Source organism: Gossypium hirsutum, chromosome A07 (assembly GCF_007990345.1).
Source record: "Gossypium hirsutum isolate 1008001.06 chromosome A07, Gossypium_hirsutum_v2.1, whole genome shotgun sequence".
NCBI classification, from domain to species: Eukaryota; Viridiplantae; Streptophyta; class Magnoliopsida; order Malvales; family Malvaceae; genus Gossypium; species Gossypium hirsutum.
The window spans coordinates 71925472-71997560 of NC_053430.1; the positions used below are offsets into that span (position 1 = coordinate 71925472).

A 72089-nucleotide genomic window follows, 5' to 3' on the forward strand; every position below is an offset into this window, starting at 1 on the left:
ATGCTTTTGAATTGTTTATTTGCTTAAGGCTTACTAAGCTAAGTTAGATTACTTTGTTGTATATATTTGTCTTTGTTTTATAAATTTTTGGAAATAGTTACATGCTCAGGGACTGTCAGTAAGTCAATCGCACTATCGTTTATTCTCGGTACTTTTAAAGGTTTTAAATTCGATCTTATGGCATGTATATGCTTATATTATCTTATGGACATATATGATTTTGATATGTATATATGTTTAAAATCCATGTGAAAATGGCTTGTTCATTTGTTAAATATGGATTTATGGTTTGATTAAATGATGTGGTTAAAATTTTGGATCTGTTTGGCATATTCGGTTATGATATATATATGTGTATTGTTATATGTGATTATTGCTTTTAGTGGTTGGTGAAAGATGAATGGCTTTTGAATTTGATTATGAGATGTGGTATAAATATTGTTTGTCTTGAGTGATGTTTATATATATATATATATTTGATATTTGAGATGTGAATTGGACTTATAAATGTATATGATTTGATATGTTTGGAAAGGTGTATCACTTATTGTAGTTAACACTTGCATATAGATTGGTGATTCGGTTTGCCTATTGAAATGAAATAGATTTTGATAAATATTTGGTTAACTTGTGTCAATGAATTATACATTTGAAAGTTGATTTGGTCAAGTTATGTGCAATGTTATAAATATATATATCATGAATGTTGGTATTCAACAATTAGTGTGGAAATTTGATTATTATTTGTCAGGTGATATTTTCTAATTGAACAATTGAAATTTGTTTAGTAAAGAAATGGTCATTGAATGAAACACACGTATTAGGCATGATCATATTTGGCTAATGCTTATAAAAGTGACCAAATGAATAATGATTTTAGTATCATAAGATGTTAATGGTTTGCATGCTAATTTGGTTTTTGTGCTCTTTGATATTTCTTGCTTATAATAATTGATACAAATTATTTTATAAGGATTTTGATATACTCATATGTTTTGTGTCAAAAAGGTTATAGTCGACATTATTTGTTTACAATTTAATTTTAGATACAAGTTGATTAATATGTTAGAAATTGTTTCTTAAAAAGCTTAAATTGATTATTTAAGTTTATTAATGATTTGAATTTGAATTACGTGTTTGAGTATGTTTGTGATTGTCTAAAAGCTATGTCTCTTCTATTAATATCTTGTAACCCATTTCGGCGACGGATACGGGTTCGGGTGTTAGATAAACACTTTGAGGAAATTCTCAACTATATCTGTGAATATGGAAATCATGCATTGTTGGAGTGTTGTTGGTGCATTACACAGACCAAAGGCATTCTTCTGAAGGCAAATGTACCATATGGAGAGGTGAATGTATTTTTTTTTGAATCCTCAAGGGAAACTGCAATCTGATTGTACCTAGAGTATCCATCTAAAAAAAAGTAATCCTTTCCAGCTAATCGATCTAACATTTGGCGAAAAAAGGGTAGTGGAAAATTGTCATTCCTTATGACTTTGTTGAGCTTGCGGTAATCCATGTAGGTATAAGATCATTATTTTTGTTATTGACCACGGTGACACCTCTCTTCTTTGGCGCACATTGGATTGGACATACCCAAGAGTTGTCATAGATTGGGTAGATGTAAGCTTGAAATTATATAGGATTTTTCTATATATTTTTTACCACTTTTTGATTTAATAATTATATTAATCTTGAGTTATTGTTAATAAATTAAGTGGGTTTTGCTTAACTGTTAATATGAGACATAAATTAATGAAGTATGCGAAATTATGCTTTATTACATGATTTTTGTGCGTAAATTATATTATTTTCATGTTAATTATTAATATGTGACTTTTATTATGCAATATGTCCTTGGAAGATGAGATTACCAAAAGGATGCATGGACATGGACACATCCACCTTACTTAGACGTTAATGCCATGCAAAATTGGTTCATAAGGATGCTAATTTGACCCAGTTGAAGTGTGTTACAAAGTGGACATGTCTGATTAATTTTTGGATCATGAAACCGTCCAACAAGGGGGAGTCAACCCAAATTTTGGCATAAGCATATGGTGGCCCAAAAATCAACATTGGGATATTTTGTAACAGCCCATTTTTCAGTGAAATCGGAACAGCGGTTTCGGGACCACAAATCTTACCAAAAAAAAATTTATTTTATTTTATTAGATGGTCCATATTATGATGACATGTCGTGTGAAAATTTTTATACTAAAATTTTGTCGATTAAGTGTTTAATTACGAGAAAGACTAAATCACATAAAAGAGAAAGTTGAATTCTAGTAGTTATAAGGATTAAATAGCTATGGAATTCAAAACTAGAGGTCATTATATGGTAATTAGACCATTAAAGAAAAGTATGTAGGTTTTTGGTGACTCATCCATTGAAATTTAAAAAAAGGGAAAGGACTAAATTGGAATTTAAAAAATAATTAATTAATTAAAAGATGAAAAGAAAATATCATCTTATTTTCTCATCTTTTTCTACATAAAATACATGGAAACCTTAGGAGAGAGAAAAGAAACTTTCATGGCCTAATTGGGTAAGTTCCCTTGTCCCATTTTTATTAATTTTGATATTTTTGAAACCGTGATAGCTTAAACTATCTATCTGAGGGATTAATTTTAATAGTTATCAAAGTATGGAAAATGGGTCATGGATGTGTATGTTGAAAATTAGAAATTTATGGTAGAAAATGAAAGGTTGTTGATAGATAAACAACTTTTACAAAGTGTTTTTGATGAAAACATGATTTAGGGACTAAAATGTAAATTTATGAAATTGAAGAAAAATTCTAAATATTTATGAATACATGTGCTGTAAATTTTGTAATGGGATTTTGGTTAGACTTGGAATAGGGAGTAAATTGCACAAGTTGCATTTTTCGAGTCTAGGGACAAAATTGGAATTTATGGAAAAGTTAGGGGCAAATGGTAATTTTTCCTAGGACGTAAATTAAGTCCAAATAAATATGAAATGTGTGAAATTGATGATTAAAGCTATTTATATAGATCTGGACAAAACAAGTTTGAGGTTAGACCGAGGAAAAGAAAATATTTCAGATCGGTACATTTTATACGCGAATAATTGTCGAGGCAAGTTCGTGTAACTTAATCGGGCATGTAAATATGTTTAATTGAATGTTGTGTTGTATGGAATGTGATTTATATTGATGTACATTACTTCGATGCTATAATTAGAAAATTAATACATGCTTGATTTGGTGAAAAAGGGTTAAGTCCCGATTGAATACTGAATTCCGATAAATATACGCGCTTTCCAGAAATGAATAAGGTCCTGCATTTGTTGCGGATAGGATTTAGCTCAGACGAGTAATTCTATTGACCTTGTTATAGAAAAGATTTAGCCTGGACAGGTAATTCAGATATAATACCTCTCGAGTATACGTTAGGGTTAGGGTTTAGCCTAAACTGGTAATCCTAGTTGAACTCTTTTAAGTATATGTTATATAAAGGATCTTGCCTAGACTGGTAATCCTATTATATGATATGTGGCTCGAGAGTGTGTTCCTTTATTAAGTGCCCTGATTGGTACCCTTGAATAAGAAATTGACGGATTATTGAATTGTACGCCTCGAATGTACTACTTGAGCATCCATCAGAATTTCAATGATTCAACGAACATAAAACTCTTGACATGGTATGAGAATTATGAGATGAAAAGATAATGACTTGAAAAGAAATGTTGAATGGTGAGCACATTTACGTTTACTTGATTGTTATAAGGATTTTTGGTGACTAACATGTTTGATTGAATGCATATGTTTAGGCAATATTGCTAATGGATGGAAAACATGATATTGTATGATTAGATTTAAATAACGGGATTGGTAAGTTTAGTTTCCGTTATACGAACTTACTAAGCATGTAATGCTTACTCCTTTTTATTTCCCTGTTTTAAAGTGCTCAAAAGCTCGCGAAGGTTGGAAGATCATTGAAGCATCATCACATTATCGACTAGCTTATTTTGGGTATACATAGTAAAATCATATTGGTATAATGGCATGTATAGGATAACTTGGCCATTAGTGGCATGGAAATGATGTTTTGTAACCTAGCCATTGGAATGGCTAGTAATGGCTTATTTTGGTATGGTTAAGTAGGTTATTATGATATATTCATATGTGATATGCTAAGTATATGTGATCAAATAATGTTAATGCCTAAGTTAATCCAAGTTAAGTTTATAAACACATATGCATGTAATGGTATGCCAAGGTGAATGTTGAAGTTGTTTAATTTGAATGCTTGGGATGGTTGGTATTGGATGTGTGTTTCAAGTGCAGGTCCGTGAGAAATGAAGCTAGAAATGGCTTCATTTTGTCCACACGGGCAAACACATGGGCGTGTGTTTAAACCATCTCTGACACATAGTCTGGTAACTGGGCATGTGGTTAGGTCGTGTGTCCCCAGCACCTTAATTTTAAGAAACAGGTTGCTCAAAAAATTGAGCACATAGGCAGAGACACAGACGTGTGTCTCAGCCGTGTGTGCTACATGGCCTAGAACACAAGCGTGTGTCTTGGCCATGTAAAACCTACACCTAATTTTGAATTAAATTAATTAACCACACGGCCTAGCACACAGGCGTGTGGCATGGCCGTGTGCACAAGTTAGAGAGTGACTGGGGGTCGAACACGGCCTATAGCACGAGCATGCCCCAAGTTCACACGGGCATGTGAGCCCTGCACCTTGGAAATTTTTTGAAATGTCGTACAAAATTCTTAGTGTCCCCGGCTAAGTCCTGACTTGACTCTAATACTCGTATTGGGTCTCAAGGGTCCAATTGAGGGACGTTTTGTAACACCCCAAACCCGGCCCAAACGTTATGGCTGAATCTAGTGTGTCACATTGCAATACTTTCTGAAAATATGAACTTTGTTGGTTTTGAATAGTTAAAATCCTATCATGGTTTGATAAGTATGTTAAATTCCTTGTTATTAACCGATTAGCTAGTCAAAACATTAGTCATATTAAATTGTCATTATTTTATTACACTGATTTAAATGCGGAAGCTTTTAAAAACTATAAAGGTTAAATCGTGTGTCTTTGCAAATAATTGATACCTTGAAAACTAGTCTTCCCCTAGACTAGCAGTTTAAAGTAAGCAAGCAAATGCCCAATTAAAATTTAAATCCATAAAAGGCCTTATTACAGAATTAAAAACCTAAAACGAAAATTCAGATAAAAGTAAAATCATGCATAGAATAATTACGGTCATGTGGCCACCTCAGAGTCCCTCACAGCACCAAATCCTCTAAAGCTGGGGATTACCTGCACAGTTAAAAAGAAGGGTGAGTTTACAAGAAACTCAGTGTGTAATCCCCTATCCAACAGTCAGAATACAGTACGCAGTAACAGTCCGGGCCTAAGCCCATTACAGTAACAGTATCAATGTAGTAATGCAATAGTGAAACCCCCCAGTCCAGCCAGATACACCACTCCATACCACCAATCACACCATGTGGGGACAAATTCGACCCGCCCAGCCAGACACACTAATATCATATCGCAGCAAAGCTACCAGTAGCGGTATTGCAACAAAGCTGCCAGTAATCAGTATAAAGGCTAAAAGCCAACAGTACAATATACTTCCTCCATAAACAATACTCCAACTGCATGCAGTATGTTATGTCATAATCTCATTCGTTAATGCAGAATGTCATGCTCAGAGGGGAAAGTCAAATCATAGCACAAATCAGCCTTTCACCCTCAAGGGATAAAATAGTTATTTTACCCTATAGGGGTATTTTGGTCTTTTTACCTGCCTTGGGGTCTCGGTATTCTTATCGACCCATCAGAAGGTCTATAGTCGCCTCGAGTGACACGTGTAACCTCAACAGTCCTAACAATGTAAATCGGCCCAAGGCCCATTTTACGGCCCAAGTAGGCCTATATGCCCGTGTGGCCCATCAAGCCCAAAAGTTACCACGGCGATGCGAACTACATAGCCCAGTCTAGTAATTAACATATATTGCTAAATTTATCCGTGTGAATCCCACAAGCCCATTAGGCCCACACGACCTATTTCGGCACAACATGGCCCAAAACAGCCTAAGCCCATGAGGACGCCCATGGTGGCCTCTACAGTCTTATGCCCATGATTCATGGGTTTGGTTTACCACACGAGCATTCGCACGCTTAAGAGGCCGCAAACGCCGTATTTTTGACTTTTTGGCTTTTACCGATTTGTAGTTGAAAGGACGTGTGATTACACACCTGGTTGCGAATACTTGCAAAAAGCCTTCGAACACCAACCTACATTAATCAAGACATTTGGTTAAACATTTGTCACTAGAGTAAACACCCACAAACTAATACTTAATCCTAAAAAGAACAACATCAACACTTGCCTTGATCCACGAATGCAGTTTAACCCGTCAATAATGTTAATCGCAAGTTGGCCACACTCTCTTTTGCCGAAACGTTGCATTATCCAGGGAACCCATTAACAACAATCGCATAAACCAAAGACTTGAATCAATACCTATTGCCTACATAAAACTCAAAACCAAAGATAGGGACTTCGGCCAACACCCCAACCTGTTAGCCCACATACTTACGCTAAGTCGAGTGAAATGAAAACGATTTCGTCAACTACATATCACCCAAAAACGCATTCACTTCTCGAGGAAATCTGTGACTCAAAAGAATAGCACACCTAAAAGAAGAGGACAAGAATCGCCATAAGAGAATAAGAGAAGGGAGGAGCATTCGACTTTATGCAGAGGTAACATGAAAAGATTAATGAACAACAAGCAAGAGTTGAATGTACCTACCACAGTCGTCATGCCACAACAAGATGAAAATATGAGGAAGAGAAGAGGCAATGAGCAATCGGTTCACCAACAAAAAGGGAACAAAGAGGGAAGAAGGAAATGAAACACAGATAAGAGAGAAAAGAAAGGTCCAGCTAGGAGGGAAAACCGAAGGACAGAATAGTGAAGGAGAGAAAAGGTGTATTCAGCCTACCAAAATAAAGAGATTGAGGGAATGAGACATGGTTACCTGAGAACATAAACCACAAACCCGAAAGGTACAAAGAAGCACTCAGCTTACCAGCAATTGATCAAAGTGTGATTTACGTTGTTACGAACCAATAATATTTGGCCAGAGAGAAAAATGCAAAAGGAAAGTGTCCAAAAGAGAAACCGAAACAAGGAATACACCTCCAAAAGAAGTTACAGTCGAAATTTTGAGTAGCTAGAAACCCAATTCGGCACTACCACATTCACACCCTCAAAATCCTAGATCTTTTCCTAATATCTCTCCCTGATTCTCTCCACAATACACTCCAACATCCCATTCAGACTCTATACAAACTCTCATGACCAATTCAACCTCAGAGTCTTAGTCCAACTCCACTACCTACCTAGCTCACACAACAAAATAATTACTCCATTGCGTAACCCAGGACTCGAACTCAAGTCCCCCAATAGAAGCAACACGCCACCTTGCCACTAGACCACACGCTCTCTTTGTGTCATAAAACCAGCACTATTATTTATAAGGCCTATATGACAGTGTCCAGATTCATTTAATAGCAACACTAAAAATTTTGCAAAATCCATGACTTGAACCCAGGCTTCTCAGACACTCCCAACCCACTCAAATCACTTAGCCAACAAATCAAACATGTAATTCGTGTCAGATAATTCAAAATTAAAGATCCTAAATTTTTGGGGCGTTACAACTCTACCCCCTTAAAGAAATTTTGTCCTCGAAATTTACTTGATCAGAATAGATGAGGGTATTGTTATCGCGTAGCCTCCTCTGGTTCCCACGTGGCTTCCTCTGAGCTATGATTACGCCAAAGCACTTTAACTAGTGGAATAGATTTCTTCCTCAGTTCCTTAACATCATGATTCAGTATTTACACCGATTCCTCCTCAAAGGTCAGCTCAAGCCTAACCTCCATTTCCTCAATTGGCACTCTATGCGTGGGATCAGAGCGGTAATGCCTCAACATGGAGACGTGGAATACATCATGGATCCGGTCCAACTCTGGAGGCAACTAAAGCTGATAAGCCCCCAGTCCAACATGCTTCAGTATGCGGTAAGGCCCAATTAACCTAGGGCTCAGCTTGCCCTTCCGCCCAAATTTCAGTATCTTCTTCCATGGGGAGACCTTAAGAAACACGAAGTCCCCAACGGAAAACTCAATCTCTCGGCGTTTAAGATTCGTATAAGCCTTTTGCCTATCAGATGCTTCTTTCAACTGGTCTCGAATCAATTTTACCTTATCATCGGTATCAGATACTAACTCTGGCCCTGGAACTCGCCGCTTGCCCAACTCAGTCCAACACGTAGGAGTACGACACCTACGACCATAAAGTGTCTCGTACGATGCCATCTGAATGCTGGACTGGTAGGTATTGTTATACGCGAACTCTACTAGTGGCAAGTAATCTGCCTAACTGCCTTGGAAGTCTATTACACAACTCCTTAACATGTCCTCTAGTTTTGAATCACCCTTTCTGACTGACCATCTTTCTGAGGGTAAAACGCAGTACTGATGTCCAACCTTGTACCTAGTTCCTTATGTAACTTCTTCCAAAACTGAGACGTGAAATAAGGATCTCGATTAGATATTATGGAAACTGACACCCTATGCGGTCTTACAATCTCAGCCACATATAATTTAGTCAGTTTTTACAATGAGTAATCAGTAAGGACTGGTATGAAATGATCAGACTTGGTCAACTGATCTACTATAACTTATACCAAATATTTCTTAGTAGGCATTAAGGGCAGTCTACTAAAAAAGTCCATGGTCACTCTTTGCGATTTCCAGAGAGGAATCTTTACCGACTGCAACAACCCAAAAGGCAGCTGATGCTCATCCTTTACTTGTTGGCACGTCAGACACTAACTTACTAAATCTGTAACCTCGCGCTTAAGTCCTTGCCACCAATATAGTTCACAAAGGTCTCGGTACATCTTACTTTTGCCAGGATGCATAGCGTAAGGACTATTATACGCTTCTTAAGTATAAACTGACTCATATCCGAATCCCTCGGAACACAAACTCTCCCACGGAAACATAATACCCCTTCACTATTCAGCTCAAAATTAGAAGTTTCCCTATTCTCAATCTGTTGGAAACGTGGAACTAGTGACACATCCAACAACTGTTTATCCTTAATCTATTCAGTCCATGTCGGTCTAACTTGAAGCTCAACCAACAAGCCACCATCATGAAACAAACTTAGGCATGCAAACATCGCCCTTAGATCAGACATAGCCCTACGGCTCAGTGCGTCGGCTACCACATTCACCTTACCAGGGTGGTATTCAATTGAGTAATCATAATCTTTAAGCAGTTCGATCCATCTTCGCTGCCTAAGATTTAACTTCTTCTAAGTAAGAAGGTACTTGAGGCTCTTATGATCCGTGTAAATAATACACTTCTCACCGTATAAATAATGCCTCCAAATCTTTAGTGCAAAAACCACCATGGCCAATTCCAATTCGTGAGTAGGGTAATCTGCCTCATGGGTCTTAAGTTGGCGAGATACGTATGCTACAACCTTACCCTCTTGCATCAATGCACATCCCAAACCGACGTGTAATGCTTCGTTGTATACAGTGAATTCCTTCCTAGATTTTGGCTGTATCAAAATAGGGGCCTCAGTCAGAACCCTTTTAAGTTTCTCAAAACTCTACTGCTACTTATCAATCCAGTTAAACGGTATGCCTTTACGCAGTAACTTAGTCAGAGGTGCAGCAATCAAAGAAAACCCTTCAACAAAATGTCTGTAACACCCTATCAAACACAGAAAACTTCTAATCTTGGATATGGTCTTAGGTGGTTTCCAATCCAGAACAACTTCAATTTTTTGAGGATCAACTCTGATTCCCTCAGCAAACATTACGTAACTTAGGAATGTCACTTCTCGCAAGTAGAACTCATGCTTGCTAAACTTAGTGTATAACTGCTTCTCCCTCAGAATCTACAGAATGACTCAGAGATGTGCATCATGTTCATCTTCGGTTCTTGAATATACCAAGATATAATTCGTAAATACCACTATGAACCGATCCAGATAGGGCTAGAACACTCGGTTCATCAGATCCATGAAGGCAACTGGTGCATTCGTTAGCTCAAACGGCATCACTAGAAACTTGTAGTGACCATAACGAGTCCTAAATATTGTCTTGTTGACATCGACCTCTTTAACTCTCAGTTGGTGGTATCTTAGAGAACACCGTGGCTCCTCACAGTTGATCGAATAGATCGTCTATCCTCGGCAAAGGGTACTTGTTCTTGATAGTTAGTTTGTTCAATTGTCGATAGTCGATGCACATGCACATTGAACCATCCTTTTTTTTCACAAATAACACCGGTGTTCCCCATGGAGACATACTCAGTCAGATGAATCCTTGATCCAGTAGCTCTTGAATTTGAGCCTTTAACTCTACAATCTCCTTTGGTGCCATTCTATAAGGGGCAACGGACACCGGAGCTATTCCAGGTAAGAGCTCAATACCAAATTCAACCTCAGGGTGAGGAGGCAATCCAGGGAGCTCGTCAGGGAAAACATCTAGAAAATCCTTAACTATTCTGATATTTTCAATAGAAGGGCCTTTAGAATTAGAGACACCAATATAGGCTAAAAATGCCTCACAACCCTTACGAACGAATTTCTCAGCCCTTAGTACAGAAACCACATTTGATAGATAATCTCTACACTCCCCAATCACTACCACTTCCTTATCCTCAGTAGTCTTTAGTACCACACGCTTAGCAGCACAATCTAAACTTGTTCGGTGTTTTACCAGCCAATCCATACCCAAGATTAGGTTAAATTCACCAAAAGGTAACTCCACGAAATCCGTCGAAAAGGTAACCCTTTGAACCTCCAAAGGCACATCTCTAAATAACTTATCTACCCTTACCGTCTATCCTAGTGGACTTATCACGACCATCTCACTGGTAATACTCACACATAGGATACCAGTGTCACAAACACAGTACATGCAATGTATGAATGCATAGACCCAACATTAATCAGAGTAGTATATGGTTTATTATGGATAAAGAACGTACCAGTTATCACATTAGGAGCGTCACCATCCTTTCGGTGACTTGCAGCATCGACCGGGCTAACTACCTCGCCTCAATAATCAGTCCAAATTCTTCATCACGTAACTGTTCTAGTCGGTATCAACTCATTATTCTCATTTTCAATGACCGTGATACCTCATTTCTTTGGCACGCACTGGACCGGACTTACCCATGAACTATTTGAGATGGGGTAAATTATACCCGCATCTAACCACTTGATGATTTCTTTCTTGACTACGTCCTTTATGATGGGGTTCAGTCTTTGTTGTCCATCAATCATCCCTTTTTCACCATCTTCCAGGATAATCTTGTGCATGCATACAGATGGAATAATTTCGTGAATATCAGTTATGGTCCATCCAATAGCCTTCTTAAATTGTTTCAACACCAGGATGAGTTTCTCTTCTTGCTCAATGGTTAATTTTGCTGAAACAATCACAGGCAGAGTAGAAGAGTTACCTAAATAAACATATTTCAAATATGAGGGAAGTACCTTCAGTTCTAATTTAGGTGGCTCCTCAATTGACGGTTTTGGTTGGGCATAATCCCTTTTCTGTAACTCCAAAGATTCAAAGTGGGATTGTAGATTAAATCCCCTTGATTAGCTTCTAAAAAAGCTAAGTCTTCATCCTTCTCTTCATCATTTGGAGGATCTGATGTCAAAATTCGTTCCAATGGATCCTCAACGTAGTTGAGTTCCTTTTCCATGATTAACTCCTCTAAATCGGGCACTACAAAACAATCATCAATTATGTTAGGAAATCTCATAGACTTAAAAATGTTAAATGTTACCTGATCATCTTGAACACGCATAGTAAGCTCGCCCTTTTGGACATCAATAAGGGTCCTGTCGGTTGCTAAGAATGGTCTTGCTAGGATGATTGGCACTTTGTTTTCTGCTTCAAAGTCTAGAATCAGTAAGTTAGCAGGGAAGATAAATTTGTCTACACGTACCAATACATCCTCGATTTTTCCTCCTGGCTGTGCTAAGGATCGATCTACTAATTGAAGTGTAACTTAGTAGGTCTAACTTCACCTATCCCAACTTCCTAAATATTGACATGGGCATCAAATTGATACTCGCACCGAAATCACATAGTGCCTTACCACAATATGTTGCTCCAATGTTGCAAGGTATGGTAAAACATCTAGGATCCTTCAACTTTGGGGGTAGTTTGTCTTAAATATATGCACTACATTCCTTTGTCAGGGCTACCATCTCAAATTCTCCAAGCCTTCGTTTTTAAGATAGGATATCCTTCATGAATTTGACATAGTTTTGCTTTTATTCAAGTGCTTCAACCAATGGGATGTTGACAAGAAGTTCCTTGAGTACATCTAGGAACTTCTTGAATTAAATTTCCTGCTTCTCCTTCTGAAGTCTCTAAGGGTAGGGTGGTAGAGGTTTCTTTACTGGAACTAGTCGATTCACCTTCTGTGGTAGTTCTGCATCTAACGAAGTTGTTAGTTGATCATAATTAGCTGGTTCTAAAGTTACCTTATCAGATTTTACAGATTCTGGTTCTTGTGAAACTGGAATCTCAGTACTCAGTTCAATGTCCTCTGAGTCTTCAGCATCAGCTGGCTCCTTTTGAACTTCGACGATGTTGGGATCTAATGTCTTTCCGCTCCTCATTGTCAATGCTTTACAATGCTCATTCTCTGGATTCCTCAGATTCTCCTTATCATTAGGTAAAGCACCTTGTGGTCTGTTTCTGAGTTCAGTTGCAAGTTGGCCCACTTGATTCTCCAAATTGCTTAGAGTGGAATCATTTTTTACCGTGTATGCCCTCAATAGATTCTCTAGGCTATTGGATGGTTCAGCTTGGGCTGGTTTTTGAGCTTGTTGAGAAAAACTAGGTGGCTGGGTCGATCTAGGTTCACCATAATTGTTACTAGTTCCTGGCCCTTAATTACTCCAGGAAAAATGCAGGTGGCTTCGCCATGATGGGTTATAGAAATTGGATTGCAGTCCTTGCCTTCCTCGATTTTGGTTCTGGTTATCCATGTAATACACGGATTTTGGGTTCGATGGACATTCTTCAAACAAATTTCCTTCCCCACAATAGACACAGGCTATATTTTCAAATTGATTTGGTGGCTGTGTTACAAAACTATTAGACCCATTAGCAGTAAGAATTTTTAACATTAAGGATATTGATGATACCTAAGATGCGAGTGAAGTAAGAACGTCTACTTTATGTATTCCAGTAACTCATCTTCCTGACGCTGCTCGATTGGTTGGCCATTGATAATTATTGTTGGCAATCCTCTCAATGATTTCATAAGCCTCATTAGAAGACTTAGAAAGGAGAGCACCATTAGCAGAAGTGTCCATTACCATCCTAGTCTGGGCATTGAGACCATTATAAAATGTCTCCAGTTGGATGCATTATGGGATTCCATGATGACGGCACTTCCGTAATAATTCTTTGTATCTTTCCTATGCCTCATACAAGGACTCATCGTCTATTTGTTAGAAGGCAGTGATCTCATTCCTCAACTTAGCATTCTTGCTAGGTGGGAAATACTTCATAAGGAATCTTTCTGCTAACTCTTGCCATGTGAAAATTGAATTTGGTGGCAATGAGTTCAACCGGGCTCGAGCTTTGTCCCTTGGTAAATATGGGAATAGCTTCAATCGCAATGCATCTTCGGGAACTCTGACTAATTTGAGAGAATCACTCACCTCCATAAACAGTCTTAAGGGCAAGTAAGGATCTTTGGTAGGCATTCCACTGAATTGGCCTACTGTTTGAAGCATCTGGAGCATGACTGGCTTCAGCTTGAACTGTTGTGCCTCGATTTTAAGTCTCCTAATACCCTGATTAAGATCATGGAATATTGGCATGGAATAATGTCTTAAAGCTCTATCCCTATTCTCAGCAGTAAATATAGGATTTTGAGTAAGGTTTGCTCCATTTCCTTGATTCAGATTTTCAAGGTTCATCTCTTTGGTCCTTCTCTAACTTGCTTGTCTTCTTCGTTGTCGAAAATTTCATTCAATCTCAGGGTCTACAGGGAGTAAATCGATAATCCGTTCAATACTCATAAACACATGAAATAATCATAGGAAAATTAATTAAGTAAAAATTTGAATAGAAAAATAAACCAAAATGCAAAACTGACAAATTAACAAATAATGACTTTTTAAAACAATCCCTGACAACGGCACCAAAAACTTGGAATGATGGAAATGTGCAAGTGTACACAATCGCAACAAGTAATGAAGTGACAAGTAAATGTTGAGTTATCGTATCGACAGGGACTGTAAAAATAATTATTTATGAATGCTATTTAAAACACTTTGGTGAAGAAAAATATTTTGTTTTAAGAGGGTGATTAAAAACTAAGATTTTAAACTAAGTAAACAAAATAAATAAACCTCAAATGCACGATTTTAAAATATGAGTTTAATCAAGATGACATAATTGTGTTAGATTAATTACACTTCATAACTTAGAATTATTAAACTCATGTTTACATTGTTACGAAAAAATTCACGGCAACTCGGTAATTTGCTAACTTATGAACATACTCACTTACCAAAATCCATCCATTTATTTACTATATCCCTATGTCAATTCAACCTATTAAACAAATCTTAATAGGAAAATATGTTATTGCACATACATACTTATTAAGTCGAAATAATCTCTTAAATATATCTCTATGTCAACTCAAACAATTAACTCGATTTAATAAGCACATAAAAGACTATGTGAGGTAACAAAGTAGCCTTATCTTGAAATAGTTTAATCACAATAATCTTGCACGTTATGCAAGGCAAATGTATCGTCAGATACCATTGTTAATTTAACCCTTCGCTACCTTAGATGATCAAACATGCACTGATTAAGTACTATGTCCATTAATTACAATTTCAATCTGTTTAAATAATTAATTCATTAGTTACCTAACAATTGTAATGCAAGAATAACTTAGTCATGATTTTACATAATCAAGCATCTTACTGAGGCCTATAACAACGTAAACACAATCTTAACAATTTAAGACAACAAAATACAATCAACCTAACAAAAATTTAATTCAAGCTAAATTGATTAAATTAACCATTCCAACAACATAAATATTCATAGATATGTTCATCATAACAACAACAAAAATTAAAGAGATAGGGAACAAGAATCAAATCTGGTGTTTTTTCGTGGCTTGACTAGTTTGCTCCGTTCTTCGCTCTCCGTTATCTTTGTCGATCGAAGCTGCTATAAACACTTCAATGTTGCTCAAAAACGGCTGATGAACACCCTTTTCCAAGGGAAAAAATCGACAAGAGAGCAAGAGAATTTAGAATAGAAAAGAAGAGAGAAAGTGGAGAGAAGAGAGAAAAGATGTGAATGAATGAGATGTGTTGAAGAATGATCAGCCAAGGGGCTTTTCATAGCTGAAGATGGCTACAAAAATTAGCTAAAAATAGCATCCAAAGAGCCATCCCTTGGCCAGCTAGACATGTGGCAAGGTTAATGGTTTCAACTTTGCTAAATTTGGCTTAGGGCATCTCTACAAAGCCACCAATTATTGAGTGGTTTGAATGCAACTTGAACAAGCCTTCAAGAGCCTCTTTGAAAGCTTAAATAATCAGCTAATAAGATGATTTGGGTTAGCTCATGGGATGGTTTTTGGGCTGTCCATTTCTTGGTCGGTTCGATTCACTCGTTTTAGTTAAACTAGACAATTTTTTCATAATTAATTAATAATAATTTATTAACCCAAATTAAATTGGATATAAATTAAAATATATTATATTATGAATTAATACATATAATTTTGGACCGTCTTAGGCTGAAACTTAGTTCGCCTAGATCCTTCAAATTGCTTCTCAGTTTTGTGCTTCTAGTAGTGTCTACCAAGCCATTTTTCGCCCTTTGTGCAAATCTGTCAAAAATAACCAAAATTCATCAAAATTAATTATAAAATTAACTAAAATTCAACATGTTCATATTTTAAGTGAACTTTAATTATTTTATAAAAATTAATTATTTTTCGTCAAGAATTTTATCGAAACTGTATGATTTTAAGTTAGAAAGGGTATGTAAAAATGTGTAAATTTTTGTGTTTCCAGGTACTAACGTGGTTTACCACTGTTGAAAGCAAAACCTAGGGTTACTCACCCCTAAGGCACTATATGTCTATCGGCTCGAGACTAGCAACTACTACTAAAGCTCAACCCTCTAAATCATATAATGTAAGGCTCTATGTCTAGAGTTTACACAAGTATTTCACTCAACACTCACTTATATTACCCAAATTAGGTCCAGGTAACCTAATCACGTCGGTCTCAAGCTACCTTAAGACTTATTGAGCATTAATCAACACTTCCTTAAGCATTTAAACAAAAACAATCATTGGGTAAAGTAGCAACATGAACCATATTAATCCATAAACATTAATCGAAGTTAAAACATCATTCAAATCAACCCCCAATTGTATTAAGTTAGCTCATGGCTGGGGTACACAAATTCAAGTTTTTTTCGTAGCATCAATCTCCCAAAATATAAGTTTAGAATAGAAAATTTGAAACAAAAGACAAAGGAAGTAGCCTAGGTTTCAAAACTCAATTCCCCCAACTAGGTATCTTGTTTCTCGTCTTCACCAAAGTTCACAGCCAGCTCAACTTGCCTTTCTTGCCACCATGAGACCTCTGTCCCAGCTCAGAAAAATTGTCGTCTTTTGTCTCTCCCCTTTTTATTGCCTTTTATACTTGGATTGTCCTCTAACATAAAAGTCGTTAAGCAATGATTATTTTTCCCTAATTTTGAGGTGAATATTTCCATTACACGTGCATGTGGGGGACAGCTCTCATTACTGACTGGGTGTTTATCATTTTCTTCACTAGCATTGTAATGGCAATCTCTCATAATTCCTCAACAAACCTCCATCCTCTACTATCCTTCTCCCTTAAACCTGCCATTCAACGACAACAAAACCTTTCCACAAGCAATAAAAGTAAAGATGTAATAAAGTAATCACCATCTCAAGTTCTTCGATGGACTGCTTGATTGACAAGAAATGATTATGAAATTACCTAAAATGAAGCTAATTTTACTTAAGTACAAGAAATTAATTAAGTCTAAAAGTATGAATTATAACTCTTTTCAAGAGTTATCGCACCCCTAAACTTGAATTATTGCTTGTCCTTAAGTAATGAAATGCAACCTAACAACTAATGCATCTCTAATGCACTTCATTGCTTGTACTTACACTATCAAGTTGATTAAACATTGCCAATTTTCAATATTCAGAATACCCTGCACTTAAGAATATGTGCAATCTATCCAATAAAAACTCATCAAATCCAGAAATGCAATAACCTTTCCTTAAAATCAGAATTTCCTTAACTGCATTTGTGAACATTTGATTGTATTTAGTCAATTCTTAAAGAACTTAGGAATTCCTAGTCTAGCTCACTTATTATCACTTTCAACTTGAATTTAGCTAATACTTCTCCCATTTATTGCTCCACTCTTTATTTTTGGGAATTCATCTCACCACACATACGTTTCAACTTGGAAGTGAAGATGGAGCAAACACCAAACTCCCAAGATACTTATCATAGTCATGATTTGAAGTTATTTTCTTCACTCATGTTTCCAACCAGCTTTCTACTTTGAAGTGAAGACGGAGAAAACACCAAACTCCCAAGCTACTTAGCAATCTTCCACAGTAGAGTGTCTTAAAATTACTTTAAGGTACTCTTATCTGAAACTTTTTTTGCCCAAAAGTAAGTATGGTGAAAACACCAAACTCTTAAGCTACTCAATGAGATAGAAATTGGAGCCTTTACTACAAAACTTAGCTTAGCAATGAGTTTAAATTTAGCCTTTTATTTTCTACATTTGTGCATTTTAGCTCAATGACTTCTATAAGAAACTATAAGTTTTAGTCCACAATTTCCTATGGTCATTAAGGATTGAATGAATACAATTTTAGTGTCATAGATATGATAGATAATCCTAACCTTAAGAGTCAATTCAATTCATTTCCTTTTTATATCTAGTAAAAGCAATTTAAGGACTATTTTCATCATTGGAGTTCACTAAATTAGCTATCATGCAATCAACTCAATAATGATATAACAAACATTTCTTTATTACTTACCAGAATGCATGAAATCTATCATGCAATCAACTCAATAATGCTATATCAAACAATTCTTTATTACTTACCAGAATGCATGAAATACTATGAAAATTAAGTATGTCATAAGGATAACATATAATAAAGAATGATCTAAAGTTAAACTAAAATATCAAATGCATGCTACACCCCCGAACCAAAGGGATGCATTATCCTTAATGCATGAGACTTAAAATTAACAACATGCAGTGTGATTTATTCATTTAATAGAGGGTAAAAGAAACTCACTAACTGCTTGTGGTGATGATACTTCACTGCCTGCAAATTGACTTTCTTGATATACGCTTGTATATTAGCTTTTTATTAAGTGATAGAATAGGTGGTTCTTGCTCTTGCTTGTTAGACTTAATGATCTCGTCAATGGTTCAATGGATTTCATGGTCTTGTTCAGACATGGCTTCTATTAGTGGAGGTGAGATAGCTTTAGTACTGTCCTTCTGTGGTGCAGGTGTATGAGTGGTTTCATTTTGCTCTTCCTCGCCCTCAATATTCACAGGCTTTATTTTCTTTAATTCCTCCTCGATTGCTTTCCTTTTTTTAGGATTTTCTCTCATAGTTCTAAGCTCTACCTTGTCAGACGAAACTTCAAATTGTTCCTCTCAACATGTCCAGCCTTGAGAAGTGGTAGTAAATCATTGGGAAAATCAAGAAATTTAGGCATTGGCTTAGTGAAGTTCTTTTGTAGGGGTCTTTTTAGAGGAATATCTCGATCCTTCACATAGGACCAATAGAGTGCTTGTTGTTCTTGAGCCTTTGTCATTTCTTCAGTAATTTAATATTGTTGAATCTCAAAAGGTGACATTCTTTACTCCAATTACTCTAAGGTCTACAACACTTATTTTTCAAATGAACTCCAAGAGACTAAGGCTTCTACTAAGGCAAAGTGCCTTGCAGAAGATGTAGGTGCCTTACTTTGTCAGTGTTGTTTCATTATTTCTACTTGGATTTTTGCACATATAGATCGTGACATTCCTCCCTTGTTTGGGGTAACATCCTCATTGGAATTCAAAGGGACTTTAATCGTTCTACATAGAGAAGTGATTAGGGAAGGGAAATTTAGTCAGCCTGCATTCTTTTATGCACACCGATGCACCTCATGAAAAATAACCTTGCTGATGTTTAGTTTCCTACCCATGATGAATGAATGCAACAATAACATTTGTTCCTTAGACGCTGTGGAATTGTGGGTAGATGCCATTAACCTAGTTTTGAGGAAGTGATACCAGACCTTACAAATGGGCTTTAGTGAAGTCCTCTCGACTATGTGACATTCTTGGCTGGCAGCAGTCCATCAAGTTCCTTCAACACACAGGTCGTTTAACATCTAATTTAAGCCTTTAGCATTGATGATTATAGTGAATGGGGTATGCTCGTCTTGAATATCTATCAGCCTAAATTGGGCATTGATTCTATCTTCATCAAATAGGATCGATGTTCCTTGAACATAAATGAAGGGGTTATTAAGGGAAGTTATATGTGCATAGAATCCTCGAACAACTTTTCCCAAGACATCGTCTGGGTGCAAGAAGAAGATTTGCCAGTTCTGCATTTCTAAAATAGATGCAACAGCATTGTTGAAGAAAGTTTTCAGTTAGATGGCACCTACCTGAGAAGATTCGACACCCTTAGAAGCTGTTTTGACTCTTTCCATTGATTAGTCTTGAAGAATCCTTGTGAGATTTCTATAGTCTAAATGGGAAAATGGTTTGTGAAACTACTCAAGAGAAGTTAGTGGGAGGAAGTTTATAGTTTAAGAAAGGATGCAAGGGAGGTTAAGAAAGATGAAAAGGGAAATGTTGTGTAACTGTGGGTAAATGCAAGAGCATTGGAAATTGGAGAGACGTAAAAGGGTGTAGTGGGTTGGGTAGTTTGTAAAAACGTACAGGGTGAGTAGTGTGAAAAGGGAAGAAGGAAAAGTAAGAAGGGTTTTGGAGGGAACCCTAGAATGACTTGGCCTTAAAAAAATTTGGCATTTTTTTTCATGGGCTTCCCAATCAGGATAGGGCCCAGTTGTCCAAAATCTTTTCCTTGGACTTTTTTCTCTCTTTTCAACCCATTTTTTCTCTCACTTCAATGTCCACTTACCCACTTATTATGGCATAATTTACTTCTGGATTGCAGGGGCAAACTGTAATATCCCGAATTAAGGCCTAACCGGAATAGTGGTTTCGTGACCACAAATTCGAGATAGAAATAATTATTTTATAATTATTTTGAGGTTTATGATATGATTGCATAATTGTGTGAAAATTTCGTGAAGAAATTTTTGGCATAACAAGTTTAATTTAAAGTTAGGGACTAAATCGAATAAGTTGCAAAACTTGCATCAAACAAATCATCAATTTGGGGCATGGGATACTTATTCTTGATAGTCACTTTGTTCAACTGACGATAATCTATACACATTCTCATTATACCATCTTTCTCTTTCACGAATAGAACCGGAGCACCCCAAAGTGAGAAACTCGAACTAGCAAACCCTCTATCTGTTAATTCTTGCAACTAAGACTTTAATTCTTTCAGTTCGGTCAGAGCCATTCTATACGGACCTATCGAAATCAGAGTAGTACCAGGTACCAATTCAATGCCAAATTCAACTTCTCTAACTAGAGGTAATCCCAGAAGTTCTTTAGGAAGCACATCAGGAAACTCATAGACAACAAGTACAGATTCAACTTTCTTTTCTGACACTCTCAAATAAATCACATAAGAAAAATAGGCTTCACAACCCTTTCTCACAATACTCAAAGCTTTCATCGAAGATATCACAGCAGACAATCCATTCAAATCACTAGATACAATTTTGACTATTTCATCATTTTTGCATCTCAAATCAATAGTTTTTCATTTGCAGTTCAAAACAGCATCATGCAAAGTTAACCAATCCATACCCATAATTATATCAAATTCATCAAAAGGTAACAGCATCAGATCAACCAGAAAACAAATGTCTCGAAACATTAATAGATAATTCTTGCAGACTTTATCAACCAAAACAGATCTGCCTAGGGGGTTTGAAACTCTAATTACAAATTTAGTAGTCTCTACAGGCAAAGTCTTACTGTTCACTAAGTTCATGCATATATACGAATGTGTCTATCCAGGATCTATCAAAGCAATCAGAAGTATCATAAAGAGTAAATGTACCCGTAATCACATCTAGCGATAAAGCTTCCTCACAAGCTTTGATAGCATAGGCTCTAGAAGGTGCACGAGCCTCAGATCTAATAACTGTATCTTTTGTCCCTCTCTAACTTCCACTTACATTTCCCATATTTCTAGGAGGTCTACGACCAGAAGCATTGCCACTCGGTCTCGAAATTTGCACACTTTCCTGCTCGACAGATTCAAGGCAATCACATTTAAAATGGTCTAACTAACCACATCAGAAACAAGCCCGATCATACAGTCTACAATTACCATGATGTCTTTTACCATAATGCTTGTGCTCAGGGCGATCAGACTTAGCATTTCCAACACTAGCAACGGATGTAGCTGGAGCTTTGAAGTTTGACTGTGATCTAGAACAATTTTTATTCGAATGCCCCATATTAGCCTTTGAACAACTATTATCATCTCTGAATTTCTTTGATACAAACTGAAATGATTTGCCCGATGATCTCTTTCACACCTCTCTAGCTTCAAAATCAGCTTTTCTTTTCTCTTTCCCAACATCTTCAGCTTTACAAGCTCGTTCAACAAGCACAACAAATTCTTTAATTTCTAGAATCCCAACTAACAAACGAGTATCCTCGTTCAAACCATCTTCAAATCTCTTACACATTATCGCCTTAGTAGATTCACATTCACGAGCACACTGACTTAATATTACAAATTTTCATTCGTATTCTGTGACAGACATACGGCCTTGTTTAAGCTCAAGGAACTCTTTACATTTCGGATCAATGAATCTTTGACTGATATATTTCTTCTGAAACTTAGCTTGGAAGAAATCCCAAGTGACTCGCTCACTCGGAACCACGGATATTAAAGTCTTCCACTAGTGGCACGCCGTATCTTTCAGAAGTGAAATGGCACATTTATACATTCCTTGCGATTCAAAGACAATTCATCAAACACTTATATCGTGTTCACTAACCAGAACTTGGCCCTTTTAGCATCATCATTCGATGTAGCTTAGAACTCTTCGGCCCCATACTTTCTAATCTTATCTACCAGATGTTTACTTAACTGAACCGGATTCACTAATGGCATAGCAGGGCTTTGTGGAGAATTGACCAGTGGCGAAGGTTGTTGAACAGCCGAATTGGTTCTAATATATTGGCTAAACCAGTCGTTCATCATCTGATAGAAGGCTTGTCTAGCCTCACCATCACAGCTACTCGTAGTCGGTCTAGAATCAGATGGCACCGTCCCTTGTGCGGGAGTAGACGCATTGCTTATAAACTCAATTTCTAAACAAAACCATACCACATTCATGCCATAACATTATCAAACATTTACATGCTTATAAACTCAACTCAATTGTGCCAAAACATAAGATCAAATCTCATATTAAAACTTGCCAAACCTATCATTTCTCATAGCCATTCATGAACACATCAAATATATCATTTTGCATCACATTTCATATACCAAAATCAAAACATAAACACAACCATATCAAGCCATATCACATATCTAAATATAAAAATTACAAATTCTATCCAAAGCACTTCTAGCCTATACATGCCATACTTTACTATATACATTTTCAAAAGGTACCAAAATGAGATTCGATAGTGTGGTGACAATCCTCAATGATCCCCAAGCTCACGATAGCTTCGATATCTATAAAACAATAAAAACACACACAAAGTAAGTTTTTAAAAGATTAGTAAGCCATATACAAATAAACTTATCATTTAAAGCATATAAACATCATCAAATTACTTATACCTTAGAACCAAATACCAACACAAACTTCATATTCCTTAGAACCAAATACCAATACAAACTTCATATTCATATACTTGGATCATAGATCATCATTTTCACATATACTTACCTTTCATTTTCAATTATAGTACACAATTTGAACGTACCTGAATCAGATATATATTCAATTATTCATTCATTTTCTCAGAATGCCCGTTGAACCATTCAGAAATGTAAGGATACACGGATAGCTCAGACGTGGTCATACATGTAATCAAACATCGATGTCACTGTCCTAGACAGGGTCTTACATGAAATCAGATACGATACCAATGTCCCTGACATGGTCTTACACGTAAAACAAAAGTCAATGCCAACGTCCCAGACGTGGTCTTACACGAAACCACATATTAGATCCTAGGTCATGACATATGTATCCTAACTATTCCTAGGGTTCGTATGGGACTTTTTAGATTTCGAAACTTTGTCGATACTTTCTCAGATAGCATATATTTAGCTCGGACATTCATTCATCATAGTTCAATATCATATGAATAATAAGAATTCAATTCAAATACATTTATTGTATATCGACTTACCTCGTACTGATTCAGATAAACTGAATCGGTTACTCGACGACTTTTGACTTTCCCCGATCTAATTCTGTATTCTTTAGTTCCCTATCTAAATCAATTCAATTTAAATTATTCAATTACACATTCATTCAAAACAATCCATCTACACACAATTAGGGTATTTTGCAAACTAGCCCTCACATATTTACATTTTGACACTTTAGTCCCTAATTCACAAAATCGAAAAATACACAAAATTTGCTTGTACGCAAGCTTAGCCAAATTTTCATAGCTTTAATACAAGTCCATACATTTCATTTATTTCACATTTTAGTCCCTTAAAATAACATTTTTACAATTTAGCCCATTTTACTCAAAATTATCAAAAATCCAAAGATAAAACATATAATCCCAACATCAAACTTTCATATTTCATCAATTAACAACATAAAGCTTATGAATTCATCCATGGCACATTTCAAAATCATCATCAAAATCAAAAATTAAGACATGGGCTTGATAGTATATGAATCAACGATTACAAAAATGTAGAAATTATCAAAAACTGAATCAAAACCATACCTTAATACAAGCTCAAAGTGATGAAACCCTAACTAGCTCTTTTTCTTGTATTTTTGGTTGATGAACAAATAAATAATGAATGTGATGGCTTTTGGTTTTAATTTAATTAACATGTTAACCAATTACCAATTTTACCCTTTGATATAAAACCATTTAATCATTAAACATATGATCATTTATGTCCATCCATTAGACTAATGGTCTATTTGCATCTTAAGGACTTCTCCTTTAATAAGACAACTCAATTAAGCACTTTAACAAATAGCAGGCAACTTTTACACTTTTACACTTTACACTTTTACACTTTTACAATAAAATTTTCAGATGAAAGTTCCACATATGCTAATTCACACATCATAAGCATGGAAAATAATATTTAATTATTTTTCTGACTTAGATATGTGGTCTCAAAACCACTGTTTTGACTAGGGTCAAAATCGGACTGTTACAATACAGATCTTGGAAGATATGCTTCGATGTTATATACTTGAGTTTGAAGGTAACTGAGAAAAGTATTTGCCTTCGGTTGAATTCGCTTATAATAAAAGTTATCAGTCTAGTATCAAAATAGCATCGTATGAAGCTTTGTAAGGTCGCAAATGCAGAACTCCATTGTATTGGACATAATTTGGTGAGAAAAAGTTACACGGAGTTGACTTAGTCCGTGAAACCAAGGAAAAAGTGAAAGTAATTTGTGACAGTTTGAAAGCAGCCTCTGATCATCAAAAGACTTAGGCTGATCTGATACAAAAAGAAATAGAATTTCAAGTCGGTGACAAAGTATTCTTGAAAGTATCGCCTTGGAAGAAAGTTCTTTGGTTTGGTCACAAAGGAAAACTAAGTCCCCGGTTCATTGGACCGTATGAGCTTACGGAAAGAATTGGACCAATTCCATATCGGTTAGCTTTACCACCAGAACTTGATTGGATTCATAATGTTTTTCATGTGTCAATGCTACGATGGTATCGATTTGATCCTTCACATGTTATTTCTCTGACAGAGGTAGAGATTCAGCCTGATATGACATATAATGAAGAACCAATCAAAATCTTAGCTCACGAAACAAAATAGTTAAGAAATAAAAAGGCAGCTTTAGTAAAAGTTCTTTGGCAACGACACGGTATTGTAGAAGCTACCTGGGAACCGGAGGATACTATAAGGAAAAATACCAGAGTCTTTTTTACTGGTAAGATTTTCAAGGACGAAAATCTTTAAAGGGGAGAGTTGTAACAACCCATTTTTCAGTGAAATTGGAACAGTGGTTTCGGGACCATAAATCCGACAATAAAATAAAATTTATTTTATTTTATTAGATGGCAATTTTGATACAAAAATTTTATCGATTAAGTGTTTAATTACGAGAAGGACTAAATCGTATAAAATGCAAAAGTTGAACTCTAGTAGCTATAAGGATTAAATAGCTATGGAATTCAAAACTAGAGGTCATTATATGGTAATTAGACCATTAAAGAAAAGTATGTAGATTTTTGGTGACTCATTCATGGAAATTCAGAAAAAGGGTAAGGACTAAATTGGAATTTGAAAAATAAGTAATTAATTAAAAGATGAAAAGAAAATATCATCTTATTTTCTCATCTTCTTCAACCTAAAATACATGGAAACCCTAGGAGAGCGAGAAGAAACTTTCATGGCCTAATTGGGTAAGTTCCCTTGTCCCGTTTTTAATATTTTTGATATTTTTGAAACCAGGATAGCTTAAACTTTATATCTGGGGGATTTATTTGAAAAGTTATCAAAGTATGGAAAATGGTTCATGGATGTATATGCTAAAAATTAGAAATTTATGATAGAAAATGAAAGATTTTTGATAGATAAATAACTTTTTACAAAGTAATTTTTTATGAAAACATGATTTAGGGATGAAACTGAAAAGTTGTAAAGTTTGATGAAAAATTCTAAATTTTTATGAATACGTGTGCTGTAAATTTTGTAATGGGATTTTGGTTAGGCTTGGAATAGGGAGTAAATTGCACAAATTTCACTTTTCGAGCCTAAGGACGAAATTAGAATTTATGGAAAAGTTAGGGGCAAAATGTTAATTTTGCCTAGGACGTAAATTGAGTCCAAATAAATATGAAATATGTGAAATTGAAAATTAATGATCTTTATATATATCCAGACAACACAAATTCAAGGTTAGACCGAGGAAAAGAAAAGGTTTCAGATTAGTAGTTTTTATACGCGAACAAGTGTCTAGGTAAGTTTGTGTAACTTAATCGGGCATGTAAATATGTTTAATTGAATGTTGTGTTGTATGGAATGTGATTTATATTGACGTACATTACTTGGATGCTATGACGAGAAATTTAATACATGCTTGATATGATGAAAAAGGGTTAAGTCCTAATTGAATATTGAATTGTAACAACCCATTTTTCAGTGAAATCGAAACAGTGGTTTCGGGACCACAAATTCGATTTGAAAATAAGGTTTATTTTTATTTCATTATATGGTCCGTATTATAATAGGAATGTCGTGTGAAAATGTTGATATGAAAATTTTATCAATTAAGTGTTTAATTACGAGAAGGACTAAATCGCATAAAATGTGAAAGTTAAATTCTAGTAGCTAAGAGGATCAAATAGGTATGGAATTAAAAACTAAAGGTCTTTATATGGTAATTAGACAATTAAGAAAAGTATGTAGATTTTTCTTGGTGACTTATCCATGAAATTATAGAAAAAAGGGCAATGACTAAATTAGAAATAGCAAAATACTTAATTAATTAAAAGATGAAAAGAAAATAGATCATCTTATTTTCATCATCTCCAACCTAAAAACACATGGAAACCCTAGGTGAGAGAAAAGAAACTTTAAAGGCCTAATTGGGTAAGTTTCATTGTCCCATTTTTAGTAATTTTGGAATCTTTGAAACCAGGATAGCTTAATCTCCCTATTTGAGGGATTAATTTGAAAAGTTATCAAGGAATGAAAAATGGGTCATGGATGTCTATGCTAGAAATTAGAAATTTGTGGTAGAAAATGAAAGATTGTTGATAGATAAACAACTTTTACAAAGTGATTTTTTGATGAAAACATGATTTAGGGACTAAAATGAAAAGTTGTAAATTTTGATGAAAAATTCAGAAATTTTATGAATACATGTGTTGTAAAATTTGTAATGGAGCTTTGGTTAGGCTTTGGATGGGGAGTAATTTCCACAAGTTTTATTTTTCGTGCCTAGGGACAAAATCGAAATTTATGGAAAAGTTTAGGGCAAAATGGTAATTTTTCTTAGGATATAAATTGAATCCATTTAACTATGAAATGTGTGAAATTTCTGGTTAAGTTCATTTATATAGATCCAAACAACACTAATCTGAGGTTAGATCGAGGAAAAGAAAAGGTTTCAGACTACTAGACTTTTTACCCGAACAAGTGTCAGGGTAAGTTTGTGTAACCTAATTGAGCATGTCAATATGTTAAATTGAATGTTGTGTTTGTATGAAATGTGATTTATATTGATATTGTAAGTGGGCCAATTTGCCCGGGTCCACCAAAATACAAAATAAATTAAAAAATCCAAATATCAATAGTCCATCAAAAGTCCAATTACACAGCCTAAGTTCAAAACCCAATACGAGCCCAAATTAACTTAGACCCAAGATTACACGGCCCAGCAGGCCCAAAGTTAAAGCATAGACAGAAACCCTAGGGTTCCCCTTGCACCGTAACTAGCCTCCAGTAGCCTCCAGCACCGTACCTGCATGAGAAGACAAAAAACACAGCACAGCAAATAGCAGTAAAGAGAAAAACAATGGCAAGGAATTATTTGTATTTTTCTTTTTTAGTTTTTGGCTATATAAAAGCCCTATGTTTTTTGTAATGACGGACACAATACACGCGTAAGATAGAAAAAAAGCAGAGCAATCGAATACAAAAAATCAAGGTGTTTCTTTCTGTTCCGTTTTCTCCATTTCCTTTGCAAATCCAGTTTCGAATATAACATATATATAGATATTCAAAGAAAACATAAAGGGACTCTTTTTTTAGATCGGGGGTTTTAGTTTCACTTGTTTTTTCATTTTTTTCTTAGATAGATAAAATTTTTAGTAAAAAAAGGAGGAGAAAATTTACCTGTGTTTTGGGGGTTTCGGACTGGTGCCATGGTGGAGGCAGAGGCGGACGCGTCGAACGCCGTTGAACGCCAAAATCGGCTAAGACCGACACACTATGGGCATCGTGTCCCCCTCTCCCTATTCTCCCTTTCTTTTTCCCCTTTTCACTCTGCAGAAACATTCTAGGCTTCCCCTTTCCCCATTTTTTTCTGTTGAAGCATTTAGGCTTTTAAGAGGATTTTTCCTCTTTTAATTGGCAACACAAAGTGACGCCGTTTATGGCTTGTATTTGTAGCCTTGAAATGGAGAGGGATAATTGCATGCCAAGGCCTCCCACATCGCACAAGTCTTTGATTGCACCTTGTTTATTTCATTTGTTTTTTTATTTGATCTTGTAATTTTTGCTTATTTCCAAATGGGTCCGTGCCTCAACAAGGATCTGGAATATTTCCATTTTGAGCCCCTACGCATTTGTGCGTTTCGCACTTCAGTCCTCTTTTTGATTATTTTATTTATAAATTAGCTCATTCATTTTAATTGTATTTTAATTAGATCCCTTTTTATTTTAATAGTTCATTTCCCTTTATAATTTGTCCCCTCTTTTTTAATTCTATTTTAATTAAGTCCCTTTTATTTTTATTTTTCATTTTATGATTCATTTTTGTTTTAAAGGCACATTCGACTTTTTTTATCTTTGTTTTACATTTTATATTTTAGGTTATTTTAATGCTTTTATTTTGTTTCTCTTTTCTTAAATCACTATTGTATTGTTTTCTTTTTATGCCATATTATTACAACATTTTGCATAATGCTTCGTAAATCTCCTTGTATATATTATTATTACATATATATATGTATGCTTTATAATAAAGTTCAAGTTCATTTTATACACATAATTTCTTTTAAATTTATTCTTGTATTTTATTATGTAACCCTATGTAATATTTTTTAGCTATTATCAGTATATGTATATACATTTGTGGACACCCGCATTTAATCTACATTACTAAATCCATGCATTTTATAACAAAGTTATTTGTATTTCATGCATATTATTAATATCATATTATTTTATATACGTATAATTTCCTTTAAACATATTCCTATATTGTATTACATAATTCTTATAATATATCTTTTAAATCATCGTTATGCAAGTGTATATATATTTGTCGATACCTACCTTTGATCTATATATTATTAAATCCTTGTATTTTAATATATATTTTTGCTATTCAAATAGGCTTTGTATATATCTTTTACATAAAATTTAAGTTATTTTATATTCATTTACGTTAGTACATGTTTTTGATTTACATACATTATTAAACCTACATTTTGTATACATAGGCTTCTTTATACATAAGTATGCTTTTAAGTCCATCATAATTTATAATAAAAATGATTTAATCTTGAGTACGTTTCTATAGTATTTTTTTACAAGCAATTATTTCTAGTTTATTTATATACATATATATATAATTTATGATGAAATCAATCTTTTTTATATAATTCATATTTTAATTTTATGTTATTTTTGTATATAATTGCTTCAAAATTCACTCATACGTATATACATATTCTTAATTTTTCTTTTATAAATTATTTCAAACTCTAGCATATATTATTTGATTGTTAGTCCATCATTTTTAGTCCATTATTTTTGTGTCGTGTTGATCCTATATCGTTTGGTATCCCATTGTGTTAATTATCTTCACGATATTTCTTGTATATTTGCTACATCGTGCTTGCTCATTTTTATATGTCATCACATCAATTATTCTCCATACGTGATTGTAATCGGATTATGTTCCTTAGGTTAGTTATATTTAATAATTTTTTTAGGTCCGTTAGTCGATTGTATCTCATACACATATTGCCCCATATCATCGTTTTCCACTTGGCTTATGAAATGTGGTTTTATAAAATCCAAATTTTTATGATCAATTTCGTCTTATTTCTAGTCGAATTAATACGTTTTAAGCTAGTTTCATAATTATTCATTTCAAAATTCTTTAAAACGAAGGCAAGATTTGATATTTGGCAATTCGCGGAATTGTGCCCTAACGTGTTGGGTTGCAATTTCTCGTTTTCTCAAAATGATCGAATATCCCTTCAAAATTTCACCCATGTCTTTTAAAAATTCTTTAAGGCGAAGGTAAGATTTGATATTTGGCAATTCACGGAATCATGCCCTAACGTGCTAGGTTGCAATTTCTCGTTTGTTCAAGATAATCGAATATCCCTTCAAAATTTCACTCATGTCTTCTAAAAATCCTTTAAAACAAAGGTGATGTTCGATGTTTGGCAATACGAGAATCGTATCCTATCGTGCGGGGTTGCACTTTTTCATTTGTTCAAAATAATCGAAGATTCCTTCGGAATTTCACTCACGTTTTCTAAAAACCCTTTAAAACGAAAGAAATGTTCGGTGTTCGGCAATTCGGGGAATAGTGCCCTATCGTGCTGGGTTGCAATCTCCCATTTGTTCAAAATAATCGAATATCTCTTCGGAATTTCACTCGTGTTTTCTAAGGTGAGGCAATGTTCAATGTTTGGAAATTCGAGGAATCGTGCCTTATTGTGTTGGGTTTCGATTTTTCGTTAGACCAAATAGTTGGGCACCATTTTGTAATTTTCGAATTATAAGCTTTCGGAAGTCGAAACAAGAAGACTTTTTGCAACCAACTCGGGTTACTCAAGTCTTACAGAAAAGAACCACATTTCAAAAACATCTTTAAATTTTAGACATAAGGATAGTATTTAATCGATTCGGTACCAATTTTGGGCGTAGTGAGGGTGCTAATCCTTCCTCATGTGTAACTGACTCCCGGACCTGTTTTCTCAAAAGTTCGTAGACCAAAATTATCGTTTTAGTAAACCAAAAATGTTTTATTAAAATAACCAAATTCTTAGGTGATCCAATCACACCAAAACAAAAGATCGGTGGCGACTCCATGTTTTATTTTCAAAAGGTCGATTCCCTATTTTTATTAAACTTAAAATATTTTAAATAAAAAGATGGTTTCGACAGGTATGATTTATTTGATTGTTAGAATGAATGTTTGAATACATGCTTGAAATAATGATAAGGGGGTAAGTCCTGATTGAATAATGAATTCTAATGATTATATGCGCTTTTCCAAAACTAATAAGGTCCTGCATTTGTTGTGGATGGGATTTAGCTCGGACGAGTAATCTTATTGACCTTGTTATAGAAAGGGTTTAGCCTGAACAGGTAATCCGAATATAATACCTGTCAAGCATACATTATGATTAGGGTTTAGCCTAGATTGGTAATCCTAATCAAGCTCCTTTGAGCTTACATTGTATTAAGGATTTAGCCTGGACTAATAATCCTATTATATGATATGTGGCTCAAGAGAGTGTTTCTTGGTTAAGTGCCCTAATGAGTACCCTTGAATAAGAAATTGACATATTATTGAATCGTATGCTTCGAGTGTACTACTTAAGCATCCATTGGAATTCAATGATTCAACGGACATATAACTCTAGACATGGCCTGACAATTATGAGATGAAATGATAATGTCTTGAAAGTGTATTGTACGATGAGTTCATCTATTCTTACTTGAAAGTGTATTTCAGCCAGTATTTGGATAGGTTTGTGGTGGTATTTATAGATGGTATTTTGGTTTATTCCTGAGATGAAAATGAACATGCTTTTCACTTGAGAATAGTGTTGCAAACTTTGCGAGAGAAACAACTGTATGCCAAATTCAGTTAATATGAATTTTGGTTACAGGAAGGAGTCAGAGTAGACCCGAATAAAATTTTAGCCACTGTTAATTGAAAGCCACTGAAAAATGTGTCTAAAGTCTGAAGTTTTTAGGACTAGCTAGTTATTATCGGAGATTTATAAAAAAAAATCAATTATAGCTTCTCCAATGACTCATTTGTTACAGAAAGATGTAAAGTTTGAGTGGATTGATAAATGCAGTAGAGTTTCAATAGATTAAAAGCTTTAGTGACAGAAGCACCAGTGTTAGTTCAGCCAGAATCGGTAAGGAATTTACAGTTTATAGTGATGCATCATTGAATGGTTTAGGCTGTGTTTTGATACAAGATGGTAAAGTGGTAGCCTATGCTTCACGACAGCTAAAGCCACATGAAAAGAACTACCCGACACACGATCTTGAATTGTCAGCCATAGTGTTTGCATTGAAAATCTAGCGACATTACTGGTTTGGTGAAAAATGTCACTTATTCACTGATCATAAAAGTCTGAATTACTTGATGTCACAGAAAGATTTGAATTTGAGACAGCGCAGATGGCTTGAATTATTGAAATATTATGATATTGTTATTGACTACCATCTGGTAAAATCCATGTATACTTTGTGAGCAATGAAAACCCTATTGTCATTGTCTGATGATGGTTCAATCTCACCTGAGTTAAAAGCTAGACCAATGTTTTTACAATATATCTCTGAAGCTCAAAAAAAATGATAGTAAGTTGGAAGCAAAATGGGTACAAAGTAGATCGACTCCTGACTCAGAATTTCAGATCGGGACTATGGTTGTCTGTTATTTAAAGGCAGAGTATGTGTACCGAAAAGTTCAAAACTAGTACAACAAATTTTGAATGAAGCTCACAACGATAACATGTCTATTCGTCTTGGTAGTAATGAAATGTATAATGATCTGAAAAAGATGAATTGGTGGCCGAGAATGAAACGAGATATTTCTATGTTCGAATCTAAGTGTTTGATATGTCAGCAAGTAAAAGCTAAACATCAGTTGCCTTCTAGACTATTATAGCCTATTACGATATCGGAATGGGAATGGGAAAGAATTACTATGGACTTTGTAATGGGATTACCCCTATCTCCAAAGAAGAAATATGTCATTTCGTGTAACACCCCAAACCCAGCCCAAACGTTATGGCCAGATCTGACGTGTCACATGGACTTACGACTTAGTATGCATTCGTTGGTTTAAGTGATTGGGGTGGTCTTTGTAAAAACAGCAGTTGAATGAAAAGCCGGTTTATCAATCTTTAGGCTATCCATTTGTTGTGCTTGTTGAGTCTTGGAAACGTTCATTAATTTTGAAAACTGGCGCAGCCTAATACTAGTAATTTCGACATAGTATAAATATAATCAGAAAATAAAACCATAGCGGAAAAAGAAATTTAAATAGTGGCCTTATTACAACTTAAAACCAAAAATTAAATCAGAATATAAAAATAATAAAAATAAACTAACTTAGAAAAACCAACTTTGCAGATGATGTGGCCACTCTAAATCCCTCACAGCTCCAAGCCCACTATGGTTGGGGATTTCCTGCAAAGATGAAAATAAAGAGTGAGTTCGGTAAACTCAGTGTGTAACATAACCCAACCATAGCCCAAAACAGATCAAACCTCAGAGTCAGACTTATCTAGGCCTTGTGTGACAGCCCTAAATTGACCCTAGTCGGAAAGTAGTTTCGGGACCACTAAACCGAGTCATAAAAATAATTAGCCGTCATAGTTGATGCTCATTATATGTACATATGCATGTGTGAAAATTTCATGTTTGAATTTTGTTAATTGTAAGTGAATTTTATCAAATAGGACTTATGTGAGAAAATTTAGAAATGTGCTAGGCAAATGTAAAGTGGCCTATTAATGCATGTTGTGAAAATGATGGGTTTGCATGTCAAATTTCCCAAAATTAAAGCATAGTGGCCGGCCATGCTATGGGTGGAAACATGTTGTAAACATGTTGTGTTAGTGTGTTATGTTAGAAAGAATAAAAAAAAGGGGTTAGGATTAAAGTAATGCAAAGGGAGGAGTGATGAAAAAAAAATTGTCTCATCCATGCCCCCCCATTGCCGTGAATTGAAGAAAGAAAACAAGTTGTGTTCTTTGGTTCTTCTTCGCCGAATTGAAAGGAGGAAGAAAGGAGTGAAGCAATCGGTCATCTTAGGTCGATATTAAGGTAAGGAAGTTGATACTAGTTCTTGAAATCCTAGTTGATATTGAGTGAGATATCAAGTTATTGTTGGTAACCCATGTTGAAATTGTGATTTTGGAATAAGTAAGGTTTTCGGCTATGGAGATTAATAAGGGTGATGGTTGTGTTTTATGCTAAATCTAGATGAACAATGGTAGTTTGCTTACTTCTTGATATCTATGAGTTCCTTTCTTGGTTCTACCTTAGATCCATGAAGTATATTTTTATTTGGTGTTGTTGGAGGTATCGGCCATGGTATATCCATGAGTATGATTTATGCTTATTACATGGTAGGTAAGATTTGTGTTTTGGATATATGTTTATATTTGGTTAATGATTTATTCTTGTGAAGTATAAATTTGTAACATGAATTGAGTTGGAAGTTATTATAATGTACTTGTGCATTCGGGTATATGATGAAAATATATGAGGTGGTTATAATCAACTTTGTGATTCGGCTCTTGCACACATATATATATATTTGCACATGATGTATTGGTATGACATATATATTATCTCAAGGTATATATTTATATATGATGGTGTTTCAGTTATGGAGTAAATGATGGATGCGTATTGAGTTATAATATGTAATGCATTAGTTAGTAAAATGTATGCCATTTATGTGTGGTATTAAGTATATAATTGGCCTCAACATAGACATGCATATTCGGCCACATGAGATGGATTGGTGTTGCATGTATTCGGTTAGAGGCAAGCATATTGATGCTTTTATCTTTGCTTAGATAATCAGCTAAAAGAGAGTGTGGGCTAACATGTTGAGTTTGATTCATGATTTCATACATATGTGACTTTAATGTCTAATGAACATATATGGGCTAAGTACCTTGAGTTCCTCTTTCCGATGCTCAAATGATTAAATCAATTTATTTGTTAAATTAAGCTCAAGAGCAAAGGGGAACTAAATCCGATAAAGGGAAGGAAAAAGTGGTCGAATAGCCATCGAAATCGTTCGACAACATCCGAGGTAAGTTTTCGAGTAACGAGACTTAGTTACGATTTAATTAAGTCACAACGTATGAGCATAACAAATATACGGTAATATGATGATTCTACTTGAATTTTATGTTGAGTTAATTAGTCTATACGTATGACGGGTAGCCGTATGTGTATAGAGATCGTGTCATAAAGCAAACTAAACCATGCTGTTTGTATGTGGCTAGTGAGCCGAAAAAGGGATTGCTTAATACGTGACTTGTGTTTGAACTCTAATTATGAAAATGAAATATAGATGTGTCATGATTTATTGATATGTGCATGAATATTTGGATGATAACCGGGCTAAGTCCCGAAGGCATTTGCGCTAGTGACTAGTTCCGGGCTAAGTCCCGAAGGCATTTGTGCGAGTTACTATATCCGGGCTAAGTCCCGAAGGCAGTTGTGTGAGTTACTATATCCGGGCTAAGTCCCGAAGGCATTTGTGTGAGTTACTATATCCGGGCTAAGTCCCGAAGGCATTGGTGCGAGTTACTATATCCGGGCTATGTCCCGAAGGCATTCGAGCGAGTAGCTATATCCGGTTAAATCCCGAAGGTACTTGGCTTGGGAATGAGCGACCTTGCTGTAATAGTTTCAATTAATACGCTCGTAAAATCCCAGCGATGAGGTATGTTTCGTATATGCATTGAATTAGTTGATCCCTTACAAATAGTATTCGCTCAGTCGATAAATGAGCTACCGGCCTTTGGCTAAGTTGATCTTTTGTGTATGAATATAAGGGTTGGTAATGTGAAGTAAGTATGATATTGAGAATTTGTGCATATGAAATTATCTGTTTAGCCATATGAATGCTACACTTTAGTTGTGTCTAATTTTATGGCTCAAACTTACTAAGCATTAAATGCTTACTCCGTTCTTTGAATCTCTGTTTTATAGATTTTGGTTCGTCAGCTATCGAACTCGGGATTATTGAAGTCGAAGTCGCCCACACTATCAAAGCCCCCCTTTGGTACACTTTTGGTTGAACTTTGAAATGGCATGTATAGGACTACCCGTTTTGTTGTTGGTCATGGACCCTTTGGTTTTGTATAAATTTGGATAGCCATGCGAAAATGGCTTATATACACTTTGAGCTTAGTATTATAATCGTCTTGTATGATGTTCATTAAGAGGTATGGAAATGTTTGGGAACGATTAGCCATTGGAATGGTTAATCATGATCGTATTTTGTGCTATATATGCTACAGGGCTAGTTGAATCATGTAAACTATGTAATAGGGAAAGTCTACCTTAAAAATAGATGCTGATAGCAGCAGTAACGTGAATGTGAAAAATAACTAAAAATAGCAGCAATGGAATTAAATAGTGAATAAATTATGAAATCGAACCTTGATGAATCTATTTTCATAGGAAAGTAACGAAACGATCATATGAACAGTATATTATGAGATATTTAAGTTTTCGCGAAATAGGGCCAGAACGGTTTCTAGATTCCCTATTCCGATTTGGAAATTCATTATAAATTAACCAGATATAATTAGAAGTCATGCCATATATTTATAGATTCCTTTTCGAGACTAGTTTCTATAGAAACAAACGACATTAGTATTGAAGCCCTGTACAGGGAGATATCCAAGTCGTAATGCGCAAACGTCTGTGTAGTCGAACCCTGAAATAGGGAAGACTTTAACTAATAAACTGTACTAATTGGCTTGACTAAAAATTCTAGAAACAAATTTGTAGATGGACATATGAGTCTAGTTTCAGGAAAAATTTACAGAACTGGTTTTCGAGTTTTGGAACACGAGATATGATTTTTAACGTGACAGTGACGCAGTTAGCCAGCTCGTCTGGAAATTTAAAATGGACTGTGCAAATAAGTGATTTAAGTCTGCAAACCCCTCGTGTCTGACTCCGGCAACGGTCTCGGGTACGGGGTGTTACAATTAAATTGGTATCAGAGCTATGGTTTAGTCAATTCTAGGACTACCGTAATACGTTTGGGTCTAGCTATACATGCCATTATGTGATTATTTGATAGTGTGGTGATTTCTGACATTTGCAAATGTGTTTACTTATAGTAATGGATCCCGATCCCGACCGAGCGGTAGCTGATGATCTTGAGAGTGTAGCGCCTGCTCCTGCACAAGGGACAGTGCCAGCGGACTCTCAACCTATTGCTAGTAATCTGAATGATTAAGCTAGACAAGCTTTTTATAGCGTGTTGAATGATTGGTTCAACCAATACATTCGGACTAATACGGCTGTTCCACAACCTCCATTCCCGACAAACACAACCCCCGCACCTACGATACCTCCGGTAGCTGACCAAATAAGGTTAAATAAGCCCTCAGTTGACAAAATTCGAAATCATGGGGCTACTGAATTTAATGCTACGGACAGCGATGATGCCGAGCAAGCTGAATTTTGGTTGGACAACACTATTCGGGTACTCGACAAGCTATCTTGCACACCCGATGAGTGCCTAAAGTGTACTATCTCCTTGCTACGTGATTCTGCCTACTATTGGTGGAATACGTTGACTTCTATTGTGCCCAGAGAGCAAGTAACTTGGGAGTTTTTCCAAACCGAGTTTCGAAAAAAGTATATCAGTCAGAGATTCATTGACCAAAAACAGAAGGAATTTCTTGAACTCAAACAAGGTTCCATGTCGGTTACCGACTATGAACGAAAATTTGTGAGGCTTAGCCGGTACGCGCGAGAACGCATTTCTTCAGAAGCTGTGATGTGTAAACGTTTCAAAGATGGATTGAATGATGATATAAAGCTGTATGTTGGCATTTTAGAAATCCGAGAATTTGTGGTGCTTGTCGAGCGAGCTTGCAAAGCCGAGGAGCTCAGTAAGGAGAAAAGGAAAGCTGATGTGGGAGCAAAGGAGTTTCGTAAGAGATCTTCAGGAAAGCCCTTTCAACAATCATCGAAGAAATTTAGAGATGACTTAGGCCAGTCTAGGGACACTTCGGGTTTTTCTAGACGAGATCGCGATCGACCCCCTGTGAGCACACGAGTCACTTCGATCGCCAGTGTTGGAAATGATCGTCGAGACAGAACGGAGTGCCAGTATTGTGGTAAATGGCATTCGGGGAGTTGTAGATTCCATGACCGCTCCTGTTACAAGTGCGGATCAGTTGACCACTTCATTAAAGATTGCCCGAGGTTGTCTGAACAGAATGTAAATCAGAGTGGGAAACCGGGTGCTACCACTGCTCGAGGTAGACCATCTAGAAATACGGGCAATGCTAGTGGTGGTCAGAGAGGATCTAGAGATGCTACGACCAGATCTGAGGCTCGTGCTCCTGCTAGGGCTTATGCTATACGCGCACGCGAGGATGCTTCCTCGCCAGATGTTATTACCGGTACTTTACTCTCTTTGATACTAATGTGATTGCTTTGATTGACCCTGGTTCTACTCATTCTTATATATGTGAAACCTTAGCATCCAGTAAGACTTTACCTATTGAGTCTACTGAGTTCGTAATTCGGGTGTCAAATCCCTTGGGTCGTTACGTGCTTCTTGACAAAGTGTGTAAGAAATGTCCCCTAGTAATTCGAGGTTCCTGTTTTCCGGCGGACTTGATGCTTTTGCCGTTTGATGAATTTGATGTTATCCTCGGTTTAGATTGGTTGACCGTGCATGATGCGGTTGTGAATTGCAAAAGCAAGACTATTGATTTGAGGTGCGCAAATAACGAGATAATCCGAGTTGAGTCTACGGACTTAAAGGGGTTGCCAGCTGTAATATCATCAATGTTGGCCCAGAAATATGTAAGAATGGGTGCGAAGCATACCTTGCGTATGTACTTGATGACAAAGAGTTAGAAAAGAAACTCGAATCTGTGCCGGTGGTTTGTGAATACCCGGATGTTTTTCCCGAGGAATTACCGGGTTTACCACCTGTTCGGGAGGTAGAGTTTGGTATTGAGCTTGTACCTGGGACTACGCCGATTTCGATAGCTCCGTATCGTATGGCACCAACCGAGTTAAAAGATTTGAAAGCTCAGTTGCAAGAATTGACGGATAGAGGTTTCGCTCGACCAAGTTTCTCACCTTGGGGTGCACCAGTATTGTTTGTGAAAAAGAAGGACGGAACCATGAGGTTGTGCATCAACTATCGTCAGCTAAATAAGGTGACAATAAAGAATAAATATCCGATGCCACGTATTGACGATTTGTTTGATCAGCTAAAGGGAGCCTCAGTGTTTTGAAAGATCGATTTGAGATCGGGTTATTACCAGTTGCGAATTCGAGATTCGGATATACCCAAAATTACTTTCAGAACGAGATACGGTCACTATGAGTTCTTAGTGATGCCGTTTGGGCTCACTAATGCCCCTGCAGTATTTATGGATTTGATGAATCGGATCTTCAGACCGTATTTGGATCGGTTTGTAGTCGTGTTTATCGATGATATTTTGGTTTATTCGAGAAATGAAACCGATCATGCTAAACACCTAGGATTAGTGTTGCAAATTTTACGGGATAAGAAGTTATATGCTAAGTTCAGTAAGTGTGAGTTCTGGTTAAGAGAGGTTAGCTTCTTGGGTCATGTGGTATCCGCATCGGGTATTCGAGTTGACCCGAGCAAAATTTCAGCCATACTTAACTGGAAGCCTCCGAGAAATATTACTGAGGTTCGGAGCTTTTTGGGACTTACCGGTTACTACCGCGGTTTGTGAAAGGTTTCTCGATGACAGCCACACCAATGATGAAACTACTTCAGAAGGATGTTAAGTTTGAATGGACAGAAAAGTGTCAGAAAAGTTTCGAACAATTGAAAACTCACTTGACGGAAGCTCCAGTACTAATGCAGCCCGAATCAGGCAAGGAGTTTGTCATTTATAGTGATGCATCCCTACTTGGGTTGGGTTGCGTATTGATGCAAGAAGGTCGAGTTGTGGCCTATGCGTCGAGACAATTAAAGCCACATGAGAAAAATTATCCGACCCATGATCTCGAACTAGCTGCCATCGTATTCGCTTTGAAAATATGGCGACACTACTTATTTGGTGAGAAGTGCCATGTATATTCGGATCACAAAAGTCTCAAATATTTGATGACTCAAAGAGACTTGAATCTGCGACAAAGACGTTGGCTCGAGTTGTTAAAAGATTATGAGCTTTTCATTGACTATCACCCGGGAAAGGCTATGTGGTTGCGGATGCCTTAAGTTGTAAATCACTGTTTGCTTTACGAGCGGGAATGTACACTTGTCTATTCCATCCGACAATGTGTTAGTGGCAGAATTAAAGGCCAAACCATTATTGATTCATCAAATTCGTGAAGCCCAGAAAGTCGATGATGAATTGGCTGCAAAACGGGCTGAATGTGTTTCAAATATGGAATCAGAGTTTCAAATTGATGATGACGATTGTTTGAGGTTCAGAAGTCGGTTGTGTGTTCCAAGAAATTCAGGACTCATTTCTATGATTCTGCACGAAGCTCATTGTAGCCGAATGTCAATTCACCCGGGGAGTACGAAAATGTACAACGATCTGAGACGTCAGTTTTGGTCGCATGGTATAAAACGAGACATTTCTGATTTTGTTTCGAAGTGTTTAATATGTCAGCAAGTGAAGGCGGAACATCAAGTGCCTACAGGTTTACTTCAGCCGATCATGATACCTGAATCGAAATGGGATCGAGTCACGATGGATTTTGTATCTGGGTTGCCATTGTCGGCAAGTAAGAAAGATGCGATTTGGGTTGTCGTGGATAGACTGACTAAGTCGGCTCACTTTATCCCCGTACGCACGGACTTTTTATTGGAAAAACTAGCTGAGTTGTATGTTTCTCAGATTGTGAGATTACACGGGGTACCGATTTCTATTGTGTCGGATAGAGATCCGAGATTCACCTCGCGATTTTGGACGAAATTGCAAGAAGCTTTGGGTACCAAGCTACATTTTAGCACCGCTTTTCATCCACAAACCGATGGTCAATCCGAGCGGATAATTCTGATACTTAAGGATATGTTGAGATGTTGCATCCTCGAGTTTAGTGGTTCATGGGAGCGGTATTTACCTTTGATTGAATTTGCCTACAACAATAGTTTTCAATCAAGTATTAAGATGGCACCTTACGAGGCTTTGTACGGGCGTAAATGCCGTACACCATTGTTTTGGACCGAGCTCGATGAAAGTAAAATTTTTGGAATTGATTTGATTAAAGATGCCGAACAGAAAGTAAAAGTAATCCGTGAAAGTCTGAAGGCAGCCACAGATCGTCAGAAATCGTATGCGGATTTGAAACGAAAGGACATTGAATATCAGGTGGGAGATAAAGTGTTTCTTAAAGTTTCACCTTGGAAAAATTTACTAAGATTTGGGCGTAAGGGAAAATTGAGTCCGAGGGTCATCGGGCCATATGAAATATCTGAACGAGTCGGTCCAATTGCGTATCGATTGATTTTGCCCCCTGAACTTGAAAAGATTCACGACGTCTTTCATGTTTCGATGCTTCGACATTATAGATCTGATCCATCGCACATAATTAGTCCATCAGAGGTTGAAATTCAAGCCAATATGAGTTATGAAGAAGAACCGATTCGTATCCTAGCTCGTGAAGTGAAAGAGTTGCGAAACAAAAGGGTTCCGTTAGTAAAAGTGTTATGGCTCAAACACGGGATGGAAGAAGCTAATTGGGAACCCGAGAACTCTATGAAAGAGCGATACCCAAACCTATTTACCGGTAAGATTTTCGGGGATGAAAATTTCTTAAGTGGGGGACAATTGTGACAGCCCTAAATTAACCCTAGTCGGAAAGTGGTTTCGGGACCACTAAACCGAGTCATAAAAATAATTAGCCGTCATAGTTGATGCTCATTATATGTACATATGCATCTGTGAAAATTTCATGTTTGAATTTTGTTAATTGTAAGTGAATTTTATCAAATAGGACTTATGTGAGAAAATTTAGAAATGTGCTAGGCAAATGTAAAGTGGCCTATTAATGCATGTTGTGAAAATGATGGGTTTGCATGTCAAATTTCCCAAAATTAAAGCATAGTGGCCAGCCATGCTATGGGTGGAAACATGTTGTAAACATGTTGTGTTAGTGTGTTATGTTAGAAAGAATAAAAAAAAGTGGTTAGGATTAAAGAAATGTAAAGGGAGGAGTGATGAAAAAAAAATTGTCTCATCCATGTCCCCCCATTGCCGTGAATTGAAGAAAGAAAACAAGTTGTGTTCTTTGGTTCTTCTTCGCCGAATTGAAAGGAGGAAGAAAGGAGTGAAGCAATCGGTCATCTTAGGTCGATATTAAGGTAAAAAAGTTGATACTAGTTCTTGAAATCCTAGTTGATATTGAGTGAGATATCAAGTTATTGTTGGTAACCCATGTTGAAATTGTGATTTTGGAATAAGTAAGGTTTTCGGCTATAGAGAATAATAAGGGTGATGGTTGTGTTTTATGCTAAATCTAGATGAACAATGGTAGTTTGCTTACATCTTGATATCTATGAGTTCCTTTCTTGGTTCTGCCTTAGATCCATGAAGTATATTTTTATTTGGTGTTGTTGGAGGTATCGGCCATGTTATATCCATGAGTATGATTTATGCTTATTACATGGTAGGTAAGATTTGTGTTTTGGATATATGTTTATATTTGGTTAATGATTTATTCTTGTGAAGTATAAATTTGTAACATGAATTGAGTTGGAAGTTATTATAATGTACTTGTGCATTCAGGTATATGATGAAAATATATGAGGTGGTTATAATCAACTTTGTGATTCGGCTCTTGCACATATATATATATTTGTACATGATGTATTGGTATGACATATATATTATCTCAAGGTATATATTTATATATGATGGTGTTTCAGTTATGGAGTAAATGATGGATGCGTATTGAGTTATAATATGTAATGCATTAGTTAGTAAAATGTATGCCATTTATGTGTGGTATTAAGTATATAATTGGCCTCAACATAGACATGCATATTCGGCCACATGAGATGGATTGGTGTTGCATGTATTCGGTTAGAGGCAAGCATATTGATGCTTTTATCTTGGCTTAGATAATCGGCTAAAAGAGAGTGTGGGCTAATATGTTGAGTTTGATTCATGATTTCATACATATGTGACTTTAATGTCTAATGAATATATATGGGCTAAGTACCTTGAGTTCCTCTTTTCGATTCTCAAATGATTAAATCAATTTATTTGTTAAATTAAGCTCAAGAGCAAAGGGGAACTAAATCCGATAAAGGGAAGGAAAAAGTGGTCGAATAGCCATCGAAATCGTTCGACAACATCCGAGGTAAGTTTTCGAGTAACAAGACTTAGTTACGATTAATTAAGTCACGACGTATGAGCATAACAAATATACGGTAATAAGATGATTCTATTTGAATTATATGTTGAGTTAATTAGTCTTTACGTATGACGGGTGGCCGTATGTGTATAGAGATCGTGTCATAAAGCAAACTAAACCATGCTGTTTGTATGTCGCTAGAGAGACGAAAAAGGGATTGCTTAATACGTGACTTGTGTTTGAATTCTAATTATGAAAATGAAATATAGATGTGTCATGATTTATTGATATGTGTATGAATATTTGGATGATAACCGGGCTAAGTCCCGAAGGCATTTGCGCTAGTGACTAGTTCCGGGCTAAGTCCCGAAGGCATTTGTGCGAGTTACTATATCCGGGCTAAGTCCCGAAGGCATTTGTGCGAGTTACTATATCCGGGCTAAGTCCCGAAGGCATTGGTGCGAGTTACTATATCCGGGCTATGTCCCGAAGGCATTCGAGTGAGTAGCTATATCCGGTTAAATGCCGAAGGTACTTGGCTTGGGAATGAGCGACCTTGCTGTAATAGTTTCAATTAATACGCTCGTAAAATCCCAGCGATGAGGTATGTTTCGTATATGCATTGAATTAGTTGATCCCTTACAAATAGTATTCGCTCAGTCGATAAATGAGCTATCGGCCTTTGGCTAAGTTGATCTTTTGTGTATGAATATAAGGGTTGGTAATGTGAAGTAAGTATGATATTGAGAATTTGTGCATATGAAATTATCTGTTTAGCCATATGAATGCTACACTTTAGTTGTGTCTAATTTTATGGCTCAAACTTACTAAGCATTAAATGCTTACTCCGTTCTTTGAATCTCTGTTTTATAGATTTTGGTTCGTCAGCTATCGAACTCGGGATTATTGAAGTCGAAGTCGCCCACACTATCAAAGCCCCCCTTTGGTACACTTTTGGTTGAACTTTGAAATGGCATGTATAGGACTACCCGTTTTGTTGTTGGTCATGGACCCTTTGGTTTTGTATAAATTTGGATAGCCATGCGAAAATGGCTTATATACACTTTGAGCTTAGTATTATAATCGTCTTGTATGATGTTCATTAAGAGGTATGGAAATGTTTGGGAACGATTAGCCATTGGAATGGTTAATCATGATCATATTTTGTGCTATATATGCTAAAGGGCTAGTTGAATCATGGAAACTATGTAATAGGGAAAGTCTACCTTAAAAATAGATGCTGATAGTAGTAGTGACGTGAATGTGAAAAAATCACTAAAAATAGTAGGAATGGAATTAAATAGTGAATAAATTATGAAATCGAACCTTGATGAATCTACTTTCATAGGAAAGTAACAAAACGATCATATGAACAGTATATTATGAGTTCGCAAAACAGGGCCAGAACGGTTTCTGGATTCCCTGTTCCGACTTTGGAAATTCATTATAAATTAACCAGAGATAATTAGATGTCATGCCATATATGTATAGATTCCTTTTCGAGACTAGTTTCTATAGAAACAAATGGCATCTGTATTTAAGTCTTGTACAGGGAGATATCCAAGTCGTAATGTCCAAAGGTCGGTGTAGTCGAACCCTGAAACAGGGGAGACTTTAACTAATAAACTGTACTAATTGGCTTGACCAAAAATTCTAGAAAACAATTTGTAGATGGACATATGAGTCTAGTTTCAGGAAAAATTTATGGAACTTGTTTTCAAGTTTTGGAACTCGAGATATGATTTTAAGGTGACAGTGACGCAGTTAGCCAGATTGTCTAGAAATTTAAAATGGACTGTGCAAATAAGTGATTTAAGTCTGCAAACCCCTCGTGTCCGACTCCGGCAACAGTCTCGGGTACGGGGTGTTACACCTTGGCCCAGTACAGAAATCAGAATGAAACCCATAGGCCCATAGCAGATACTGAACAAATATATCATGAATGTAGAAATCCCAACCCAGAGCCATCCATAACACCTCCGTACCAGCCTTACACCATGTAGGGAGACTTCTCGACCCACCCAACCGCTACACACCACAAAAATTACAGCGAAGCTGCCAGATATTGTGACGAAGTCGCCAGATACAGATATTGTGGCTAGGCCACCAGAACATATATATATATATATATGTGGCGAAGCCACCAGATTGCAGCGAGGCTGCCAGATATTGTGACGAAATCACCAGAACAGATATATGTGGCGAGGCCACCAAATTGCAGCGAGGCTGCCAGAATGCTTCCTCCATCAATATAAACCCATGTCCCATGCAACAGAAATAATATGTCATGGCATACGTATACAGAAACAGAACATCATGCTTTTCAGAAAAAAAATAACCTTAGGGGTAAAATCATAATTTTACATGCATAAGGGTATTTCAGTAATTATTACCTATTTCTAAGGTTTCATGCTTATTCTAATGTTTACCAAGTAATTAGAAGTACTTACCTTGTCTTTTTCCAAAGTGGGCCTGTTGGCCCATTGGCCCGTTTTCGACCTATTGAGTCCAAAAATACCATTGTGCACGAAAATGCACACTCTGCACTCTAATCATCCAAATGCACCATATTCATTAACAATTGTCTCATGAGCACTTGCACGCTCGCGAGTTCACAAAATACCAACGTTTCGGTATTTCAGCTTTTACCGATTCAGTCTAAGGGAGAGTGTCATTTACACACCTGGTTGATGACGATTGATGACGATATCTCCCACGCAATAATCCTACAATCGATCATTAACACATTAGACTTACAAATTAACGATAACTAACAGAAATCCACGTCAACTAACCCAATCATCACACAAGTTAGTCATTTATGCATGAGGGGCAACATAGTCATTTTACCCTCCAGGGGTAAATCAGTAGTCCTACCCTACAGGGGTATTTTAGTAATTCTACAACTTATCCACTTGGGCCTACGGACCCATTGGGACCACATGGCCCATTTCAGCCCATCGCGGCCCGAAATAGCCATCCTACTACTGAGTAATGAGAAACACACACCTGTTAGGAGACTGCAGTTAATCCGTGCTCCAAACACTCTTAGCTGACGCCCAACCCAAACGAGAACGTCACAAAGAGAAAGGGATCAACCAAGAAGGGTATGCCTACTCTCCTCATGGTTTGCTCTATTTAAAGCCAGCTCTCCATCTACTCTTATGTTAGCTTCCCGATGTGAAATCCCTCCATCACCAGAGTTTAAAACTAACACCAACTCTTGTTGTCCCAACATAGCAAAATAATCAACCTTTGCGTGCCAAGGGATTCGAACCAAAGTCCTCTCACATGCCAACTCACGCCACCACCACTAGGCCATCAACTCATGTGCGTCATAAACCCAACACATTAAACTTTAAAGCGCACCTACTTGCTTCTGGATTTATTGAAAAGAAAAACCAAAATATATTGCAAGAGCTAAGACTTGAACCTTGGACCCCTTGCTTCCTCTATGGCGTCACTTCCTTGTCCCCTAAGTGGCGCCACCTTGCCACTACACCACACTCCTTTTTGTGTCATTTTTTACCCCTTTACTCTTAAAAGCCCAAATGCCAATTGCATCACCTGTTCAAAGGCAATGTTGAAGAATGTAGAAAGACACTTCAGAGCTTAGGCCACACAGATTTTACATTTGAGGACTTTTTTTCGGTAACCTATTATATCTTTCTATCTTTTTTCTTTCTAAGCTGAGAGGTTATTTTATTCCATTTCCTATGTATTTGGCAACTAGATGTCTTGGTTTTTTTCATTTTGCCTCATTATAACAAATGTTGAGGTGTATGCTTGAAGTAGACATGTATAAATACATTATCATGCAAGGTTTTCTGGAAAACCCCTATTACCATCAAGTTGTAATTCTACACCTTCCAGATTTGTTATTATTACATCCCCCCTCCCCCAAGAAGCCTCCTCTTGAAAGGGGTGGGTAGGGGTAAAAAAGGGAACTATAAGCTCTTCAAGGCACTCCTTGTAAAATCCAGTTCTGATAGATTTGTCAGATGTTACTTTTATGCAGTGGGAATCCCAGTTCCTATTATATGCATGTTGGGTTGCAGTAACATTGGTTCATTCCACCTAATTGTCTTGCTTCTGGCTTAAAAAAATGTTTGGGACAGGGTAAATCAGGAAATATTTAGCCATCATGGTATTTCAATTCCTATTGCTGTTTTCAAACATTAGGGGCCTACTTTACCATTCCAAAAATGAATTATTAACTCAACACATATCAGGGTTATTTTACAATTTCTTATTAGATGTTTTAATGCTACTTGCTCATGCATTTTCATACTTTCTTCAGGACAGAAGCCCTTAGTAGTTATCTTGTTTAATTTAACTCTAGGTTTATTGTCTTATAAAGAGTATGGAAGCTATAATATTTTAATTTCTAGGTTGCAGCTTATTTTCTCCTACACTTGAAGAGTTAGTTTTCCTGTGTTGCTTTTGGGTGCAAAGTATTCTTTCTATTTCATGAGTTGTTTTTAAAAAGAAATGGTGTCTTGTATATTTTTTACTTGTTTTGGGTATATTGTGACCAACAGTTTTCTTCATGAAGCACCTTGCTTATGTTTTCTCATCTGTAATACCAATATTTTGTATATGTGCTTCCATGTGAAAAAAATTTTCAGTTATTCCTTGAGCAGCTGGAATGCGTTCTTCAAGGAAAAGAACATTCCATAAGGTGTGTACATATTTAACCAACCAGAACACACACAAATTTTAAAAATCACAGAAACACAGAAACCCCGAAAATTGGGGCGTTACAACTCTACCCTCCTTAAAGAAATTTCATCCTCGAAATTTTACCTGAATCAAACAGATGAAGATATTGTTGACGTATCGTCACTTCTGGCTCCCAAGTAGCTTCCTCTCTGCCATAATTACACCACAGCACCTTTACTAGCGGAACTGATTTCCTCCTCAAAATCTTAACATCTAGATCCAAAATCTGCACAGGCTTTTCCTCAAAAGTCAAGTCTGTTTCGACCTCGATTTCTGCAACTGACACAACATGAGTAGGGTCAGAACGATACCGCCTTAACATGAAGACGTGAAAGACATCATGAATCCTATCCAATTCTGGAGGTAGCTCCAACTGATAAGCCACTGGACCCACTCGCTTAAGAATCCGGTAAGGCCTAATGAACCGCGAACTTAACTTGCCTTTCCTCCCAAACCTTAAATTTTCTTCCAAGATAAAACCTTCAAGAAGACCATATCACCCTCAGAGTACTCAATTTCCTTGTGCTTCAAATCTGCATATGACTTCTGTCTATCAGATGCTTCCTTCAACCGGTCTCTAATCAACTTGACCTTATCCTCAATATCTGCCACCAACTCAGGTCAAAGAACCTGTCGTTCACCCAACTCGGTCCAACAACTAGGTGTACGACATCTTTTCCCATATAGTGCCTCATAAGGAGCCATTCGAATACTTTCCTGATAACTATTGTTGTATGCAAACTCTGCCAACAGTAAGTAATCTTTCCAACTGCCTCGAAAGTCGATAACGCATCCCCTCAACATGTCTTCCAGAATCTGAATAACCCTTTTCTGACTGACCATCAGTCTGAGGATGAAACGCTATACTAAAGTGCAACCGCGTACCCAACGCCTCATGCAACTTTTTCCAAAACTGAGATGTGAATTTAGGATCTCGATCAGAAATAATCAACACTGGCACTCCGTGAAGTTGCACTATTTCTGCCACATATAATGCTTACTCCATTATATGAACTTTATAGTGCTCCATTGGTCAACTTTTTCCGTTATATGAACTTACTAAGCATGTAATGCTTACTCCATTTATATTTCCACTATTTTATAGTGCTCGAAAGCTTACGAGGGTTGGAGATCACTGGAGTATCATCACACTATCAACTAGTCATTTTGGGTATACTTAGTAAAATCATTTTGGTATAATGACATGTATATGACAACTTGACCAATAGTGGCTTGAAATGTTATTTTGTAACTTAGCCATTGGAATGGCTAGTAATGGTTCATTTTGGTATGACTAAGTAGACTATTATGATATATATACATACACATGTGGTATGTTAAGAATATCTAATCAATGTTGTGTATGCTTAAGTTAAACTAAGGTAAGGTTGTAATCATTTATGCTTGCAACGATATGCCTTGTGAATGATGAAATTTGCTTAAGTTGAATGTTTGATTGGTTGGTATTGGATGTGTGTTTTAAGTGCAGGTCTTGGGTGAAATTTTGGGTGAGAAATGAAGCTAGAAATGGCTTCATTTTGTCTAAACGAGTAGACACACAGGCGTGTGTCTAGACCGTGTGTGACACGCGGCCTTGTAACATGGGCATGTGGAAGGTCGTGTGTCCCCTGCACCTTAATTTTGAGAAACTGAATGCTCAGAATTGAGAACACGGGCAGAGGCACGGGCGTGTGTCTCAGCTGTGTGTGCCACACGACCTAGCACACAGGCGTGTAGCATGGCCATGTGTGTAAGTCCGAAAGTTACACAAGGTCGAACACGGCCTCTAGAACGGGCGTGTCCCAAGGTCACACGGGCGTGTCCCAAGTTTACACGGGCGTGTGAGCCCTGCACCTTGAAAGAAATTTGAAAAGTCATGAAAAATTCTTAAAGTTCCCGATTAAGTCCCGAATCAACTCTAATGCTCGTATTGGGCCTCGAGGGCCCATTCAATGGACATTATGAATGATCTTGGTAAATGAATAGTAATTTACATAAGTTATTTGATAATGTTTCTGAATGTTCAATACTGCTCTGTAACCCTATTCCTACGAGGGATACAGGTTAGGGGTGTTACATGAATTCCGATGAATATATGCACTTTCCTGAAATGAATAAGGTCCTACATTTGTTATGGACTGGATTTAGCTCAGACGAGTAATCCTATTGACCTTGTTATAAAAAGGATTTAGCTTGGGTAGGTAATCCAGATATAATACCTCTTGAGTATACGTTATGATAGGGTTTAGCCTAGACTGGTAATCCTAATTGAACTCTTTTAAGTATACGTTATATAAACGATTTAGCCTGGACTAGTAATCCTGTTATACGATATGTGTAAGATCTCGATTTTGGGCCTAGTCAGAACAGTGGTTTCGGGACCACAAATTCAACGAGGAAATTTTTATTATTATATTTTTATGGTCTAAAATTTCACAAAATGATTTCGTGAAAATTTCATTTGAAAATTTTGACGTTTGGGCCCTCAATTTAGTCAAAAGGACTAAATTGTAAAACGTGAAAAAGTTGAGTTCCACATGTTGGAAGTGTAAAATTGTTATGAGTTTTTAAATTAAAGGTCCTTAGATGGCAATTATACCATTAGTTATTGATGGACAAAAATAGACATCAAATGGGTGAAATAAAATATTTTTAAGTTAGGGGCATTTTGGTAATCTAATAATTAAAAGAATTAAAAAGGGAAAATAAGCCAAAATTGGCCATCATCTTCTCCATTCAGCCTAAACTTGCATGGACACCATGGCTAGGGTTTGGTTCAAGCTTCCAAGCTCATTTGTAAGTGATCTCGAGCCCCGTTTTTTATGTTCTGTACATTTTTAAAGTCTCGGTAGCTCGATTTACCTATTTCTACCATTAATTTGAGCTAGGGTTCATTTTTAAAAATTGAACCATGTGTGACATGCATGCATTTTGATTCCTAATGGTAGAAAATGAGTGTTGGGTGTTAAATAAATGACTTTTACTAAGCGGTTTTTGATGAAAACGTCTGAAAGGACCATTTTGTAAAAGTTGTAAAAATAGTATAAAAGGGTGTTTTTAATGAGAATTGTAGTTTTCTGTAGTTATGAAAATGGTTCGGCTAGGCCTATAGAGTGGGAAAATTGAATAAGAATTATTTTATGAGCCTAGGGGCAAAAGTGTAATTTTGACAAAATTTAAGGGCAAAAAATGTAATTTTTCCAAAATATGATTTTTGGGTCAATTTGAATAATGAGAGTCCTAAATGGACTATATTTGAAACGATAGATCAAGAAAATCGAGATTCGGGCTTAAATCAAGAAAATACAAGGTTGTGGATTAAATTGATAAATTTGTCGTTTTTGTATTCGAGGAAAGTTTGCGTGATTTAATAAGCCTATTATTCATGTTATTATTGTTATAGATGAAATATATCTTGCTATGATTGTATTGAATTTGATGTTAATAGAAATTTGGTGGAATATGATATTTTAAATGAAATGAGTAAGTTTGTGTAGAAACAAGGTGACATGTTATTTTGATTGTATGGATTTATGCTCATATAAACGTGAAAATGTGTTGACTTGAATGTACATTGCATGATCATCTATGCATATTGATATACATGATGAAAAGAGAAAATCCCAGTTGAACAAAAAGGATAATCGATGGATTTCTAGAAATGAATTGATGGTAAAAATGATCTAGCCCGAACGGGTGTTCCTTTAGTGGTCAAGCCTCCCGAAGAATAAGTGTGCTGAATGGATTTAGCCCGGACGGGTAATTCGATTAGGGTCTGAATTTAGCCTGGACTGGTAATTCAGATCTGAGCTCTTTAGAGTACATGTCATTGTAAGGGGATTCAGCCTGGACTAGCAATTCTGACATTTACTCTATGAGTTTATACTACGGGGGATTTAGCCTGGACAGGTGATCCCGCCGTAAGAGTGAGGTTCGCGGGAGTGCATACTTGATAATGATCACTTGCATGATTTGACGGTAAATAGAATATCCATCGAGATTCCAAGTAATTCAACAGGATTACTATGAGAAATGGAATGGAAATACTTGAAATGATAAACTCACCTATACTTAGTTGATACTAGTATGATGCATATGATTGTCCTATTTGGATGAGTGGTTGTGCTAAGAGATAGCAGAGGTACGTACTCAAAACCCATGAGTATGTGTTTGACATGTGAAATGAAATGGACTTGTGATAAGAGTGCAAATGAATAAGTGATATTTATGAGAATAATTTCTATGACAAATTTGTGATGATTATCATTATGTTGCACTAAGACATATTAGAACAATAGTAGTGGTTATATTTTGAAAATCTACCAAAAATAGTGAATATTTAGTTAGAGGCTAAGTAAAATATTAAATTAAAGCTTATCAAGTGTAGCTTCAGATAAAGGAAACGGTGTAAGCAAAGGAATCTCATTTGTTGAGATATTTAAATTTTTGTGAAACAGAGTCAGAGTGATCTTGGGTTCCCCTGTCTTAAACTTGGAAAAATCATTAAAATTTTTAGAAATATAGTTATGGGTTATAATTTATATGCTTAAAATTATTATTGAGTCTATTTTTAAGATTAATATGAAGTAACATCATATTAGTTTCGTACTATGAGATAATTAATTCTTAGTGAAGAGAGGTCGGAAGTATCAGACAGCAAAATAGGGGTGACTTTAATGAATAAAATTTACTTATTGGATAAACCAAAAATTCTGAAAATTTTATGATAAATATATATGTGAGTCTAGTTTTTTGAAAAATTAATGGATCTTAATTTGGAGTTCCTTAGCTCTAGATATAAATGATTTAGTGATTGTGACCCAAGAAAATAGTTTGACTAGATTTTGAATAAATAGTGAGAAATTGAAATAGCATGTTAATTCCTTGCTTATTATTTTCATGCGAGCTTACTAAGCGTAAAGATTACTCCCTCCTTTCCATTTCTTTTAGTGTTGTCAGGTTAGCTCGGGGTTGGAGAATGTCGGAGACAACAACACACTACGAAGCTATCAACTTGGGATATTGATACATAGGTTGAGAAGTTTCAAGTGAGTGGCATGTATAGGGATTAGTTTTTATGATATGTGTTCTATGATTTGGCCAAATGTGTTGGATTATTTTGATTTATTTGTATATGGCCATAGGGTGTAGCTATGTTATAATGTTTATGATGAAATAATGTGAACATGATGGTTGGGCATGCATGATTGGTGTTGTGACATGCACGTGTGATGAATGCTTCATGACCATTCGAAGTGGTCATGACCATGTTTAAGATATAATATGGAAAGTGAGATGATAATGCCTTGAATGTGAATGCTTGATGGATAAGTTGATAATCATGGTATAAGAGAATAAGTGGTAAAGTATTTGGCTTGGTCAAATGAATGAGATATGGTATGCATAGAATCGGTATAATGTGAGAATATGTAAAACGTGTATGATGCCTTGAAAATGTCATGTTGTCACAATAAAGAGTGTTTTAACCACTAAAATGCTACTATGAATTGTGATTATGGCGTGTATAAAGTTGTAAGGGATTATGGGTAACATGAAGGCTTGGAAAATTGCCTAAGTGTTGGACACACGGGCTGAGACACGGCCATATGTCTCAACTGTGTGAGGGACACAGCCTAGTGACATGGGCGTGTGGCCTGGCCATGTGGTTCAATTTGTTTAATGATGTCATAAATAGAGAGTTACATGGCCTGAGGACACGGGAGTGTTGATGGCACACGAGCGTGCCCCTATGTCCACACGGGCGTGTGAACCTATTTCATGAGAAAAATTTTTAAGTTTTCCCAAAACTTTCCGAAGTTCATAGTTTAGTCTTGAACCTTTTATAAAGTATGTTTTGGGTTTTGTAGACCCAAGTAAGGGACTATGTGCATGTCATTGAATGTTTCGAATTATAAATGAAATTTTATGGCTTGGTTTGTATGATTGCTTGCGTTTAAGTCCAGCAATGCCTCGTATCCTATCCCAGTGTCGGGCACGGGTAGTAGGTGTTACAATATGTGGCTCGGGAGTGTGTTCCTTGATTAAGTGCCCTGATGGGTATCCTTGAATAAGAAATTGACAGATTATTGAATCGTACACCTTGAGTGTACTACTTGAGTATCCATCATAATTTCAATGATTCAACGGATATAAAACTCTTGACATAGTATGAGAATTATGAGATGAAAAGATAATGACTTGAAAAGAAATATTGCATGATGAGCTCATCTATGTTTACTTCATTGTTATGAGGATTTTTGGTGACTAACATGTTTGATTGAATGCATGTGTTTAGACAATATTGCTAATGGATGGAAAACATGATATTGTATGCTTTGATTTAAATAATAGGATTGGTAAGTTTAGTTTCCGTTATACGAACTTACTAAGCATGTAATGTTTACTCTGTTTTATTTCACTGTTTTATAGTGCTCGAAAGCTCGCGAAAGTTGGAAGATCATTGGACCATCGTCACACTATCGGCTAGCTTATTTTGGGTATACATAGTAAAATAATTTTGGTATAATGGCATGTATACGACAACTTGGCCATTAATGACATGAAAATGATGTTTTGTAACCTAGCCAAAATAAGTATATATGATCAAATGATATTAATACCTAAGTTAATCCAAGGTAAGTGTATAAACACATATGCATGTAATGGTATGCCATGATGAATGATGAAGTTGTTTAATTTGAATGCTTGGAATGGTTGGTATTGGATGTGTGTTTCAAGTGCAGGTCTTGGGTGAAATTTTGGGTGACAAATGAAGTTAGAAATGGCTTCATTTTTTCCACACGAGCAGACACATAGGCGTGTGTCTAGGCTATGTGTGACACACGGTCTAGTAACATGGGCATGTGGTTAGGCCGTGTGTCCCCTGCACCTTAATTTTGAGAAATAGAATGCTCAGAATTGAGCACACGGGTAGAGACACAGGCGTGTGTCTCAGCCGCGTGTGATACACGACCTAGAACACAGGCATGTGTCTTGGTCGTGTGAAACGTACACCTAATTTCAAATTAAATTAATTAACCACACGGCCTAGCACACGGGCGTGTGGCATGGCCATGTGCACAAGTCAGAGAGTTACATGGGGTCGAACACGCCCTGTAGCACGGGTGTGTCCCAGGGTCACACAGGCGTGTCCCTTGGAACACACCGGTTTGTGAGCCCTGCACCTTGGAAATTTTTTAAAATGTCGTGAAAAAATTTTAGGGTCCCCAACTAATTCCCGACTCGACTCTAATGCTCGTATTAAGTCTCGAGTGTCCAATTGAGGGACATTTTGAATGATTTCGGTTAATGAATAGTAGTTTACGAGAATTATCCAAAAATTATTCTGAAAGTTTCGGTGATGCTCCGGGACCCTGTTCCGACTGTGGATATGGGTTAGGGGTGTTACATATTTCATTGGAGGTCCCTGCAGTTGCAATTTAATTAGAAATCAACACACAAACTATGCCTTTGAAGCTGTCCACTCTAAGCTAATTATAGCATGATTTTATCTTTGAAATAATCAACCAAACCACCTCCCTTTCCACAATTTATGGCCGTCCATGCAATAGATAAAATGAAGGGATTTTAAACTCTATTTTTAGTAAAATTCACCCTCACCCTCACCTTCACCTAAATACCACACTACTCATCCCTCATTCTTCACCCCTACATTCATAACACCTCTCTCATTCTACATTATTTTCTTTCAATCCATTTCCTTTTCCTTTATCCCCATGCCTAGCCATTCCATTTTCCCTTCCATTCTTTAGCCAACAACAGCCTTGATAAGACCATATCTTGGTTTGCCACCTTGAGAAACCTTTAGCATAGGAGCAACGGGTAGATTAGAGAAACACCTCAGTCAGAAAGATCTGAAAGGTTACTGAATTGAATTAGAGTTTACTCTTTCCTCCTTATTTTTTAATTTAAACATGCTTGCTAAGTGTTTATTGATCTTGCAATCAACAATGATATCATAATTCTATTTAGCTAGGATGATTATGTTAATTTACTATTTTTTCCTTAATTCTTGTTTAATGTGTTTGTGCCTCAGTCGATCATGTTTTCAATCAAAATCAGGATGTATTTCACTCAAACGTGATTGGATGCATTCAGATTAGCTAAGAAATCCTAACCAGATGACGACTAGTAGAACATAATTAAAAATTACAATTGTAATACCCCTAACCCGAATTCATAGCCAGAACAAGGTTACGGAGCAGTACCAAAGTTTATAAACCAAACAGACATAAAATGCAAACATTTCATATCATATAGAATTCAAGTCAAAAACCAATCAAAATCTTACATATTGTCCATTATACGAGCCCTCAAGGCCCAAAATACACATTAGAAACAAATTCGAACCAAATCGGAAACTTAGAAAAAATTTCAAAAAACTTCCAACTTTTTTTCTCAAATGTGTAGGGAACAGTCGCCCCTATTGCCTAGCCATGTGTCTTACACGGTCAGGAGACACGCCCGTGTCTCAAGCCATGTGGACATTTGAAATAGGGATACATTGCTGTGTCCCAGTCCGTGTCCAAAATTAGGTGCTTACTGACTTAGGTCATCCGAGGCCCAATAACACGCCCGTGTCCCAAGTCGTGTAGGCATTCGATGTGAGGCACATGACCATGTTCCAGCCCGTGTCCTTACCCGTGTAACTCTCTGACTTGGGATTTTCAGTGTAAAGAATTGTCATCGGCAAAGGCATAAATGATGGAAACTCATGCTTGAAATGTGTAGTGGTTTTCTTTTCTCGGGTAAGCTTGACTAACGTTAGTGAGTTTAATCAGAATATCTCAGTTTCCTTGACATAATATAGTTGTGAGATCTTTGATTTGCATGACAAGAGAATTATGAACGAATGCATGTACTTGGGTTGTAGTAGTGGAAATCAACTCAGTTGTTTATATCAGTGCGAACTGATTTGTCGAGATGTGAATTGAGTTATATGTATTTAAATGATTCTCTGGTCTGGTGATGAATTTTTGTACAATCATGAGTATACAGATAGACGGATAGTTGGAATAAAGAAACTATGTTCTCGAGAGTATGATACGAAACTATGCTTATTGGAATATTCAACTGAATGCTATGTTATGAGTTAAAGTTGTTCTAGTTAATGAGATTATCATGTTTGTGAAAGTTGAATGATCGATGCGAGTTAGCAAAGTTGGAAATAGTTGAAAGTATTATTAACTGAAATTTTAGTGCTAAGTTCAGTCTGGATTAAGTAAAGAAGTTATGATTTTCAGTAATGTACTAGTGAACTGATTGGAATATGTTTCATTAAGAGAATATAGAGAAAGCAGATATAATTACAGATGCTGAATGGAAAGATCTTTGCTTATTTTTGTGAGAATATTTATTCGATTGATCTTATTTGATGATGGAAAAAAATCGCATGATTGTTTTAGTATATATAGAGTTCCTATTTGATAGATCAATTGAGCTATGTGTTCTGAGTGAGTAATTCAAAATTTTGACAATATGCTCTGGCACTGTGTGTTAAAATTCAACGGCTATGGGAAAAAGATATGCCAGGCTGAAATCAATTTGTGTTCTTGAGAAAATAGTGAAAGTGATTCATAAGATTTGGAAGTAACATCTTCTGGTAAGATTTTCGGTGACGAAAATCCCTAAAGGGGGGAGAGTTGTACCAGCCCGTTTTTAGGTTTAATAGGATCAGTGGTTTCGGGGCCACCAAATCCGACGGATAGGTTTGCAAATATTATATTTAATATTTACGAGTTAATTGTGAGTTTAAAAAAGGTTTTTGATATTGTGAATATAATTCCACTGTTTACTCATATGTTAATATCAAAGCAGTCCACTTGAGTCATAGTCACTAACTTATTTATATCTTGAGCTACAAAATTCTAAATTAAGATTCGCCTGATGTTTTAGAAATTAGACTCAAATATATTTCTACCTTAAAATTTTAAGAATTTATAGTTTAACCAATAAGTACAGTAAAATCTTCAAATTTATCCTTGTTTTGTTGTTCGACAGCTTCGACCTTTCTTTACGAAAAATTAATTATCTCTTAGTACAGGGTTTGGATGATGTTTCTGTTTATTTCTATTGAAAATAGACCCATTAATAATTTGAAAATATAAATTTAAACCGCTAATTTTTTTTACAATTTTTGATGATTTTCCAAAGTCAGAACAGGGGAACCCGAAATCAATCTGACCTCGTCTCACAAAAATTCATATATCTCATAATATAAAATTATTTTCCTTACAACGTTTTTTCTATGTAAAACTAGACTCAATAAGATTTAATTTAATACTTTAATTAACCTCTAATTAAATGTAACACCCCTATCCCATATCCGTCGCTGGAATAGGTAAAGGGGCATTACCAGACTTGAAACTCATATCAGAGCAGTAAAAATTTTGAATTTTTTTTTTGAACATTCCTTTAGATAAATACTAAAGACAGTCAGGGATACAATTTAAACTTCTATAAGTACACATTCAAAAGATGCCATTTTCGCATGGCTTATATACATTAACCAAAATATTCTTCGGCCACTGGTCTATTCTTTATATGCCATAAAATAATTCAAAACATAACAGTAACAAGTAGTGGATAGTGATAGTGTGACTAGTTGCTGACGATCCCCGAGCCTGTAGCTTCCAAATGAGATCTATAAAATAGAGGAAACAAAGTAAACGGAGTAAGCATTACAATTCTTAGTAAGTTTTAAGCAGTGTCAACAGATAACAATCAAATTATAACATAGTTGTTCGTATTTTTTTTTATTTCACTCTTCCTTCGGGCATACCATCCCTTTACCGAATATGCACATCTCATCATATATAATAGGCAGATAAACTTTCACATAAAAGTGAGCTCATGTGACATAGATATATTGTATAATTTCACATAACCCCTCACACTGATCCGATGTCACATAATCATAGGAATAGTCTCATAGATTGCTCACGTATGCATCACATAACTACCTTATGATTTAGTTCAAATCAAGCTCACATATAAACTTGGAGTACATACCTGTTTAACCTTTCGCATTGAATATATTTATAAGCAATTCTTATTGCGAAGTCTTATAGCTTTAAACTCTACTCGGATTATCGGCGAGACCTTTAGCTCAGATGAAATCTCCACACGAAGTCAGCGGGTCTTAACCCAGACATAGTCACCACGTATGGTCATCTGGTCTTTAATCCCAGGTTTACATCATAGAGTTTCATGCATATTTATTCACATGTTACAACATTCACATCGACTATCATATTTGTAATTCAGTTACCTCATCAAATATCTAATAAAACACACCTTCCGCCGTCTGTCATTTGGCCACAATATATATATATACACATCTCATACATATCTCACATTAGCCATTTGGCTTTACCACGTATCCATCTCATACACGTTTTGCATTAGCCACTCGGCTTTACCTCATTTCCATCTCATACACATTTTGCATTAGCCATTCGGCTTCGCCACATATATACACTTCCACGTTCATCACATTGGCCATTCTACCTTATCACATATATGCATTTTCACATTCATCACATTGGCCATTCGGCCTTATCACACATATGCATGCTCACATTCATCACATTGGCCATTCGGCCTTATCACACATATTCGGCCTTATCAAACATATGCATGTTCACATTCATCACATTGGCCATTCGGCCTTATCACACATATTCGGCCTTATCACACATATGCATGTTCACATTCATCACATTGGCCATTCGGCCTTATCACATATATGCATGCTCACATTCATCACATTAAAATCCTAAATCAAAATATAAATTTTCATGTATTCACATCACAATTATCCAAATATACTTCGCATACCACATATACTTTCATGTATACATTTTGTATTGGCTGAATCTACATCTATCATTTTCCAATGAATAATTCAATTTCATGCCATACTATCATTTCATATTCGAATACTTATAACTTACAATTTCACAAATTTTAATATCAAAGATCCATCTAACACTCATATATCATTTTACAATATCACAATTTAGAATTCACGTATGGGTTTAATCAATAGCTTATGAGCAACTAAAACAAGTTTTATCCATGTTTACAACATAACCACAAATTCTCTACAAGTTGTTTTCCTGAGCAACAGCTGTTAAATTATTTGTAACTGGGGCTACGAAATTCCAAATTACGTGCCGTTAATTTTCCATGAAAATAGACTCGTATATCCTCTATCCACAAAATTTTCAGAATTTTTGGTTTGGCCAATCAATACCAGATTTTTCTTAAAGTTTCCCCTATTTTACTGCTTGACTACTCTGACTACTCTTCACTAAGAATTTAATTTCTCATTGTACCAAATTCAAAATATGTTTTCGTTTATTTTGTTTGAAACTAGACTCATTAAGGATGATTTATGATCATTTTTGTACGATTTATGATGATTTTCCAAATACTGAACAGTGGATTTCGGAGCCATTCTGACTCTGTCTCACACAACTTTGAAAATCTCATTATCGGCAACCCCTTTACTTACGCGATTTATTTTATACGAAACTAGACGCATCAAGCTTTAATTACATAATTTATTCAGCCTTTAACTCAACTCCCACAATTTATGGTAATTTTTCCAAAACACGCTACTGCTGCTGTCCCTAGCAGATTTATACAATTTACTCTGTAAAGTTCTCATTCACATATTTAAAACATAATATCATGTATGCCGTCATTTAGAAAAGTCATTGACCTTAACGTATATACATAATTCATATTCACCCCGTTTTAAAACTCAAAACTTACAAAGGAATCAAACTCAATTACTTAAGAACTTACCATTGAGTTTAAAAACATATCATCATATATAAGTACTTCTTATTATCACATACAAATCATAATTTAAATATCACTTTTATAATAACCAATCGGCTAAGGCTCATAGAAGTGACTTATTCCTTATCATTATACTATAGGTAATTACACCAATTCATAGTCCCATCTTACCCGTATTCCATATCATTCTTCATTATAACTAAACTTATATGCTAGAAACTTACCTCGGATGTTGTCGAACGATTTCAACGGCTATTCAATTACTTTTTCCTTTCCCCTATCCAACTTTGATCCTCTAAGCTCTTGGGCTAAATCAAACAAATTTACTTCCCAACCAAACATAGTCATACGGCATCCATATACATTTTAAAACCAATTCATTTGAATCAATTGACCACTTAAGTCTATTATCATTCGTTTTCAAATTTGTGTACTTGATAAGTCACATTAAACAATTATATAACTTCGAAACATAATATGTTTTATAGAATAGGCTACGATTGTTGTTATTATTTTATGCCTATTACACCGACATCCATTTCGCATACACAAACAAAAATTTACATAACTTACCCTGCTTTATATACACAAGTTTAACTATATGTATCCAAATGCCTCTACGACTCAAGGTACATACACAAGGCATTCGTATATCTATGCCTATGTGTGACTATCACAATTGAATGATTACTAGTCTTATGCACAACCTCGGATTCATAAATAAATATTTAACATGTCATTAACTTATAAACCCCATTCGGCCCTAGTCAAACAAATTTAACTTCTATATAAAGATTTTCATTCCATGATCAATGTAACCATTTCATATTGGTTTTATCTATGCCACACAATGACCGATTCACTCCATTACTTCAATAACTGGTTCTATCTTGCTCCTATAGGATTACAACTTACTTACTATAATTTCTAATCTTATACCTATTATTATAGGAAATACCGAATGCTTCAACATAGCTAACTAAAATTTCCTACCAACATCTTATTAGCCATTTACTAGCCTTCAAAAAGCATCTAATACAAGACAATTAATAACTATACAATATACTAAATTTGCTAGCACCCATATTACTTAACCGAATGTTATAACCTCAATTACACATTTTTTTTAAAAAAAAATTCGGCACCTCCCTCTAAACATACACTAATCTTAACCTTCAAGTTAACAACAATTTATCACTCTTCATATCCTAATATACCATCCCTTTTAATGGCATAAAGAAAGAAAGAAAAGAAATATTTACCAAGAGTTTCAAACTACTTGGCCGAATATCAAACCTCCAAACAACCAAAAAATTAACTCATGGAATGAATAGAATTTGAACAAATCACCTAAATTATACATAAATTTTCAAGAATTTCAAAGTACTTACCTCTTTCTAAATGTTCTCCAAGCCGAAATCAAACAAAAAAATTTTTCCTCTTCCTCACCTCAAGTTACGACAATGGTGGAGTGAGGATGAACCAACTTTGGTTTCTCCTCCCACTCACCCAATATTTTATTAATCTTTATTCATTATTTCATTTTTGTAATATTAATTATTAGCAAAAATAATTATTTTATACATAAATCCATAACATGGTCGGCCACTAACAAAAATTTTGACTAATTGACATGCAAGTACATTTTTGTAACCTCATGCACAATTAGATCCTTTTATAATTACCTATCCTATTTCACAAAAGTCTCACCTAAGTCCCTTCTTCAAAATTTCACATACTAATGACAAAAGTAATGCATGAAACTTTCACACATTCATATTCACATAAAATAAACATAGAATGTGACGGTTAATTATTTTTATGACTCGGTTTTGTGGTCCCGAAACCACTTTCCAACTAGGGTCAAATTAGGGATGTCACATTAAATTCCTACAAGTTTTGGTGAATTTTTAAACTTAGACTAGTGCTGTTGTCCAAAATTGTTTTGGTGCAAAATGTTGGTAATCAAGTTTATAACACCCTCCTTTCCTTTCTCTACTATATTTCCCATCACTTCCTCTTATTTCCCTTCACTAACATATCAAAAACATAGAAACTTATATAAGAAAACTCAACTTTAACAGTATTTTCATGCTTTTTCAATAATATCAAACTTAAAAATATATTGAAATCTTGATGTTCTTAACTTATCCTATTGATTTCAATCTTTAAGTTGATTTTCTCTCTCCGTCAGCTTCTATTTCTTGAATCTAACTTGATATTGTAGCTCTCCATAATCTCATTATTATGTTTCTCTCTTAGTAGTTATGGAAATTCTCTTGATTTCTAAGTGAAAATAGTGAATTTTTTATAATAGGACCAAATTGTAAAGAAAAGAAAATTTCTTTCTTTATTTTCTCTTCTCACGTTGGTAGCATGGAAAGATGAAGAGAATTCTCCAACTTCTTCTGTTATTTAATAAATCAAATAATAATTAAATATAATTAAAAATCAAATAAAAATATTAATAAACTATTATTTATTTATTTATTTTAAAATATCCCCAACATCATTATTACTCTTCAAAACTATCTTCCTTGCTAAATGACCATTTTTGCCCCTTATGATTCTTAGAAATTCCTCCATTGTCTTATCATTTATTTTGGTAAATTTATGATTTAAGCCCTCATACTTTTTCCACTTTTTCAATTTGTTCCTAATTCATTCATTTTCCTTAGTTTCTAGATCATTCCGCCCTTAAAATATTTGCACTATTGGTCTTTCAAAATTTCATATTTACACTTTAACGCCTCAAATTTTGAGTATTTACTCTTGGGCCACAAAGCTTCTCACCTTTGTGATTTAGTCCTTTCTTTAATTAATATATCATAATAGACTTCCCAAACAGATTTTGTTGACATAACTCAAAATTTCCCTTTTTTTCACTTTATTTCCTTATTTTATTATACAACGACAATATTTCACTTTCTTACTGTAATAACTTTCGGGGTTTTACAACAATGCTCAATTTAGATTATTAAACCTGACTAAATTAGAGGTTCATAGTATCTTTAGTTTGCTCTATTATCTTGCATAGTTTTTAGGTTTATGTGATTAAACTATTTCAAACTAAATTGTCACTGTTACCTTGCATAAATAATAAGAAACCCTTAGTTTAATATGATTAGTAAAATGTGTGTTTTACTAAGTAAAAGATCTGAAAGGACTTTATTTGGTTTCTAAACTCATGAATGATCGAGTTAACATGGAATGTTTTCCTAACACTATTAAGCATGATAAAAATGAATTAAGTTAATTAATGTAATTATCCTTATGTTATTGATTGTTGAAGTTGTGTTTCTGTTGCTAAAATGCATTCATACATTTAGATAATTTTGCATACTTAGTTTAAAATTGCATTAGGGATGAATCTTGCATTTAGTTAAATTAATCTAGTTTAATCATCATAACTAAAATTATTGTTTTTTTATCACCAAATTGTTAACTTATAATTTTGTAGGTAATTGATTAACATACACAGTCCCTGTGGAGATGATAACTCATTTTTACTTACTTATTACTTGAACAACTGTGTAAATTTTCATAAAAATCCTATTACAAGTTTTTGGTGCTATTGCTAGGGACTGTTGCCTTAATCATTCTTTGTGAAATTATTTTTACAGATTGGTTTTTATTTAATTTCTAACTTTACTAATTTATTCTTTATTCTTTATTTGTGATTTATTTGTCAAGTGTTTATAACCATAGATCGAATCATCGATCTATTACCTCTAGACCTTGAAATTGAGTGGACATTTAGACAGAGAAGACACGATAGATTAGCTTAAAGAAAAATGGAGATGGACCATAGAAATGAAAATGATGGACAAGGTAATGGAATCAATAATGTGCATAATCCAATCCTTATTGCTGATGATAGGGATCGTGCCTTTAGAATATACATTGGAACCAATTCAGCTCAAGGCACCCGAATTCAAATTAAAACCAGTGATGTTTCAAATGCTCCAAATGGTGGGCCAGTTCAGTGGTATGCCAATGAAAGATCCACATCTTCACCTTCAATTATTCATGAAGGTGAGTGATTCATTTAAGATAGTAGATGTAACTAAAGATGCATTAAGGTTGAAGCTGTTTCCATACTCGTTGCTTGTAACACCCCAAACCCGACCTAGACGTTATGGCCAAGTCTTTGATGTCACATTAGAGTGCTTTTCAAAACACGAGTTGTCGAAAGGTTTGTTCTTTGTAAAACATCATTGGGTTCTTAACAAAGGGATAAGAGGCCTATTATATTTTGAAAACGCATGTCATTTAAGTAAAATATTAGTTATATCGATTTATTATTAAGCTTTAAAACCATGCTTGTTATGGAAGTTTTTAAAATGTTTTGCTTGATTATGATGATTTTAGAAAAACATTTGTTTGTATTCATTTTTTTTCAAAAGCCGAATCCTATCACTAGCAGGTAAAATAAAATAATAAAATCCCCAAAATAAAATAAACAATAAAAGGCCTTATTACAATGAAAAACCCAAAAATAAAATCTTAGTCATATTCAATAATAAAGTACTGCATCGAGTGGCCACCTCTGAGTCCTCCGTTGCCTCGATCCATTGATACGTGATATTCGCGATAGGTTTTAAATATTTATAATTAATTGTTCTTGAGACTAACTATTATCACGATGAAGGCAAGTGTACCTATCGAACAGTAGTATAGCTTTAGCAAGACCGGATTGTCGAACCCAAAGGAACCAAGAGTACTAGTATTTACCTTCTTTTTATTATCTAGCCTAAAAATTAAGGGATTTGGTTATCTAAACTAATTACTAAACTAAGAGTGCACAGAGTGAAAATTTGGGGAAATACTTTTTAGAAAATTCGATTGATTAAGACAATACCTAAGGAAAAATCCACCTAGACTTTACTTGTTATTTGACTCTGAATCAGACAATTTATTCATTTGACTTGATCTGTACAAATCCCTAAGTTATACTATTATCTCTATCGATACTAATAGCGTCCAACCCTAGGTTGCTTAATTGAAATCTCTTTCTAATTAACGCCCTAGTGTTGCATTAACTCGATCTATGGATCCCCTTATTAGGTTTCACCCTAATCCGGCAAAATTTTATCACCCTATCTCTAAGCGTGCAATCAACTCCGCTTAATTATGACAAATTTACTCTTAGATAGGGTCTATTCCTCCTCTGAATAAGAGCATTAACTCGAATCAATATCCTGGAATATTAAAACAAGAATTAAGAATACATAATTAAGAACAAGTCAAATATTTATCATACAATTTAGATAATAATAACAAAATTCGTCTTAGGTTTCATTCCCCTTAGGTATTTAGAGGGTTTAGTTCATACTTATGAAAGAAAACATCTCAAAAGCATAAAGATAACAAAACATAAGAAAACCAAAAACTCCTGAAGGAACTTAAAGGGAGATCTTCAGTCTTGATGATGAATCCGACTTCTGAGATGGATCAATTAGCTTTCCTTGAGTAATTCCCTGTTGCCTACTCCGCATCTCCTTTCTAAGTGCCTCTTCAGGTGTTTACATAAGCTTTAGAATGCCTAAGAGCCCTCAAAAAATTTCCTTTTCTGAATAGGGTTATACTTGGGCTCGGAAGGGACATGCCCATGTGACATGCCCGTGTGCGATTACTCCAGCCCGTGGTCAAGGTTGTTGAATAGGCACGGGCGTGTAGTCTATCGTGTAAGTCATGATTCGGTCCTACCAAAGGGGCACGGTCGTGGGACACGCCCGTGTGAGGAAGCCCAAGCCGTGTTGATTTCCCATGTGGGCCTATTTTCTATGTTTTCGGCCCGTTTCTCGCTCTTTTTACTCTCCTATGCTCACCTAAGTATAAAACATGAAATTAAAGAATTAGTAGCATCGAATTCACCAAATCTAAGGAGAAACCATCCATAAATGTGCTAAGCATGGGATAGAAACATGTATAAATTACGATTTATCAAATACCCCCACACTTAAGCGTTTGCTTGTCCTCAAGCAAAATCCTCAACTCACAATCAAAATAAGTTCTTCTCGATTTATAATCCCTATCAATAATATCTCAAAATAATCAACAAGTATTCATACATTGAAAATTCAACTAAAAGTACATCAAAGTTTCAAACATTCCAAGTTGAGTATTTTATCATGAAAACATAGGTGTCTCCCTTTATCTAAGTGATTACCTTTGATCAAAATATCACAGAGTTTAAAATGCTCACTAAAGATTCACTCAAATCATTCAAGATTTTTAAGGACATCTATTAAAGCACTCATTAGTCAATATGAAAAGTTATTACCATAGGCTTGTTTGAAAATTAAATCTCCACCACGATATATTGAGCTGATACATCAATCAAAAAGGTCTTTAGAGGGTTGTAACATGGCTTTGGTTAGGGGGTGTGGTCACAAGCTGAAGGAAAAGATTAAAATCGAGATTGAATTGAAAAATTACCTAGCTAGAAAAATAACTAGTCATCAGTTGAATACAAGTGAGCTTCTTCTCAAAATATGGAATTAACACTCAAGCTCAGAAACGACGAATTACTATTAATATGTATTGAAGTATTTTTTTTTAAGAACAAGTCAAATACATAGAAGAACAAAACATAGCTAAGCAATTAGTTCAAATCAAATCTCAACCAAAATAGGGATCAAATTAGGGGATTTCAACGATAATGGGTTATGGGTTAATATTGAGGATAAATCAATTAATGGTTTGTTAGGCTCAAAGGGGTTCACTAAGGGTTAATTATGAAGGTATGCTTTTATGGAGTGAGTGAGTTAAACCTAAGTGCCTTTATCAACTTGACATATCAGATCAAATGGTGTGGTCTTGACATGCATAATCAACAAAGTTCTAGAATAACAAATCAATACTGACGCCCTCAAAATTAAAGTGAGCATGAAAGAAATAAAATATGCTTTAAAGGCTCAAGATCTCACAAAAATTATGGTTTTTTGGTGTTTAAACTTGTGAATTTCAATTCACGATAATACCTAAACTTAGGGAAACAACCTAAAAGTTTATAATTCTTCAAAAATCAACTTATCAAGCTTGATTCCCTAATGTCTTAAAGTTTAAACAATCACTGCATAAATGCCTATGTTTTAATTCAAGACATATCAATAAAAATCATAAATTAATTAAAATTCATTCTAATAGTGATATGAGTGATTCACGTGAGAATAAGACAAAATTTAGGAATTTCTAATGATGATATGAAAGACCCTCCACACTTAAGATGTACATTGCCCTCAATGTACAAAGATAGATATCTTGAAAAATATAGAAAATAATCATAAGATGAGGAGAGAAGTGAAACTTCCTGAATGATGAATGAACTCCTTGAATTGGAGTTATGGAGAATAATCAGCCAAGGCAATGATGAGAGTGAAGTAGGATACTCCGGTGGTGGTAGAGGTTCAGTAGTCTATAAGTCCTACGCCAAAAGAATATTATATATGGTGGTAGCTATGGTCGTGGTCGAGCAGGACATGGCAGTCGTGGAGAACCTTTGTCAGTGAGGTTTTTAGTTCCTATGCGATGATGAGCTTTGGAGCTCTTTATAACTGTGATAGGACCAGGAACTTTTTAGGAAATATAAGGAAGCATAATTACTCGTAATGAAATAGCTGAAACTATAAATTATTCAATAAAAATTATAAAAACTAAAATTAAAATAATAATAAAGGAAAATGAAATAAAAAGTACTCAAATAAGATAAATAAAGATAAAAGTGAAAATAAAAATAATAAATAAAAAGTTTTTAAACATCGTCATCGCCGGATGGTTCGCGAGGTGGTGTTGGCGATAAGAGGTGGAACTGCTGACAAATCTGATGTAGAGTCGCATCAATTTGATCAAAACGCTAAAAACATTACTGCTCAAATCGTGCAAGGCGCTCAAAAATATCAGAGTATGAAGCCGCCGCATAACCTGGATGATGGATGGGTGGTGGCTGAGGAGGGTAGGTGCCACGTCGCTTTTTGATCACCCCCATGTTTAGCATGCTCGAGATGCCCTGTGGGGACATCTGGTCGATGAGAGTGAGGGAGGATGATTGTGTTGCTGTGTTGAAGACCCCAAAGTGTCGTGCCAATCGAGTCACATAGGGACCTTATAGAGATGAACCCCTCCGATGTCGCTCCGTCTGATGGCGGATGGCGAGGTCGATGAAGTAGGCGAGGTCGAGGACGTGCCCGTACGCCATGCTCCATAAGAAGTAGGCGTCGTGGGTGGTGATGACGTCGGTGCTCTCTTGTCATCCCGTCAGAGTTTGAGCCAGGAGGGCGTGTAGGTACCTCACGGATGGAGGGAGAGCCGATGCCTTGGAGTGGCTAAGATCGTAGGTGGCTGAGGCAGGGACGAGATCCCTCCAACACTTTGAGGGAGAGTAGTGGATGTGGCGGTGGAGGGTGTCGAGTTCATTGTCGTGTATAAACTCTTCCGTGGACAACCCTAGTGCAATCCCGAACTCGGGTACGCTCAATTGGCGCACTAGACCACCAAGGCAGAACTGGATCATTCCAGGATAGTCGAAGTTGGTCATGACAGTCTGAAGATGGAACGTCGAGCAGAGTTCCAACGTGAACTCGAGATACGTCGGCTCGACAATCTCAAAGAAGAGCCCCCATAGGTCAGTCGTTAGGAGGGCTCAGACCGCGTTAGCCAACTGAATCTATTCAAGTACGGCCCAGTCAATGCAGTGGCCCACATCTAGAGGTCGGGCCTGTAATGTCTGAAATAGCTCCTCCTGAGGTCCCAAGGGGAACTTGAGGAAAGAGTGACCGATCTCAGCGGTAGGACCCGAGGATGACACTGCTCCTTTCCTCTTCTTCGAGATAGGGACAACGGTTTTCTTACCACATGAGGATGACATTGTATATCTGCATTGAAAAGTCGAAGTCCAACCAATATGTCCCAAGAATAGCATGGAAAAACAAAACAGAATAGGAATATTTCATGAGACTCACGTACAAGATGAAGTAAACAAAGCTAAAGCAACTAAAGCAAATATATTAAGTTATTAAAATATTTTTATGATAATAATGCTACGGGAATATCTAATGCATGAGTGCATGTGGATAAGCATAAAATCCATGGAAACAACAAAGATGGATGAATGTAATATGAAAAATGGCAGAATTCTTTAATAATAAGCATGAGTATTTCTATTATTCTACTATGAATATTCACTGAAAATAGTCAAATGGATCAGAGAAAACATGAAATAGGCAAAATATTTAAAGAAAATAAGAGAGAAAAGAGTAAACAAACGCAAAAGGAAGAAGCTTGGGTCATCAGAAACAGTGTTGTGGCGGCGTACGGGCGTGGCAGGTAGGACGTGTAGAGTTGCAGCGGCTAGGGTTAGGGATTTTTGGGGAGGGAAATGATGAATAGTGAGGGTTTTATATAGATTTTGTGGCACACAGCCGTGGGGCACGCCCGTGTGCCCTAATTTTTGCCCGTGTGTTTCCCAATTTTTAAATTTAAGCGCGTCTGACATTCGCCCCACACCCGTGTTCCTTGGGCGTATGGGTGCACACGGCTGTGTCGCACAGTCCTGTCTTGCTTTATTCGCTTCTCCCATGCCCGTGTATGGTAGCCCACACCTGTGTTAGTTTGACAGTGTCGATCACGGGGGCTGGGAACGGGAGTGTCGAATGCCCGTGCTAATTTGACAGGTCTGCCCACGGTTTCAAAACACGAGCGTGTCACACGCCCGTGTTGGTTTGGCAGTTTCACCCATGGCCTTATCACATGGCCGTGGCAACTTATCACATCTCGTGTTGGGAAAATTTTTTGCCATGTTCGTTTCTCCTCCTGTGGTGTGTGCACGGCCTAAGGCACGCCCGTGTGCCTGACCATGTGGATTGGAAAACCCTGTGTTTCAAGACTCAGTTGTAGGTTAAATGTGAAAAACTAGAATTTAAATAAATCATTACTGTTAGTACTCGGGTTGCCTCCAGAGAAGCGTTTATTTGTAGTCTAAGCTTGACTTACCTCTTTGGCGTGTGATCATGGTGGCTCGAGGAGTTTACACTCCTCATCCCTGCTATCAACTTTATCAATACAAGGTTTAAGACGAGTATTGTTTTCCTTAAAAGTTTCGAATTTGGGGTGAATTACCTCGATTGTACCATATGGGAAAATACTGAGTACCGTGAAAGGAATTTCTTCATTAGGTTCAGAAGTGGTAATGCGAGGATCTGCTATATCTAATAATACTTTGTCTCCAACCTTAAGTTGATTTGGTGATGTATTGAGCTCGTCCTGGCTCGGTTTCGATTTATCAGGTGTTCTCAATTTCTGTGTTCTCCATTCATCTAGTTCCTTGATTTGTAGCCTTTGTTCTTCATAGGGAGGTCCTTTGTTGTTGCTTGAACATGGCTCGTGTAGGTTCTTCGAACTTATTTCCTATAAAGTAGGTTGCACCACATGGTCAGTTTTAGTAGAATGATTTATACAACCACCTTCAATTTTCAATGTGTTACTTGAATTATGAGCTTGAAGGGTGATTGTTTTATCTCCCACACGAAGTGTGAGTTCACTTGTGCCAACATCAATTATTATTCTAGCGGTTGCTAAAAAAGGCCTCCTTAAAATTAAAGGAACATTACTATCCTCTTCTATGTCTAGAACAACGAAATCAACTGGGAATATAAATTTGTCAATTTTAACGAGTACATCTTCAATAATCCCCCTAGGAAATCTGATTGTTTTATTGGCGAATTGAATACTCATCCTAGTTTGTTTGGGTTTCCCAAGACCTAGTTGTTTAAACATTTTGTAAGGTATGACATTGATACTAGCCCCTAAATCAGCCAAAGTATTATTTACGCCTAGGCTACCAATTAAACAGGGAATCGTAAAACTCCTTGGATCTTTTAATTTGTTAGCCAGCTTATTCTGTAGTATGGCTGAGTAAACCACATTTAGTTCCACATGCGACACCTCATCCAACTTCCACTTATTTATTA

The 72089-nt window shown here is 36.0% G+C and overlaps 1 long non-coding RNA gene and 1 other non-coding gene across 2 annotated transcripts; one reads left to right on the forward strand and one right to left on the reverse strand.

The window, feature by feature from the left end:
• Positions 1-13497: 13497 nt before the first annotated feature.
• On the forward strand, positions 13498-13604 carry LOC121204173 (small nucleolar RNA R71). The gene has a single exon (XR_005899102.1). It is a non-coding gene; the product is annotated as a small nucleolar RNA R71 (small nucleolar RNA).
• Positions 13605-27825: 14221 nt separating this feature from the next.
• Positions 27826-28724, reverse strand: LOC107900239 (uncharacterized). The gene is made up of 2 exons (XR_001684842.2): positions 28390-28724; positions 27826-28015 (listed from the first exon to the last, which is right to left on the reverse strand). It is a non-coding gene; the product is annotated as an uncharacterized lncRNA (long non-coding RNA).
• Positions 28725-72089: the final 43365 nt, after the last annotated feature.